General features: G+C 40.0%; 3 protein-coding genes across 4 annotated transcripts; 2 read left to right on the top strand and 1 right to left on the bottom strand.

Moving 5' to 3' along the window:
- Positions 1 to 22,066: 22,066 nt before the first annotated feature.
- Positions 22,067 to 30,692, top strand: LOC122046107. Its single transcript, XM_042606641.1, has 14 exons — positions 22,067 to 22,179; positions 22,326 to 22,427; positions 22,524 to 22,598; positions 23,324 to 23,409; positions 23,587 to 23,684; positions 23,816 to 23,867; positions 25,475 to 25,567; positions 26,088 to 26,198; positions 26,769 to 26,922; positions 27,653 to 28,038; positions 28,939 to 29,048; positions 29,725 to 29,783; positions 29,865 to 30,052; positions 30,277 to 30,692. The coding sequence occupies exons 1-14, from the start codon at positions 22,137 to 22,139 to the stop codon at positions 30,463 to 30,465; spliced, it is 1,746 nt and encodes a 581-aa protein (XP_042462575.1). The 5' UTR covers positions 22,067 to 22,136; the 3' UTR covers positions 30,466 to 30,692.
- A 1,249-nt stretch (positions 30,693 to 31,941) lies between these two features.
- On the top strand, positions 31,942 to 34,359 carry LOC122046133 (ubiquitin-conjugating enzyme E2 19-like). Its single transcript, XM_042606678.1, has 6 exons — positions 31,942 to 32,261; positions 32,836 to 32,863; positions 32,939 to 33,166; positions 33,853 to 33,916; positions 34,007 to 34,066; positions 34,163 to 34,359. Exons 1-6 carry the CDS (start codon positions 32,134 to 32,136, stop codon positions 34,201 to 34,203), a joined length of 549 nt encoding a protein of 182 aa, XP_042462612.1. The 5' UTR covers positions 31,942 to 32,133; the 3' UTR covers positions 34,204 to 34,359.
- On the bottom strand, positions 34,305 to 39,380 carry LOC122046112 (xylose isomerase-like). Of its 2 annotated transcripts, none has more exons than XM_042606645.1 (21): positions 39,225 to 39,380; positions 38,855 to 38,912; positions 38,639 to 38,752; positions 38,432 to 38,506; positions 38,147 to 38,276; positions 37,975 to 38,066; positions 37,738 to 37,788; positions 37,488 to 37,567; positions 37,353 to 37,407; positions 37,181 to 37,282; positions 36,934 to 36,985; positions 36,613 to 36,658; positions 36,474 to 36,529; positions 35,689 to 35,740; positions 35,525 to 35,604; positions 35,333 to 35,403; positions 35,171 to 35,211; positions 34,987 to 35,086; positions 34,855 to 34,926; positions 34,701 to 34,778; positions 34,305 to 34,615 (listed from the first exon to the last, which is right to left on the bottom strand). In XM_042606645.1, exons 2-21 carry the CDS (start codon positions 38,909 to 38,911, stop codon positions 34,580 to 34,582), a joined length of 1,440 nt encoding a protein of 479 aa, XP_042462579.1. In that variant the 5' UTR covers position 38,912; positions 39,225 to 39,380; the 3' UTR covers positions 34,305 to 34,579. The 2 variants fall into 2 exon arrangements, with proteins under 2 accessions (XP_042462579.1, XP_042462580.1); XM_042606646.1 differs by having other exon boundaries at positions 38,639 to 38,766; positions 39,225 to 39,326.
- Between the last annotated feature and the right edge of the window lie 32,709 nt (positions 39,381 to 72,089).

The following is a 72,089-nucleotide window of genomic DNA, read 5'->3' as shown; positions in this document are numbered from 1 at the left end:
ACATTGTTTAGGGCATATATTATCAAGGAAAAATAGTTTTCTATGAAAATACATCATCTTTTCAAAGATTGACACAAACTTGAAAACTTGCAAAAACTTTAGTGTTTTCTTCAAGTTTGTGTGTAACTATTCAATGGTGATTACTATCAAAAGATAGCCTTCACCAAGGTTTTCCAAAATCATTTTGAAAAATTTTTTAAAACCAATATCCCACCATATTCCTTGGGCTTAATGCACATGACTTGTACATTAGCTTTCCCAATGATGGGAAAACACATAACTATGTGTTTTGATGAACCTAAAACTCAAAAGAATGCACTAAATCAACATTTTGAGTTTTGTTCATCTTCCTAACATCTCACTTGTATCTGATGTGCACTAAAACACATACAAGTCATCTTATAGTCCTTGTGAGATGTAAGATTTTGGTTTTGCCCTATTCTAGGGATCATGCATATCTATCTAGGCATTTTAGATATATACTAGACATCCACCAAGGATGTCACTTGTTAATAATTGTTGTTAAATGCCTTTTGTCCTTAATTACAAGGAATTAAACTAAATGCATGATAATGTTATGGCATACATCAAAAGAAAATAATTTTCAAAAGAAAATATCCTATAACTACATGATGTATGAATGTCATGACATGGTATTTTTGTATTTTTCATGATAAGTCATGAATGCAAAAGTAGACATGATGTCATGGCATATGATGGGCAAACAATCATGGCAAGATTTAGCATAAATAAAGTATACCTAGATTAGCTATCTAAGTATCCTTAAAACCTTAGCTAAACTTACAACTTAAACCTAGATTGCCCTTAAGTGCGTCAAGAAAACGCCAAAACCTAACTTGGCATTTCTAATTCCCTTGATTAATTTATGCCAATCGAAATTAAGCATATCCTCAAATGTTGGCATATTTCATTTTTCCACAAGAGTAGCACTTCAACATAAGGCTTCAATATCCTTCAATTTTCTAAGAACATACCAAAATCCCAACTTGGTAGCTCTTATGAATTTCCCAATATGTGCCTTTTAAGATTAAAATCAAATTTTCACCACTAGGCACATTTTACTCTTTCAAGGAGTAAATAATAGTTCCATTTCATTTTCAAAGGTTAACAAAAACCTTGAAAATGCTCCTTGAGTGTCAATTTCCTCAAAGTTGGGCTAACTACCCTTCTAATTGGAGTTGACACTCTCTAACCCATTTATGGGGTAGAGAAGATGCTCCTAGGAACCCAACACCTATTGGTGCTCCTTGGATGCTCTAGGTACTCACTAGGGATAACTTCCCTAGATACCTTCCTAGTGACCTTGTTGGGCTTCTTAGAAGCCTTGGTCACACTTTCTAGGTCAACCCTAGGGATAGCCTCCCTTGTGACCTTGTTAGTGACTTTCTTAGACTTCTTAGAAGTCTTAGTCACTTTGGTTGCAAAAATACTCTTAGGGATGACTTCCCTAGTATTCTTGACTTGACCACTAAACCTAGGGTTTGTTCCATAACTATATGGAACCCTATGATAACTAGGCACATCCTTCTTAGCCTTTGGTTTGTATCCCAAACCTCTATGGCTATTTGATGGCTTTGACTTTCCTAGCCCTAGGTTTTGCTCATTTTGCCCTTTTAGGATATTTTCCATCCTTTTTAGGGTCTTTTCCATTTTATCAAGTCTTGATCTCAAGACTTGATTTTCTATCATTAAATCCTTAGAATTTGGTTTTTCATTAAGTCCATGAGCATTTTGGTTTCCAGGCTTGTATCTAAAATCCTTAGAGTTATTGCCTAGACTTTTACCTACATTCCTAACCCTAGGAGTGATAGTCTTAGCATGTAGGGCCACATGCTTTTCCTTAAAGCCCTCATGCTTTCTATTCTTATGGTAAATTGCATTAAAATGATAAAAATTTGAACTATCATGCTTTTTACCATTTTGCAAAGGAATAGGCTCAATGAAAGTTACCTTCCTTTTTACCTTGGAGGCTCCCCCTTGACTAGTGCCTCCTTGAGCCTTGACCTTCTTCTTCCCTTTGGGGCATTGACTACGATAATGCCCCTTTTGATTGCAAGAGAAGCATATAATATGCTCCTTGCTCTTCTTTGTGTTGGGGATGGTCTCCTTGGGCTTCACCTTGCCCTTTTGTGCCACTTGGCCCTTCTTCTTGGCTAATTTAGGGCACTTGCTCTTGTAGTGCCCATGTTCCCTACATTCAAAGCATATAATATGATTTTTATTATTAATTGAAATATTTATACCTTTGCTTGTAGGGGTGGCATCTTTTTCTTTGGATCCGGAGGTAGAGACTTCCTCTTGATCGGACCTTGATTCTCCTCCATTTGATTTTTCTTGACTTGTGGAGGTAGAATCTTCTTCCTCCTCTTCATCTCTTGACCCGGATGTAGAAGCTTCTCCTTCTTCTTGATCTGGCGTCACCAAGGATTGCTCCCCCTCAATCCTAGAGGTGGAGGCTTCATCATCTTGAATATGAAACAAGGAATATGCTCCCTCCTTGTTCCCTTCGTTGCATTCCCTTGAGGATGAAGCTTCTTGGATTTCCTCTTCTTCGGAGGTTGAGCATCTCTCAACCTCGGAATCCTCCTCTTGGTCTTGCTCCAAAGAGTCTCCCTCTCTGGATTCTTTTTGATCTCGTACAGTGGAGGGGATCTCTTCATGAAGCTTGGCCAATTTGCTCCAAAGCTCCTTGGCATCTTCGAATTCTCCAACTTGAGCCAAGATGTGGCTAGGCAATAAGTTGACCAAAAGCTTGGTCTCTTTGTCATTTGCCTCGCCCCTTTGAATTTGCTCCGAGCTCCATCTGCTTTTCTTTAGAAGCTTGCCCTTGGAGTTCGTTGGAGCTTTGAAGCCTTCCATTAGAGCAAACCATTGCTCTATCTCCATCATAAGAAAGTTTTCGATTCTTGATCTCCAAGAATCAAAACTTGTAGAAGTGTATGGTGGAGCCACCCTTGTGTCAAATCCAAGTCCATCTTGGATTTGCATCTTGATGTTGAGCTTGATAAAATCTTGAACTTGAAGAATTTGCTCCTACTTCTTAACCCTCTAGCTTTTCTTGATATGCTTGACCCTTCCGGCGATGATTCCGGTGAAGAGCGGCCTCGCTCTGATACCACTTGTTAGGACCAAAAGTAGCTAGAGGGGGGGGGGGGGGGAATAGCTCGTCGCGTTCGCTCGGTGCGCTTCGTTGCTTGGCGTTGCTTGTTTCTTCTTGGATGTGCAGCGGAAAATACAGAAACAAACACAAAACGCTAACACTAGGATTTTACTTGGTATCCACCTCACAAGAGGTGACTAATCCAAGGATCCACACCAACGCACACACCCTCCACTATGAATAACACTCCTTTATGGTAACTACCAAAGGCGGAGAAGCCCTACAACACTCTCAATACAAGAAGAAGAAAGGGAAATACAAGTTAAGCAAAAGCTTACAAGATGTGCAGTAAAAACCCTAACCCTAACTTCTTCCTCTTGCAATAGATCCGCCTCTTGACTTGGAAAGCCTCCAAGAACCTTCAAGAACTGGCGATCACGTGCTTGTAGAGAGCTGTGGAGGAGCTGGAATGAATCTGAGAAGAGCTCGTGAAGAGATACCGAAGACCACGCTCGCCTGCGGCTTTAAACACGATACAACGGTCGGATCCCGATCGATTCAAATGTTCCGAATCGATCGGGGAGGCTTTGGATCGATCCACGGATCGATCCAGAGCGCCTCTGTGCTCTGGAAACGCGCCTGGATCGATCCACGGATCGATCCAGCGCTTATCGCGCGAAGCAGCATCGTCCCGATCGATCGGCTGATCGATCGGGACCTCTGGATCGATCCACGGATCGATCCAGAAGCTTTCTGTTCGCTGGGAAGAATCTGGATCGATCCACTGATCGATCCACATCCTGGATCGATCCACGGATCGATCCAGCACTTGGTTTTTGCCCAAAACCAAGTCCCAAACCTCCCTAACCAACATCCGGTCAACCTTGACCTGTTGGTACATCATGCCTCGCATCTGGTCACTCCCTTGACCTGCCAGGACTCCCCACCAAGTGTCCGGTCAATCCCTTTGACCCACTTGGACTTTTACTAGTCGTGCCAAGTATCCGGTCACTCCATTGACCTACTTGGACTTCCACCAGATGTCTGGTCAACCTTGACCCATCTGGACTTCCTTCCTTGCCAAGTATCCAGTCAATCCCTTTGACCTACTTGGACTTTTACTCGTCGTGCCAAGTATCCGGTCACTCCATTGACCTACTTGGACTTCCACCAGATGTCTGGTCAACCTTGACCCATCTGGACTTCCTTCCTTGCCAAGTATCCAGTCAATCCTTTGACCTACTTGGACTTCCCAACACCAGATGTCCGATCATCCTTGATCCATCTGGATTTCCTTCCTTGCCTGGCTTCACTCACCAGGACTTTCACCTAGCTTCACTCACTAGGGTTTTCCATCTGCCTAGCTTCACTCACTAGGGCTTTCACCTGGCTTCACTCACCAGGATTTCCTTCTGCCTAGCTTCACTCACTAGGACTTTCACCTGGCTTCACTCACCAGGATTTCCTTCTGCCTAGCTTCACTCACTAGGACTTCCATCTGCCTAACTTGCCAGTTAGGACTTCCCAGTCAAGTATCCAGTCAACCTTGACCTACTTGACTCTTCTTCAATCAATATCTTATTGTCAAACATCTAAACCCTAACCAAGACTCAGCTTGATTAACCAGGTCACCCTTGACCTGAGGGATATTGCACCAACATTCATGACAATGTTCGCTGCAAAGGAAAAAGGAGAAAATCAGTTACCAATCAAGGCAAATGTACAAGTAAGATTCTTACCGAAGTCGCTCGGGAGGGGGGTCCTGATCGGACTCAGGCCGAATATGTACATCACCCTTCAGGCAGGAACTTAGTGATGTCAAACTTCAGACCGGCTAGCATGTTGGCGGCGTGAAGATAGTCCGGTCGGGTCTTGAACCTTTTGAGCTCTGGGGAGATTGGCGGTCCGACCTGCCACTGGGTTCGGAAGGAGGCCCGCTCGGGCATACGAAGGTAGAAGTAGAACTCTTTCCAATGCTTATTGGAAGAGGGCAGTTTATTAAAGAAAACTAAACCGGGCCGAGCCTGGAACATGCAAGTGCCCAGCTCGGACTGTTTGGGGTAGTAGAAATAGTAGAAGACCTCCGGTCGGAGGGAAATGTTGTGGATTTTGAACAGGACGACAACGCCGCACAGAAGGCGGAAAGTGTTGGGGACTAGGCTTCCGAGCGGAATGTCGAAAAAATTGCAAACTTCAGCGATGAAGGGATGAATTGGAAATCACAGACCGGCTGTGAACTGGTCGCGGAAAACACAAAAAGCTCCGCGCGGCGGTTTGTGTGGCCGAGCGGAGGGAGAGGGTAGGATAATTTCGAAGTCGGATGGGATGTCAAAATTATCCATCAAAATATCGATGTCGCGCCGATCGAAGCGCGACTCCATGGTGGTGTACCACGGGCCGAGGGCTTGGTCTTGAGGGTGAGAAGAGCTAGCCATTGTCCGAACGGACGAAACAACGAAAGGCAGAGGATAGAGGAAAGAAGATGGCAAACGAAACAGTGCCCCGAGGACCGAAACTCGGGAAAGAAACGCAAAGAAAACGCAAGAACCAAAGATAGAACAGAATAAAAGCCTTACAGAGAAGGATGAGGGTCGACGAGGAATGCGGAATCGCCGGAAAGAGAAGAAGCAGCAACAAGATCACCGGAGCAGGAACGACAAGGAAGCTTTTGGGCACGCGAGAGTAGAAATGCGGCGAAGGCGGAGAAAGCGAAGGCTTTATAGGGTTGAGCCCGAGCGGCCTCCACCGTCGGATTCAGGTCGCGAGAACTGGAGCACGCATCGCGCCGTCCATTTCAAACTGCCTCGGTCTCGTCACCCGCGGCGCCGCCGCCGCCGTACGATGACGGCAGCAATGCCACGTGGCATTCCACCAAGTGAGAGCATTTAATAAGCGCCTTAACGAGGCACAGAGCGCGTGCCTGGCCTTAATGTCGAAGATTGGAGCAAATTCCGAAGAGATCCGAGGAATATTGTCGTTGACTGAACGTCGTAGCTACTCACGTGGGGGTCGAGCGGACGATAGTTTCACGGAGACGCCGCTTGGCGCAACTAACGGTCAGTCAGTCGGACTAATCGCCTCATTCGACTAGACTTGAAGGGGAGACAAGTGATCCGGCGATACAGACAGGGGACCCCCTTTAAGGGAAGTCAATGACACGTAGAGGTCAAAAGTCTAAGGGCAAGATGAGGTTCGGCCGATCGGGTAAGGGTCGGGTCAACCGGCCGAACGGGGTTTAAGCGGAATCAAAGACAACCCGACGGGTACTCGGCTTTCCGACGCTCATAGGGAATAGGGTAACCTGGCCGAGCGGGCAGCCTGCTCGGACCGAGGCTTAGAGCGGCAATGATGTGAACAGTTAGCCGAGCACGTGACCGAGAATCTTCCCGGTCAAACCATCACCTACATCCGGTCGGACGCGACGTGCCCGCCGAGTGGTCGAACGCTCGGCGCAGGGACAGAAGAGACAAAAGGACAAGGGAAACATCGGGGAACATCTTCTGACAATAAGTGTGTTCGACGACTAACCTATACGCAGAAGCCTATGACGGAAGGTTCTACTGTCCCATCAGAGAGGTTCTCGGACTGTAGCAGTATGGTGTCAGACAAGCTCCTCTGACAAGCCCATACTGAGGTATGGTAAAAGGACACGTATTCGCCTCGGTATGTGTGTATAAGCCTCTTCACAGCTCTATATAAGGGTCCTCACACTTCGCTGGAGGTACGCATTCTCGGAGATTCGAAGCCACCTCTGTATTTTCCTCTTGCCTGACTTGAGCGTCGGAGGGTCGTCGGCGGGAACCCCTTCCCGGCCCGACTTCTTTGCAGGTTCACCGGAGCTCCATACGGTCGGTTGGAGACCCACGTCATCAGTTGGAAGAGTGCCACGTGCCCAGCGTCCGTTGATTCAGCGTTCGGACAGGATCAACATCTTTTCAGAAAAAGCTTCGAGAAACGTGCACACTTGAGGAAGCATGCACGCGCGCTACAGGAGCCCTATATAAAGGGAGTCCAAGCTTCAGCGGAGGTATGCGATAATCTACTGTTGTTGCTACTATTCGTTACTTTGCTTCCACACATTGCTGGTGATTAACTTGAGTATCGAAGGACCAACGCTAGAGACCCCTTCTCTGGCTCAACACTGACTTAATTGTGGTTGCAGGGTCACGTGGAGTCAACACACAGTCAGTCGGAGCGCCACATCCCCAGCTTCCATCGTCTCATTATCGGACAGGATCAAATTTGGCGTCGTCTGTGAGAACACAACCTGCTTCCAAGCTGAGATGATGGAAGACACTGGACGACTTCACACAGTGACGCTCACCCAAGAAGAACTCGATCTACTCATGCAAGCTTGAGCGCAGAAAATAGTCGAGCAGCAACAGCAGAAGGCGCTAGCCGATCGGCAAGCGCAGTAAGCAACGTCTGCAGCAGGAGGTCGAGCAGCCCAGGAGGATCGACCAGAGCAACTCTTTATCTGGGGGCAGAATAGATTGACACTCGCATGCATGGAGAGGCCCACCCACGCCCAAACCTTTTCATCGGGCACTGTTCCAAACACCCTCGGAGATAGCCCAAGCCAATCAAGAGCGGGGATCTTCTTCGGACGAAGCGCCCGTTCGGGATGCACGGAAAGGCAAGGCACCCCGAGGTGACACATCTCCTGAACGGATCAATCACCAGTTCTCCAAAACAAAATTGCAAGATCCCTTGCCAAGGCACTATGCTCCACTGGCGATCGGGGAATACAAAGGGTCGAACAACCCAAACGATCATCTGGGTAAGTTCGACAACGCTGCCACGCTTCATCAATACACGGATGGGGTGAAGTGCCGAGTCTTTCTCACCACACTCTCCAGATCGACGCAATGTTGGTTTAGAAGGTTGTCGGACGGGTCAATACAAAGCTTCAAAGACTTCCGAATGGCCTTCTCACACCATTTCGCGAGCAACAGACGCCACCAAAAGACGAGTGTCAGCCTATTTTCCTAAAGGCAGAGACCGAGAGAAGCTCTACGAGCCTATATTCAGTGCTTCAATCAGGTAGCCATGGATATCCCTTCGGTCTCATCTGAGACCATGATGAATGCATTCACTCGAGGGCTCGTCGAGGGAGACTTCTTCCGATCGCTCATAAGGAAGCCGCTCAGGGATTATATCACATGCTCAAAAAGGCCAGTGAGTACATCAACGTGGAGGAGACCCAAGCAACCAGAGGAAGGAGACGCTAGCCGAGCCCTCGGCGCCGACAGAACGTCGACCGATGAGCAACCACCAGCCGCCCAAGGGGCCAAAAGTTGAAGGAGGGCGGTCACATCAGGAGGCAAGGACGCATGTCGTACAGCATGTCGCTTTCGGCCGGCTGAAAGCATCAAAGGGCAAGGTATAGACACCTATGTTTTGCTCTTTCTACCAGTCCGTGTCGCGTAACACATGCGACTACCGAGGATTAACACCTATCATCAGTCGACCGACTCAACGAAGCTACCGCCATCGATCCCCCTCTCCCAACCGACGGCATAGACATCAATCCGCTGGGCAGCGGGATGTGGGAAGATCACCCGAGCGACAACACCAACGAAGAGAGCACGCTAAGCCCGCCCGAGGCCTGGACGACCAAAGCAGACCCTTCGCTCGGGAAGAAGAGAATCGAAGCAATGCCGCCCGGGGAGAAATAAACATCATCACCGGTGGTCCGACCAGCGGTGACTCCAATCGAGCTCAGAAGTCGTACGCGAGACGACTGGAGATCCATGCAGTAGGATATAGCCGGGAGCAGGCGAACATGCTCGAGATCAGCTTCGGACCCCAAGACTTGGAGGGAATCAAGATCCCTCATGACGATGTCTTGATCATCCGAGCAGTGATCACTAATTATACCATTCATCGTATCTTTGTCGACACAGAAAGCTCGGTGAACATAATTTTCAAGAAGGCATTCGATCAACTGTAGATTGACCGGGGCGAGTTGCTACCAATGACGACCCCACTGTATGGGTTCATCGACAACGAGGTTTTGCCAATCGACCAGACCAAGTTGGCTATATCACTCGGAGAGGAGCTGCTTAGGAGGACCCGAACCACGAACTTCTTCATGGTAGACGCCCCCTCAGCCTACAACGTCATCCTGGGTCGATTGACCCTCAATAAGTTATGGGCAGTAATCTCAACCTACTGTCAAAAGATCAAGTTCCCGGTAGACGACCGGGTAAGGGAGGCCAAGGGTGATCAACTAGTCGATCGACGTTACTACGTCGAGATGGTCAAAACCAAAGCTAGGTCCACCCGGAAGGCTCCATGGCTAGAGGTAAATACTGTTACTAAAAAACCTCCTGCCCTAGTCTATGAAGAGAAAGAGGAAGTCCAAATCTATCCTTGTCGAGCGGAGACAACTACTTTCATAGTTGCGGATCTGGGAGCCGAGTAAAAGGCGGAGTTGATCGCCTGTCTCCAACAAAACCATGATGTGTTTGCATGGTCAACACATGAGCTACCCAGTATCTCTCCAAACGTAGCTCAACATGAGCTACATGTCCGACCGGACGCTCGTCCGATAAAGCAGCGCAAAAGGGATTTCAGCGCCGAGCAGAACCTAATCATCCGGGCGGAGGTAGAAAAGCTGTTGCAAGTTGGACACGTGAGGGAAGTTCAATTCCCAAGCTGGCTTGCCAACGTTGTCCTACAGGGCAACAAGTGGCGAGTCTGTATCGAGTTCCGTGAGCTGAACAAGGCATGCTCGAAGGACTTCTACCCGTTACCTCGGATCGATCAGTTGGTGGACTCCACTGTGGGGTGCGAGCTAATCTACATGCTGGATGTCGGCCAGGGTTATCATCAGGTGCCGCTCACCCACGAAGATCAAGAAAAGGTCAGCTTCATTACGACCGATGGTACGTACTATTACAACGTCATGCCATTTGGACTCAAAAATATCGGAGCCATTTATCAAAGATTGATGAATAAAGTGTTCCGACGGCAGATTGATCGTAACATGAATGTATACGTAGATGATATCTTGATAAAATCCCTCTAAGTGGCTGACCTATGTGCAGATATAGTGGAGACCTGTCGGACACTCAGGACTTATGGGATAAAGTTGAACCCAAGTAACTATCTGTTCGGCGGAAAGAGTGGGCGCTTCCTTGGCTACATCGTAACCGAGCGGGGCATCGAGACGAACCAAGTCAAAGTAAAAGCGTTGCAAGATATGTCCCCGCCTCACAACCTGAAGGAAGCTCAGGGATTGACTGGTCGGATCACGGCGCTGTCCAGATTCATCTCTAAATCATCTGATCAGAGCTTGTCATTCTTCAAAATACAACGATGGGCGACAAAATTTCAATGGGATGAGGAGTGAGACAAGGCATTCGAAGAGCTCAAAGAATATCTCAACTCCCTGCCTGTTCTAGCCAAGCCATGTGTTGGCAAGCCGCTCCGGATCTACTTGTCGTCTACAGAGCATGCGGTCGGTTTGACATTAGTTAGGCAGAGCGGCAAGGAACAACCAGTTTAGTTTTTTAAGCCACATATTAAAAGATGTTGAGTCTTACTACACTGGTCTTGAAAAGTTGGCTTATGCTTTAGTGCTCGCCGCTCGGAGGCTTCGCTCGTACTTCCTCGCGCACTCTATAATCGTGATGATCAACAATCCCTTGGGGGAAGTACTTCTCAATCCCAAGGTGTCCGGACGGATGATCAAATAGACAACGGAGCTCAACGAGTTTGACATCCAGTATCAACCCTGAACTGCCATCAAAGCACAGTCCTTGGCGGATTTTGTCACCAAGGTACAGAGCCTAGAGCCAGAGGTTGTTTGGAGGATATGTGTGGATGGTTCGTCCACTCGACAGGGGAGCGGCATCGGCATACTACTCATCTCCCTGCAAGAGGATCGAATGCAGTTGGTCGTTCGGCTAAACTACAGGGCCACCAACAACGAGGCCGAGTACGAGGCACTAATAGTCGTCTTACAAGCCGCTCGGCTCGTCGGAGCAACCAAAGTCTTGATCCATTCATATTCTCATTTGGCCGCTCAGCAGCTGTCCGGGACGTTCGAGATAAGCAACGTCCGACTCAAGCTCTATGAAGAGGCCTTTGAAAAACTGAGGTCCAACTTTCAAGAGGTCATCATACAGAAGGTCCCCCGATCGGAAAATCAGGCTGCAGATGAATTGGCCAAGTTAGCTAGTTCACTATCGCCGATCATCATAGTTCAACCGATCGAGCAAATATCGTTGGTGGCCCACATCGGCCATATGGAGGGAATCACTTTTCTGAACAATTGGAGGACATCGCTAATAGAATTCTTGCGGTCAGGGACGACACCATCCGATCAGGAGGAGGCTTGGTCATTGAGAAAAAGGTCCAAGCGGTTCACTCTGATCGGAGACCAGCTGTACAAGAAAACCTTCTCCAGACCTTTGCTCAAGTGCATCGGATCAGAATGCATCGACTACATACTACAAGAAGTGCACCAGGGATCCTGCGAAGGACATCCGGGCGGTCGATCATTGGCAAGGAAGATACTACTGGCCGGGTATTTTTGGCCAATCCTCTAGTAGGACGTCGCTCAGACGATGGCCACGTGTCTGTCCTGTCAAAAGTATCACAACATCTCGCACCAATCCACCGAGGAGATGAAGGCATCCACAGTCTCTTATCCATTCGACCAATGGGGCATGGACATCGTCGGACCTTTCCCTATGGCAACTGGTCAACGAAAATTCCTGCTCGTCGCGGTGGACTACTTCTCCAAATGGGTCAAAGCCGATCCCCTAGCTAAGATAACTGAGCAGATGGTCATGAAGTTCGTATGACAAAACATTATCTGCCAATTCGGCATCCCTCGCTGGCTTATCTAGGATAATGGAAGATAATTCGCCGGTCAGAGGCTCAGGGAGTGGTGCGAAGGATATGGTATCCAGCAGGCCTTCACTTCTGTGGTCTATTCGTAAAGCAACGGACAAGCAGAAGTCACCAATCGAGATATCCTCCGAGTCTTGCGCGCTCGGCTCGACTATATGGGAGGTAGCTGGGTCGATGAGCTCCCGGGAGTGCTGTGGTCCCTCCATATGACGCCGAAGGAAGGGTCCGGTCTGACCGCATTCCACCTGGTGTATGACGGCGAAGCGGTTGTCCCCATCGAGATCGGATTAGAGTTCGATCGAGTGTGACATTATGGTGAAGGCAACGCAGTCGTTCGGCTGATGGTGTATCGGCAATGGATGAAGCAAACCTACAATCGGAGGGTGATCCCAAGGTCCTTCCAGGTCGGCGACCTCGTTTGGAAGAAAGTCAAGTCAGTCGAGGACGTCACCAAGCTCGAAGCTCCCTGGGCAGGGCCCTTCAAGATCGTGGAAAAGCTCCGCTCAGGTGCTTATTATCTAGAGGATGAGATGGGAAAGCGGCTCGAGCGACCATGGAGCACAAACCATCTCCAACCCTATCGAGTCGTATGAGAGGTGCGCAGGTGTAGGAAGTGTATTTATACATTCTTGTACATCCTCTCTGAATGCAAGGCCAAAATAAAAGATTTCTAAGCTATATGCCGAACGACATATCCAACGGTTGAGCGACGACTTTAAACCCGAGTCTTCACCAAATCATCGAACGACGATGTTAAACGCGTGTCTCCACCAACGGTCGAGCGACGACCTTAAACTCTAGTCTTCACCAATGGTCGAGCGACGACCTTAAACTCTAGTCTTCACTAACGGTCGAACGACAACCTTAAACTCTCGTCTCCATCAACAGTTGAGCGACGACCTTAAATCCGAGCTTGCTCTTACGGTCGAGCAGTTAGTCGTAGATACGAGATTATGGGCATTTACAGTCTAAGGCTGTTGGTTGCTACTCGGAAAACCTAGAGGTTCCACTGTACAAAAATTTTGTACAAAGGTCTGAACCTTTTCCTAGCTACCATGTGTTCTTTTAAATTAAATTTTGGATCGCCTGCGGAACTTAACACGTTTGATCCAAAACTTAATCTATTTGTTCTTTAAGGTTTAGACTTGGATCTCCTGCGGAACTTAACACGTTTGATCCAAATCACCTAAGTTATTAATTCCATTAAATATTAATTTCCATAATTGGTTCCCAGTACTGACGTGGCGAGGCACATGACCTTCTTGGATATGGGAACAACCACCACCGACTAGACAAAACCTTTTATGGAAAGCTAATATTTAATTTCCTAAAATAACTTTAGGTCAACCAAAAAGAACAATCAAATCACAAGGAAAAGAAAATAAAAGAACACAACTTCGAAAAACATATTCGAAATACTAGAATCGTAAGCCTCTTGTATTTGGTATTATTTCCATAAATAACTAGCATGATGCGGAAAGGAAAAATTACTAGTTATACCTTCTAAAAAGACCTCTTGATCTTCTACCGTATTCCTCTTCTAACCTCGGACGTTGTGTGGGCAACGATCTTCCGAGATGAGAACCACCAAGCACCTTCTTCTTCCTTGCAAGTTTCGGCCACCACAATTCTCCAAGAGAAGTAGAGGTCCGGCCACCACCACCAAGCTCCAAGGGATGCAAGAAACAAAACCACCTTTCTCTCCTTCTTCTCCTAGCTAGAACCGGCCACCATCAAGAGCTCCAAGAGAGGTTGCCGCCGGCCATAAGAAGAAGAGAAGAGGAAGAAGCTAGGGCCGACCACCAAGGAGGAAAAGAGAGGAGAAGAATAATAGAGTTGATCATCCGTGAAGGCACCTCTACCCCCTCTTTTATAATCCTTGGTCTTGACAAATAAGGAAATTTTAATAAAAAATTCCTTAATTCTTTTGTCATTAAAAAGAAAAATTATTTTAATTAAAAAATAATTTTCTTCTTTTAATAATAATGGCCGGCCACTTCTAATTCCCCAAAACAAGGAAAATTTAATTCACACAAGAATTAAAACTTCCTAATTTGTTTCTAGAAATTTATAAAAATTTCTCCAATAATTTTATTCCTTCATGATTGGTTAATAAAAGGAAATTTTATAAATTAAAATTCTTCTTCTAAACATGTGGATAATTTCCAAAAGGAAAGTTATCTCTAAAAATTAAAATCTCTTTTCAATCTACAAATAAGGAAAGATATCAAATCTTTTCTTAATCTTTTGTAGAAACTAATAAAAGAGAATATTTAATTTTTAAACTTCTCTTTTAAATTATTATCATGGTCAAAAAGGAAAGTTTTTCTTAAAAATAAAATCTCCTTTCAATCTACAAATAAGGAAAGATTTCAAATCTTTTCTTAATCTTTTGTAGAAAGCTTTTAAAGGAAAGATTTAATTTTTAAACTCTCTTTTAAAACTATGATATCCACATAAGAAATAATTTTAATAAAAAAATCCTTTTTAATATGATGTGGCCGGCCACCTAAACTTGGGCTCCAAGCTATTGGCCGACCACCTTAAGGCCAACCTTTAGGCTTGGCCGGCCCTAAGCTTGAGCTTCAAGCTTAGCTTGGCCGACCCCTATTGGTTGGGTAAGAAGGTGGGTATGTGGTGGGTATAAATCTCTATATACAAGAGGCTACGATAGGGACCGAGAGGAGGAATTGGTTTTAGTCTTCCGATGAAATTAAGCTTCCCGTGTTCGCCCCGAACACACAACTTAATTCCATCAATAATAATTCATTCCACTAAAGAACTATTATTGAACTACCGCACCAATCCCAAATTACATTTTGGGCTCCTTCTTATTATGAGTGTGTTAGTCTCCGTGTGTTTAAGATGTCAAATGTCCACTAATTAAGTGAGTTACTGACAACTCATTTAATTAATATCTTAGTCCAAGAGTAGTACCACTCAACCTTATCGTCATGTCGGACTAAGTCCACCTGCAGGGTTTAACATGACAATCCTTATGAGCTCCTCTTGAGGACATTCTCAACCTAGATCACTAGGACACAGTTTCCTTCTATAATCAACAATACACACTATAAGTGATATCATTTCCCAACTTATCGGGCTTATTGATTCATCGAACTAAATCTCACCCATTGATAAATTAAAGAAATAAATATCAAATATATGTGCTTGTTATTATATTAGGATTAAGAGCACACACTTCCATAATAACTGAGGTCTTTGTTTCTTTATAAAGTCAGTATAAAAGAAACGACCTCTAATGGTCCTACTCAATACACTCTAAGTGTACTAGTGTAATTATATAGTTAAGATAAACTAATACCTAATTATACTACGACCTTCCAATGGTTTGTTCCTTTCCATTATGGTCGTGAGTTACTGTTTATAATTTATAAGGTACTGATAACATGATCCTCTGTGTGTGACACCACACACCATGTTATCTACAATATAAATTAATTGAACAACTACATTTATCATAAATGTAGACATTTGACCAATGTGATTCTTATTTCTAGATAAATGTTTATACCAAAAGCTAGGCTTTTAGTATACACTCTAACAAAGGCAAGAAACACTGAGAAAGGAAATGCTCCGCCGAACGGACGCACATATATTAAAACCAAAATTCTCAAAATTACAGTTGTAAAATAAAGATAAGAGCTTCGCCGAACTGGCGAGCTTACATTAAGACTTCAAAGGTTTTCGGCGCTCAACCTCACTCAAGGTAGTCCATATCGTCGTCGAGTAGTAACTCGGTCATCTTTTCTCAACTGATAACACCGTCCTTCAAGGTCGCGGGAAGATGGTCGCCTGCCATAAGCTAGTTGATCGTCTCGTCTATCGCGAGATTGTAGAGCCGAAGATAATGTGCGGCGACTTTATCATTGAAGACGTCTGAGCGGATGTAATTCTATTTCATCATTGCAAATCGACTCGGCTCAGCGTCCTGATAAATTTTCATCACCGCTCGAGAGCCCTCCAGCTCAGCCTTCACCTTCCCTAGCTCATCCTGGTCCAGCTTCAGTGTTGCGTCCTTATGAGAGAGCTGGCCCTGGAGCTCAATTTCCCCCGTCGACCGGCTCGCTCGCTCGATAACCATAAAATCTTCAGCCTCCTTGAACTTGCTGACGAGGTCTTGAGCCTCCTTGTTCCTTAGCTCCAGGTCCTCGATGGCCCGGTTCTTTCTAGCGATGACCAACTCGATCTTTTTGTCGAAGGTGCTGACTTGCTTCTTGAGTCGACCCAGGATCTCCTTGTGGCCAGAGGTTTTATCCCGCTCGACTTCAAGAAGCTTGGTCGTCTTCTCCAGGTCGGCCTTCAACTTGGCCATCTCCTGCGGGTCAACGACGGGTTGGCTGTTTGAGACTCTAAGCTTCCTAAACTCATCCTCCATATGAGTCAGCCTGTGGCACATGACCATACTCTCCATCCAATACTACAAATAGGTAAAAGGATTAGAGTTGATCAGAGAAAAGATAATTACAAGGAGCTTACCCCAATTGTCATTTGGGTATGGTTGTTGGCGAGCGCGTCCGGTGGCATCACCGTCGCTCAGGCTCGGGCTTCTTCAGAGTCCTGGGCGAGCGAGCCCAGTATGATGACTTGATGCTCAGGAGTGCACGATTGGGTGCTTGGCTCACTGTACTCTTCCATGGGCAAATGGAGAATCACCGTGATTGATTGTCGACCACTCGGGCCCGAGTGGGATAAGGCTTCTGGAGCGATCGGTCGGAACGTAGATGTCGGGAGGATGGCCGATCGCCGAACCCTCGATGGTTGCAATGGAGGCATTGAGGCTAGGGGCTTTGCGACAATAGGCTCCTGTGACAGCTCGGCCACCTAAGGAGTCTAATCGAAGGATACCTCCTGCGTGGTCTCAGGAACTGCGGAGGGATTCGAGGTGCCAACCTTGACCCTTTCGGTGGATCCCACTGCCGAAGCAGCAGAGCGCGAAGACTCTATTTGGCGTCTCTTATGCCTTAACAACGGCTCACCAGAGGAGCCTGAACTCTCCGCTCGGACTACAGTCACTTGCTCGGATAGTTGCTTTGAGCTGCCTCGGCTAGCTGCCCCTCCACTCGCCAAGGCAGGAGTCGCTGCGCTCTCATTTTGAGAGCCGACCAGATGTAGGCCACGGTTTGCCAATTCTTCAATAGCAATCGTCTCGATTTCAGTGTTCTGAAGCTTCGCAAGGCCGAACATCCGAGCACGCAGCATGACTTCGGCTGTAAAAGATGCAGAAAAATCAGTTAGAATCAAAAGAAAAGTGTACCTAGAACCTCTTACCTAAGCTGGTCGGGAGCCCAGTGCAGATCGGACTCATGCCAAAGATGTACAGTACACCCTCAAGCAGCAACTTGTGGATGTCATACTTCTAGCCGACCAGCATGGATGCGGCATGAAGGTAGTTCGAGCGGCTCTTGTATTTCTTCAGATCGGGTTGAGGTGGTAAGCCGACTTGCCAGCGAGTCCGAAAGCTTGGCCGCTTGGGAAGACGCATAAAAAAGAAGTATTCCTTCCAAAGTTTATTAGAAGTTGGCATTTTGTCAAAAAACACCAGCCCGATCTGAGACTGAAACAAAAAGGTACCCAATTTGGACTGTTTGAGGTAATAGAAGTAGTGGAAAGCTCGAGGAGTCAAAGGGATGTCGTGCAGCCGAAACAACATAATGACGCTGCACAAAAGGCGAAAGGAATTCAACACAAGTTGTGGAAGGAGAACACGTAAATAATTACAGAGTTCAACAATAAAGGGATGGATAGGAAAGCGGAGATCGACCACAAATTGGTCCCTGAACAGACAGATAGTGTCGGTCGACGGTTCATTTGGCCGATCGGATGAGGAAGCTAAAATGATCTCATGATCGTGGGGAATCTCAAAAACGTTCTTGAGGCCCTCAGCATCGCCTGCATCAAACCTGGTCTCCATGGTTGTGTACCAGAGTCCGGGAGGGGGGTTCGACGACTGAAAAGAGCTGGTCATTGCAAAAGGAGTAAAAACGACTGAAGAAACGCGACTGAAATAGCGAAAAGACCACTGAAGATCACCAAGAACAGGAAGAAGGCAGAGATCGAAGGCAAGTGAGGAAGGAAGGAAGCTTACGAAGATGTAGATCGTCGGAAGAGAAATGGTTAAAGAAGACACGCAGAAGGCCGTCGGAGGAGGGGAACGAGAGATCGTTGTAGAGCACGAAAGTCGGGGACGCGGCAGTAGAAGTGGAGAAGGCGACGAGGCAACGAGCTCATATACCTCGGGCTCGGCCGACTAGAGCCGTCCGATCTAGGTCATGAAAACCTAGGCGACAATCCAACCGTTGAATTTAAACCGTCAAACGTCGCCATCAATGCATGACACGTTAGGCGTGCGGCGGCTGCGGGCATACCACATGGCGCGCTATAACTGGTCGACAATTAAGATCAGCATGGGAACTCGCTCTGCCTTAATGAAAAAGGATTTGCATGCTTCCCGAGAAATCAGGGTGACATCAGTCCCATCTGCGTTCGCCCAGGATAGACTGAGGAAGAAGTCTTCTAAGTGTAAGCCTTTGCTTTCTCGACTGGATCAAAGGAGCATGCTTGACCAAGCGACTACTTTCAGAAGGCCAATCGGCGAGGATCAGGTACATCCTGACCGGAGTCCATACAATGATGAGGGTCGATCGGGAGGAAATCGGCGCACAGTGGTCTAGTCAGTCGGACTACAACATCCTTCGACTAGACTTGAAGGGGAGGCTTGTGATGCAGTGATAAGGGGGGAGGCCTCATCCCGCTGCCATGGTGGGGGTCAGTGCCATGGTGGAGGTCAGAGTCAACGTGGTCAAATGCCCCTATACCATTGGTCGATCGAGGAGTACGCTCACCCGATCGGGATAATGAAGACCTGATCCGACATCATAACAGCTCGGCGGGGTTCCAAGCTTCCGACGCTTAGAAAGACTGCTAGGTATCTGCAAGGGCACGCCGAGGGACTTTCCCGCTCGTCCAGATAATACACTCATCCAAGCAGAAAGTAAGAACCCGAGCCGAGCGGTTATCCTGCTCAACCCAGTAAAAGACACTACTAGCTGGATATTATCTTTTTGGGAGCATGCACCGCTGACAGGCGGTATGGTCGGCGGCTGGTTCAGACAGAAGATCGTACGGTAGAAGCTTCCATTGTCACTTTAGATATATGCTCGGCTCGTTAAGGTATTGTGTCAGGGACACTTTACTGATATATCTTTTCAGGGAATGTTTCGAGAAATGTGTATGCTTGGGGAAGCGTGTACACACGCTACAGGAGCCATATATAACAGGGGGGGTCCAAGCTTCAACGGAGGTATGTGATAATCTACTGTTGCTGCTACTATTCGTTACTTTGCTTCCACATATCGCCGGTGATTGAATTGAGCATTGGAGGGCTAACGCTGGTAACCTCTTCCTTGGCTCGACACTGACGTAGTTGTGGTTACAGGGTTGCATGGAGTCAACACATGGTCAGCCGGAGTGCCACATCCCCAGCTTCCACCGCCTCGATTATCGGACATGATCATGTCATGTCACAGAAAAAGAAATGTCACATCATTGTATCTTCATCCTATCAAGTAATCACATCGTACATACCATGTATTTGTATAATTATATTGTCATATGTGCCCTAACAAACCATGTGTTGTCCCACGTATTGTACCACTTATGGTGTTGACCTGCGAAACAATAAACCCATTAGACCTTAGGGGCCATGCCCTCTAAGAGGGATCGAGTCGGGTGGCGGAATCGTGCACAGTAGAGTAGTGCGTTGGGGGAACTAAGCCCCTGGAGTCGGACGAACCGACTCGGGAAATCTAAGTTGACTGAGTGGAGCATTGGATAGGGGGAGCTAGGCCCCTGGAGTCGGGCAGACTAATTGGAGGAATCAGAGCTAATTGAGTGGAGTGTAAAGTTAGGGGAACTGAGCCCCTAAAGTCAGACAACCCAACTGGAGGAATTAGAACTTACTGAGTGGAGTGTGAAGTCAAGGGAGTTGAGCCACTGAAGTCGGGTAGATCGACCGGAGGAATAAAAGTTGATTGAGCGGAGTATGGAGTCGAGGGAGTTGAGCCCTTGGTCGGCAAGGCCGAATAGAGTTTTGACCACTTAATGTCGCCTCGATTATCGGACAGGATCATGTCTTGTCATAGAAAAAGAAATGTCACATCGTTGTATCTTCATCCTATCAAGTAGTCACATCGTACATATCATGTATTTATATAATTATATTATCCTATGTGCTCTGACAAACCATGTGTTATTCCACGTATTGTACCACTTATGGTGTTGACCTGCGAAACAATAAACCCATTAGACCTTAGGGGCCATGCCCTCTAAGAGGGATCGAGTCGGGTGGCGGAATCGTGCACAGTAGAGTAGTGCGTTGGGGGAACTAAGCCCCTGGAGTCGGACAAACCGACTCGGGAAATCTAAGTTGACTGAGTGGAGCATTGGATAGGGGGAGCTAGGCCCCTGGAGTCGGGCAGACTAATTGGAGGAATCAGAGCTAATTGAGCGGAGTGTAAAGTTAGGGGAACTGAGCCCCTAAAGTCAGACAGCCCAACTGGAGGAATTAGAACTTACTGAGCGGAGTGTGAAGTCAAGGGAGTTGAGCCATTGAAGTCGGGTAGACCGACTGGAGGAATCAAAGTTGATTGAGCGGAGTATGGAGTCGAGGGAGTTGAGCCCTTGGTCGGCAGGGCCGAATAGAGTTTTGACCACTTAATGTCGTTTTGTCATCTTCGATGTAGATGGATAGGCCGAGCAGAGACATTCTGGTCGTCTGGTCGACAGGGCCGAGTGGAGTCGATCGTCCCATCAGCCACCTCTTTCATCTCAAATAACTCGATCAGATTGATACATCTAGACTTTGACCTCCTATCAACAAGACTATTTGATCTTCATCTTAGCAAGACTATTGATCTTCTTGGCACATAGGGAGACCTCTGATATTCCTCGTATCATCGATTAATCCAACTTAAGGTGGAGCTTGGGTCAAGTCAGCCTCGCTTATGATGAACTCAAGCCCAATCGGACCAGCTCTTCTAAGTTCAACTCCAATCAATTATGCCAAGGACTCGATCAACACATTCGAATCAAGTCAGCCAACTCCTAGTCGAATTCATATCAAGCTAACTGAATTATGGCCGAGCTCGACTCAAGGCACATCCAAATTAAGTCCAATCGACCATATCTTAGATAGACTTGGATCAAATCACTCCCGAGTTCAGATGCAATCCGGTTGTTATAGTAACGGTAGTTACCAAAAGGTGATATTGCTATTATTGTTTTTACTTCATTATTTTCTCCTTCCAACTTTCCAAAAATCTAATTTGAGCCCGCATTCAGCCTACTCTGAGTTCACCCTCGGACACTTGAGTCAACCCATGCTATCTCAACCTCATCAATCAGCAAAAAGACATATTATTATTATTATTATTTTAAAAATAATCATATTTCTCATCTTACAATAATTTTAATTAAAACTACTACACGCCTAATATTATTCTATATGTAAGCAACTTTAAAGTATTATAACATAAAATCAATTTCAATCAAAACTATTTTATCTTATAAGTAAAACCATTTCAATTATATTAATTTTAATTAAAACTATTTGACTATTTTTTATTAAGTCGGATCAATTTTTATCTGGAATGATTTTGACCAAATTTAAAAGCATTTACGACAACAAATATTTAGAGTATTTTTTAACATGTTATAATAGTTTTCGACCAAATTATGTTATAATAATATTAAAACTACAATAGTTTTGACCAAAATTAATGTAAGAATACTTGACTATTTTTAATTAAGCTGGATTAATTTTAATCAATATTTAATTTTGACCAAATTATACTACCACAACATTAAATAATAGTATTTTTAGATAATAAAATAAAAAATGCTATTTTATTTATTTATTAAATAAAAAAACATTATTTACCTTTTTAATTTTCACCGAAACGGCTCATTGCATTTCGGGCTATACGCTACAAGAGCGGCCCGGCCCGCTGCCCGCTGCCCGCTGCCCGCCTATTTGCCGCCTCTATGTATTGGTAGTGGCCGGTTGATACTAAATAAGTGCGTTTGGGGAGGTTACGAATAAGCTTTCCAACTCCACCGAACTGCAGCCATGGCGGGAGTAGGGAGCTCTTCGCTTCCCCCAGTTTTCATCGGTAACCCTAACATCCTCTAGATTATTCTATTTTTTGCTCGAAACCCTTATTGTTGTTGTTGCATTCTTAACTTTTGCTGATCAGATCTCTCATTCGCTCCTTGTTTAATCCGTCTGCTTCCTTCGTTTTCCGAACTATTGTCTCAGGAAATTGTAAAGTTGCGATCGAAGGAAGCGGCATCTCTTGTGAGTCGAGCGAGACAGGCCTTGTCATCTCCGTGTCTAATAATGCAAAAATCAACATTACAGGTACATGTTTTTCATCTTTTTGGCTGTTGATCACTTTGCGTGCTTTCTTCTTTATGATAGTACTGTTTAACGATTTGTGTCTTCGTCCTTTTTTAGTTGATGAATCAAAGGTATACTCGAGAAGGAAATCCTTCAGTTATCAAAAACCAGATATCAAATATCAAATTGATGGTACGTTAGGGCATCCATATTGTTTTTTCGTAACATTGTTTCAGCAGCATTTTAGCATTTTCAATTGTCACACACTTAATAGTAACTTTTTTTTAAGGTTTGGTTTGGTTGTTTTTCAAGAGAAGGAATGAACCGATAACACAAAAATGTGAAAGTACCATATGCCAAAGGAAGCTTCTTTGATGGTGCACGCTTGATAGTATCATTTATTCAGAAAAAAATGTTAATGGAAATCACCCTTAAACTTTCTCTTTCTTTCCACCGGTAATAGTCATGGGCTCATGGCTCCGTTTATTGATTCAATATAGAATTTTCATACCGAAACAGAACCGAAATATTTAAAAATTTTCAATAAAAAAAAAACCTCCAAACTAAATAAAACCAACCCTTCCGGTTCAGTTTAAGCCAAAGTGATTTTTAAAATACTTTTTAATACTAAGAAACTATCAAAAATGCATTTTCTTCTTTATAAAAATCTATATGTAGATGTGCACACATATCTTTTTTGGTTTAGTTCAATTTTATTAGTTTATCATTCCTAAACTAAAATCAAAGTTAAACCAACATGTTTTTAATTTTTCAAACCAATACATTCATTTTTTTGAGGTTTGGTTTGGTCTGATCTATTTGTTTATTCTTCTTTTGGTTTTCAATTTGGATATCCAATGTTTCTACGCCTCCCCTCTTCAAAAATTCTAAAATTGAATTTCACTGTTTGATTGTAGCTGAGATGGGATTCCCTACAAAAGAGCATTCTTTCTTGCTGTTGAATCCTAAAGATGTGGATAGCCAAAATAAAACTTTTCTCCAGGTATGCATGGCATACTTATGATTTGCTTTTAAAGATGCAAGAAAGTTTGCTTCATCCCAGTCCATCTTAGTTTATTCCCATGCCTATATTTTATTATCTTTTATAGTTTGAATATTATTTTATGATCGATTTTTTCTCACCATTCAAATTCACTATGTCAAGTCATTTTACTTGCAGGAAGTTCTAAAGCTTTACACAGAAGAACTTCCTTCCATGAATTATGCTGCAAACACTGGGAAAAAATCTCACTTTCTTGAGAAATGTATATTGAGTGGGTGAGGCAATTGTTTTATTAGCTATATCTGGTCTCGTGAAGAGTGAACATCCATCTTTGATCCTGATTTGAGCTATAATTGATGCACTTTAGTTATTGTGACAATCATCATGATGTTTTCATTCTATGCAGAAAATATCAAACCTTGATTCTAAGAGCAGAGAATGCCATTGGGCCTGGAGAGGTAAGTTATTCCAGAATTACACGTCATGGTTTTAACTAGGTCTTGTGTATGAGTCATCTGTAGCTGCACTGAAAACTCCTTTATGAAATTTGCAATCTGCCTAAAGAATTCAACAAATGCTGTCTAGACAAATCATTAGTAAAGCAGTAATCAGTGGAAGTTAGTTATTTCTCTATTCTGATGGATCATGTCAGAAAATTTGTAAATTAGTGATTTATCAATTCTCATTGATCACGTCAAGAGTGATCATCACTAAAACTTGTTCTCCAATTTAGTGATCAATCTTGTTATGCACTCATAATAATCCAGTATCATAGGTTACTTTGTCATGATATTAATTGACATTTAACAAGATCAGTTTGTTTAAAATGGTATCATTAAGCGATCAGTATCTTTTTTTGCTGCTTGAATGTACCACTTGCCTCTCAGACTAGTAACAAAAAGATAACGTTAACTGGAAAATTTAGTCAAAACTTTAGACTTGTAACAAATATAGCCTAACATTTTAAAATAATTAAGTAGCACAAATTTTGAATATGACAACAAACCTGACTGTACCAATCATATAGGATTCCAACAAGTTGTACTGATAATTTTGGATAGACTTATATGAATATCACAAAGATACTCATGCTCAATATTGTTGAGTAAAACCACAGTACTTGGGTTGCACTACTTGCTGTTGAATCACGGTCCAATTTTCCAGGTTTCTCGTCCCAAATTGATTTAATTTGGCCTTCCAGATCATATCTAATCTGTTATATTGAAACTTGGTACCAAAGCACCAAGTCTCCTGATTGCTATGTAGTCTATGGATGTAACAACTGGAAAATAACAAAACGTTGTCACACTAGAGAAAAATTATTTGTAATTGTTTAAAATACCAGCCTATGGCTAATCTTTGAGATCACTCTAATTGGTGTGGTTTCTTTCCATATCCTAGTGGCACACTGAATATTTGATTCATTTTCTAAACGTTCTTACACAGTGTCAATAATGGTGTGTCTGACTATGAGTGAGTATTAGGATAAATAAAGAGTTCAAATATAATGCACTATGCATTGTCAACCGGTGTAAAATGTCTCGTTGGATGCCTAACCTCCCTCATGCAAAGGGTTGCTTGACTAGGGCAAAAATGACCCCCGTGATTTAGCTGCCTGGGGTGAGCTATATTACCTTTGTTCCAATAATGGTGTGTCTAACTATGAGTGAGTATTAGGATAAATGAAGAGTTCAAATATAATGCACTTCAGAAAATTTGGTATGATAAGTCATCCAATCTCCTCTTGCCCCTTTAATTTCATTGTAAACTTTTTTTTTTTTTGCCAAACTTGATTTTCCAATGATGGATATTCCATGCAGATATTTATTATTAGAAGCATGAAATGTCACAGGGAATAAACAAGATCCTTCCTTTGAATTCTTATGTTTGCAAGTGTTGCATTTCTAATCCCGCCAATACACTTATTTTTTTTTAATGGACGGACTAGAAAGTTTAAAAAATGGAATTTCCTGTTCTTTGACTTAGTATTTGTGCTTTAGTCTATAGGTTTCTTCATTTGAGTTTCTGCAATATTCATGTCAGTCATCTTCCCTGTGTCATTCAGGTTGTAGCTGCAGCTTCGTATCAAATAATTCCCAGTGACACTCAATATGCTGAAATACCTCTTGCTGCTGTCAGTTCAAAGAACCAAAACATGGTAAGCGAAAAAAATTTCATCTCTATCTTCACCTTTCCGCCTGCCTATTCATCATTTATCTTTGAACGATGTGTCGCAATGTTTAAGACACTAAGCCCACAAGGAGCTAGTGCAATTGCCAAATACTTTCACAGTCCTGGGAGTATCTAGATATTCCAAGGGTGTAAACTCGTTTCAATACGATTTACTCAAGTTAATGGCGTACACAGGTAACATCCATAGCATGGCATGTCATACCACTAAAGCAGAGTAATGTGAAAGATGTTAAATAAAAAAGGCGTTTGGAGTTGTTCGAAGTACATGGACTGAAGTCACTAGATCTACAGAATTTCTTGTTCACCTTTTGTTGTCCTGATTGTACATTGTGTCATCTATAGTTATACTACCTATAACACGATATATGGCACATTCAAGTGCCAATTCTTGCATCTTCTTTTGTTAATTCTTCGCAGGAGGACTTTTATTGAAGATTTTTTTTTTTTAAGATTCACGCATGCCATCATGATGTTATTATTTTCAGGGTATTGGTAGAGCCTTGTTTAAGGAATTGAAAGAAAGACTTCAAAACGTGGGTATTCTACAATTATTTTGCTGGGCAGATAAGACATCAGAAGGTTTTTGGCTGAAGCAGGTACTTTTTGGAGCAGAACTGATCATCTCTTTGCTTTTTCAAGTTGTGATATATATATATATATATATCTTGTACCTATAGAATGGTACAAATGGTCTATATTAAAGAAATTGCCAAAATTCTCACAACTTTAAAGATCTGTTTCCTTTAAACAAAATATCATCTGTCAAATCATACCACTTCTGAACAAGATGTGCAATTTCATACTGTATGGGACTGTGCCTGTTCGATGAAAATCACCCGCATCTATATTTTCATTTGTAATTTTTTGGCGTTCCAGATCTACAATTATTCACACCAATGTTCTCAAAAGGTCCTTTTGATCTTAAGAGAAGAAGAAAAAATTTACTTTTGAAATTTTTGTTTACCATTACATGATTAGATGAAAAGCTCATTTGATCAGTGCACTTGTTTTTTTATGTCTAAACTGTCTTTTCTCTGTCCCCTTTATATTTCCCATTTCAGATCAACAAAAATTTGACAGCCATGTGCAGTTTTGGCTCATAGAATCGACTCTTATGAACCATGGTTTTCTAGCACGTCAATTTACCATTCGATATTGCAACACAGGGTTTCATACCAGTGGGAGAGGTGGACGGGAAAGGCAAAGCTGGTAGACTACCAGTCAAAGCTAATATTAGGAAGGCATTATCTTTTCCTGGTGGTTCGATGTTGATGGTTGCTCAACTTAAGAAGGTTACAACATCTAAGATCAGTTTACCACGTAATACTTCTTTTCAAACTCAGATTTCAGGAACTTTAACTGATTTATTTGATAATAAATCTGAGTGAAAAATGATTTTTTTTTTTATGGTTTCTTGCATATTGCAGGATTTAGGCAAACCAAAATAGAAGTTGACTTTGGTTGTAATATGCTCTATATTTTTAAAAATAACTGTAGAACGTGTTGGGCAGAGACAAAAGTAAAATAAGCCATGAGTCCCATCCATGTGGATAGGCAAGATCCTTGTAGCTGATCACCAAACTGTTGGGATCCATGAATTGTTGTTGTTTTGTTAATGTTCAATGAAATATAATAATGTTTTCGGCTTCACTAACTTATTGTACTTGCTAGCAAAGATAACTTCCTATTTTGTCCAGTATCATTCACAAAATTCTAATATCAGCTCAATAGGCAGCCTACAAAACAAATTGGTATTATTCACATGAAGCTGTGGGCCAATTTAATCTCAAATTATGCTTGCTGGACACTGCTACTGTCTATCCTTTTTTCCCTTTAGGCAAATAATCCTATATTTAACATTGTTTCTGTTCACGGCTTGCAATTTTTTCTAATTAATTCTTGCACATTATGATGTCATCCGTTGCAATGCTGTGATTACTGCTTTAGTGAAGTTTTTGCAACTTTATGTTTTGTTAGCATAGATATTACTTTCTACTCTTGTTCCTTCCTAAGGCTCTTGGCTTTTATGTGCCTTATTTGATTTTTTCAGATAGTATAGGATGCAAGAGTGGTGAAATTGAATTAACAGATGCTGATGATAAAGATGATACTTCTGAGCAGAGACTAAAACGACCACTATGGGAGGCTTCACTTTCTTCACTTAAGTTGAAGAGAATCAGGGGGGCACATCTTATCAGTTGTCCTGTGAAGTCGAATCAGGATTTTCCTTGTGGCAATTGCTTTGCTGGTTCTTCCGGATGCAATGATATGGCAGTGGTTCTGCCAGATCATTCTAGTAGCGCTAGTTATTTGGTAACTGATGATGCAGGGAAGCTTTCAAGTGATACTTGTGAAAAGATGGTGGTAAAGCAAAGTTGCCCCAGGGTAATTTTCATGGACATTGCTAATGATGCCAAAAAGAACCTGCTTACAAAGGTAATAAATAACCAATAGCCAAACTGTCTTATGGATATTTGTGACGTGGGTATCTTCTTAGTGGATACAAACATTGAATAGCAAGATTTGCTCGACCTTTTTTCTGAGGAAATGGTAATGGATGTCTAAAAGAGGAAATATGTATGTGAAATATTTATATTGAGTAGATATTTAAAGAAGGAAAATTCCTAGAAAAGAAGACCAGGAAAGGTATGGACATTTCCAAAAGATATATGATGTCAGGAGTTTCACGAGTTTGCAGTAGCTCCATTGAATCTGATCTAATTGATGTCAGCAGATGTAGAGAATTGATCAAATTTCGAATTGCACCCGTTCCATCTTGTCACAATGTTTCTTCTTGTCACAAGTAGTGCTAGTTTTACACTGTACAATCACATTCACCACAGAAGTGGGACCTCGTGACTACTTGGAATGGTGGAAGCCATCCAACTCAGTGAAATGATAGCTGAACTCATCTTATTTGTGTGTTGATTAGTTAAACATTCACATGTTGCTATTTATATCAGATACTGCTGAAAACACTTGCCTCAATTATGTGAAAATTGAAATGTAAATGCTAATATCGAACTGTGTTGTTATAGTCACTGTTGAGAATTGGCTGCATGATCAATTGGTATCCTTTGAGAAGGTTAACAACTCTCCAATTTCACCGGCCCTATCTCTTTTCATTAAGCATCAGAAACATAGTAGACTTTTATGGCATGAACAAACTTTAGTAGTTTCCTTTTTATTTGTGACAATATCTATCGAGTCCCCACCTAGTGGGAAAAGGCTTGGTTGTTGTTGTAATATCTATCGAGTACTTGTGTATCAAACCTGCAACATGCTGTTTTTTCTATGTTGTGAAACCTGTTTTTATGTAGCTTATTCTGAATTCAGATTGTCGAGGAACTTGGGGGCTCTGTCACCTGTGATGGAAGTGACAGCACACATATTATAACTGGAAAAGCAAGGAGGACATTGAACTTTTCTATAGCTTTGTGTTCTGGGTAAGTCTCTTATTCACAATGCTCCATAATGAACATAGACACCATGTGATGTGAGTAATGAGGCCACATGAAACTTTCAAGTTATGGACTACTTGCAACTCCATAATCAAAAAGTTTGGAAGCCTCTATGGAGTCAACATAAATCATGGGGATGTACTAGCATAGAGTGTTTTTTTTAGGGTTTCTCTTAGCATTGCTTCTTCAGTCTCAACACTCTTAATTAATAAGCAAAATGATATATTTTTTCCTTTGTTATGCAACATAAGTCACAATAAATTAGTGCAACTCAAGGGGATTTTGAACACAACTCCTCAATGAGTGATCTAGAAACTAAAGATCTGATACATGAAATGGTTGTACCAAGATGCAAAAGAAAAAAATATAAAAGTAATGTTATATAATGTTCACAGATGTTAGGAGAATATTTACATAAAGCATGATCAGAGAGACTGACCTGGTGGATACTCTGGTACATTTGTGAAATAAATACTTGAAAATTTAGCACATCTATTATGGGTGACGATAACTATGGTCATTTGACAAGCTGACACATTTACATTAGAGATATATTGTTTTCTTGATTATTTGGTGCTTTGCTTTGTTTATTTTTCTGGTGTGGCTACTTCCTTTTTCATGTCTATTCTTACGATTGGTCTACTTGTGAATTTCTCATCAGAGCATGGATAGTTTCCCCAAACTGGTTGAAGTCAAGCTTCAAAGAAGGCAGGTTTGCTGGTGAGTTGTTTCTCTAAAGTACACAGCAGAAATCATTCTGGCAACTATATTACCAAAATGATTCTCCTTTTCCTTGGACAGAGGAGTCACAATTCATTCTAGAAGACGAAGATTATTTGTTGAAGTACAAGACTAAGCTGAGAGATGCTGTCGAAAGAGCAAGGAGAAATCCTCACTCCCTGCTTAGAGGATACGATGTCTGCCTAGCTAAGCATATCCAGCCCTCTGCTGCCACCCTCTCAGCCATCATTCAGTCAGCTGGTGGCCATGTATGTTCTTAATCATCTTCTCTTTCCAATTCATCTTTTCTTATACCAGATCATAGTTGGCATATTGCGGTTTATAGTCACCAGGTAATTCTAATTGTGCAAAATGTTTTGAAAACTTTTGGGTTAGATTACTGAACATGCACCAACTATCAGTTTGTTTACAGCTCCAGATACAAAATTTTCCATTGTTAGAACACACACTTAACAATGAATACAACGTGCAGGTGATAAAAAGCTTAAGCAGCATTTTGGAGCCTTCAAAGACGATCTTCTTGGCGTGCGAGGAGGACATGTCTGAGGCCATGGCAGCTGCGAAGAAAAGCATTTGGACATTCAACAGTGAGTGGTTCATGAACTGTGTCATGAAGCAGGAGCTCGATCTGGAGGCACCTCAGTTCGCCGAGTCCCTTTAAGGCTTTGAAGGAAAAGCACCAGCAAGGGAGATGAGGTATCGACATGTGTTCATTAAGGCTTTTATTTATAGAACGATAAATATATATTATTAGAAGCGTACATAAATATATAATGGCAATTAAGATCCTCTCATGTCATGTCTGAGAGAAGGAATTGATGATATAATGTACATGTGTTCACTCAATTATCACTCTATGTATCGTGCTTCGGTCGCCTATTTATCTCCCATATGGGATAAGGGAGATGAGGTATCGACCAAGTTCTAACATCGTAGTCAAAGCAAAAACGTCGCCTCTTGTAGGCGCCTCTACTTCACATGTGGTCCAACATGATCTCTATCTATCTTACATGTGGTTGCCATCATCTTTGTCAATCTCGCATGTGGCTCAAAATCATCTCTATCACTTCTCCATCCTCTACAGGTCCACCTCCTGTGATATTCTGGGGACATATGGATATGCTCAAAACCTTCCTTCCCTAGCTCAAGCCGCGGGCTAGGGTCTTGGCTCTATTTGCCCATGAAATCATTCATAGTCTCATCCTCAAAGGTGTACGTGTGTCATCATCTCCGGTAGTCATTTTTGACAAGTGATCATCTATTAATAGATTTGATGTATCATTATCATAAACGGTTTACTGCGGACTAGATCAACCTTAGCCATGAATAGATTTAAGATGTCTTTATCGCAAACCGTTTACTGTGGACTAATATTAATAAATTATTTCAAGATGGATCTATTCACCTATACATTCTCATCATCAATATAAACTTCTCCCTCATACATACTCACACTCCATATCATGGACTCCCTCTCATATGGCCTCCCTTCTCAACTCTCACACTATTAGGAAATAAAATCTAATAAAACTATCCATGCCAACGAGATGCATCCCATCTAGCTCTCCACTCCTTATGTCCATCCATATATTCACTCCAACCTCCAACCTCCATCTCTACTATATCAGAAGCGGTCTCCTTGATCCAATATTATTGCTATACTTATTGGTAGCTATTATAACGTATAAAAATTACTCAATAAATGTTACCATACATAGAAGCTACTTAATAATTCTTACTAGGTGCATAGGATGAATTTATGATTTAGAGTTTATATCATATAGTGATATAGAAGCTATTAAATATTTGTTATGTCATGTAAAAATTACTCAACAGTTGTTATAACGTATTTATGGTCAATCCAGGAGGTAGGGTTTAGAAATTATGATTTAAGATTATAGCAACTACATAATAATTTCTGAAATTATTTTAAATTGATTTTAATAAAATTTAAATAATTTTGATCAGTAAATAATATTTTGATATAATAGAGATCTAAAAGCTTAAGCCCTAAATACGTAATAGCAACTGGATAATTTCTATACACTATTAATTTTAAATTATAAATTCATTCTAAATATATTGTAATAATTATTTAATAATTTTTATATATTATAATAGCTATTTATCCAAATGCCTATATTCTACCGCCGTTGGAGAAGGCGAACTCCAACGGTCAAAAAGCCGGAGCGTCGGTCGATAAATTAACCTTATTCTCATCGTCGCTGTCTGACTGTCTCTCTCGGCTCTCGCTCTGGTCGTTGTTGGAAGAGAGAGATAGGGAAAGAAAAAGAAGGTCGGAAAGGGAAAGGGTAGAAGGAGCGGCGAGATGACGAGGGAGAACCAGGACGTCCGAGATAACATTCCAACCGCCGCTGCCTCCGCCGGCGCTCCTTCCGCGGCCAAGCAGCCTGCCCCTGTCACAAAGAGTCCCGACGGTCAATCCGTCCTCAAGAGGTATTCTTCTATCTTGATCCGTTTTCCTCGTACCTTATCTTTGATCCTGAAGGATGACGCTCGTGTTGAGAGTTAAACCCTAGATCTTCCCCTTGGAACTTTCGTCGAGCTCTTGGAGTTTTTAGCTGCTAACCTGGTCTCTCTGGAATAGGAGCAATCGTGAGATCCAAAGTTGGTTGGTAGGTCTTTCGTTTCGTGATTCCTGGGGTTTATCAGTGTTTTCGCCGCTGATCTCGTTTCTCTGGAACAATTATTGGAGCCGAAGCTGTGGATTAGGAACGATCTAGGGCTTTCATCTGCTTATATGAGATTCACAGTTGTTTTTTAGGTTTTAACCATGAGGGGCCAAGCTGTTTTTAGGTTTTACCTTCGATTTTTTTTCATGAATTCGGTGAAATTTTCTCCCCCCTTGTGTTCTTGAGATCCGAAGCTGTTTTTAGGTCTTACCTTCAATTTTTCTGCTTCCATGGATTCTATTTCTCTGTGGCAAACCAAATTCTATCAATGTGCCCCCATTTATCTATTTATTTGTTACAATGCATACTCACTTTTGCGTCAATCTTGGTTCAAATAGGTTGCAGTCTGAACTGATGGCATTAATGGTGAGCAAGGAGACTGACTCCATAGTTAAAATTATTGTAGCTTGAGAATAAATTAACTAAATGAAATCTTTTTAGATGTGTGGAGATCCTTGTATATCGGCCTTCCCTGAGGGAGACAACATCTTTTGCTGGAAAGGAACCATCAATGGCAGCAAGGACACAGTTTATGAGGGCACGGTCTACAAGCTCTCTCTTGCCTTCCCCACTGACTACCCATTCAAGCCTCCCAAGGTGAAGTTTGACACTGTGTGCTTCCATCCAAATGTGGATCTCTCTGGCAACATCTGCTTGGATATTCTTCAGGTATGAAAAACAAGAAATCTCCACCTTCCTCACTCTCCAAAGCAAGGTCATGTTATTAGTAATGTACAGATCAATACATCATCATCACTATTATTTACAGAAATCTTGTTAGGGTTTGAACAATTCATCATCAGCATTTTCATATAGGGGTATTTTATTAGTGTGAAAATTACTTTTTTACTAACCAAACATAGGAATGTCTCATTCCATAAACCCAAATAAGAAAAGAAAATTGTAGATCAATTTTTCGGCACGGTCTACAAGCTCTCTCTTGCCTTCCCCACTGACTACCCATTCAAGCCTCCCAAGGTGAAGTTTGACACTGTGTGCTCCCATCCAAATGTGGATCTCTCTGGCAACATCTGCTTGGATATTCTTCAGGTATGAAAAACAAGAAATCTCCACCTTCCTCACTCTCCAAAGCAAGGTCATGTTATTAGTAATGTACAGATCAATACATCATCATCACTATTATTTACAGAAATCTTGTTAGGGTTTGAACAATTCATCATCAGCATTTTCATATAGGGGTATTTTATTAGTGTGAAAATTACTTTTTTACTAACCAAACATAGGAATGTCTCATTCCATAAACCCAAATAAGAAAAGAAAATTGTAGATCAATTTTTCGTCACCATTAAGCTATTTGCAATGGAATTCTTGACTTTTGACGCTTGTCTTATCAGGATAAATGGTCATCTGCATATGATGTTAGAACCATATTACTTTCGATCCAAAGTCTTTTGGGTGGTAAGTTTAAAGGAAATTTTGCCGTAGTTCGACTGTTCAAAGGGCATTTTCAGGCTTAAAATTTATTGGATTGTTTGATGATTATTGCAGAGCCAAACAATGACTCCCCTCTCAACAACCAAGCAGCAGCTCTTTGGTCCAACCAAGAAGGTGAGTGTGTGTGTATATATATATTTATATATTAATTATTTTTATGAAAAACATAATTGAGCATTTTCTGACACTTTTTATCCTTGAATGGAACAGAGTTCAGGAAAATGGTACACAAACTGTACAAACCAGTATAGTTTGTCAGGGGGGACATGTGATTGAAGATTCATTTGATTTCTAAGCTTAAGTTATTGTTTTATGGATATTGTATTGGATTTCAATTTACAATTTATACAGATTGATTGTCCAATTTTTTGTATTTCAGAATAAAAGTTCCGTACTTAGTATATAAACACAGTCAGACACCAACACAGCTAAAGAACTACTCATCCATGAACAATCCAAACCTCCAAGGATTCACAAGACATCAATAACTCAGAGTCCAGACTGCGATACACTAAGTTTTGCCACAGATGACGAAATTATTGAGAAATCAGTCAGCTTTGGCTCTGTTTCACCTGGAAATTTTATTCGTAGACTCTGTGTTCATATACTGCATCGAGCACTGTATGTCTACAATGCAGATTGAAATATCATCTCCGCCAGTTCCTGTGATAGAAGACGATCGTACTGAGCACCACCATTAACCGCAAGTCCTTATGGGGCAAGAGACCAGCAATGTCTACAAACATACCTGTTTCGCTGAGGGAACATATGGTTCGCCCCATTCCAAGGTCTTCTTTTCAAGTGTTTCAAAATCAACTTTCCCAGCCTGATCATTTGCAATGTTTGATAATTCCATACCGACCAATATTGCACGAAAAGAACAAATGTAGTGAGTGTTGTACCTCAATTTGAGCACCAATCTCAGTGTCAAAGCTTTGGTAGCGTTTTCGGACAAGCTCCGCAAGGGAACCATCCTAGAAGGAGAATATCTTGTGATACTCCAAGAAGATCAAGAATAGAAATTCAAATATTACCTCAATTAGTTTCGCAACATTTCGGAGCCCACGAGCTAGTGTGTCCATTCCTGATATGTGGGCGATGAACAAATCCTCGACGTCAGTGCTCTCCCTCCGCCTAAATCCAAGGGTAAAAAACAACAAGCCTTAATATTTGGCCATAAGCGACCAAAGAGGCACAAAGAGAAATGAGAGAACCAACAGTTTTGCATCAAAGTTGAATCCACCGGGTGCAAGCCCTCCCTGTCAAGAAGTGTAGATGCAAACAAACAAACAAACAAATGGCAATGACAAATCGAAAGTTAGTGGCGAGGAAGAAAATAATTCCAAAGAATTATAACTAACAAAAATTGGCTGAAATTACATTTCGAACAACACTCAGCATAACAAGGGTTGCCTCGGCAATATCTGTGAGGAACTGATCAGTGTCCCAACCTGAAAGAGAGATGGTTCGATTATTAAACATATGATGTTCGACTATCTTTAACAATGGAGAAATAATAATGAGCACTATTTTTTTTAGCTTGAAGTGTCTTTACAGAAGAGTTGCACGCACCGATCTGGGGATCGCCAGTATTTGCATCTATATTTCCAAGTAGTCCGTTTATCCTTGCAGTTTCAAGGTCATGAGGACAGCTGAAAAGGTTGCGATATTAGAAGGGAAAAAGTACCAATATGTTTCCAACCCCAAAATTAGGCTCACTTCGAAAAAGGGTTTACCTATGACCAGATAAAGTAGCATGGTTACATTCGATGTTCAACTTGAATTCTCCTGCACCAAAGTTTTCAAAAATCTTAATCAATAGATAAGATAACTGCAAATCAATTGAATGATAAGGAATGCTGTTATGAATCCAAACTGCACAGAATCACTTAGATGGCGATTCCAAGGAAAGATAACGAATGCTCAAATGCAAATAGCATGGTTTTGGAAGTCCCTTCTATGTCGATCATTCCACCTGCCAACCGACATGCGAAACAAGTTCTAAGAACTAGCCTTTTGCGACAGCTTCTGAGAGGAACCGCGACAGAGTTTCCCTTACTCCTGAGCGACCACAAGAGCCAAACTTACGACCATTGTCCAGCTTTTGCAAGTGACCACGAGGATTAGGTTTCCGCAAGCTCAAGGGCTAGGGTTCAACTATTTTGCACTGATACTTTGGTGATAGGACTTCTACGGAATTTGTTCCTTTCCTCGAATTACTCCTCCTTTGTGCCTCTCACATTGTATATTGGCATGACTATATTATTTCGGTTGACCATAGACTCCTTGGTCTGTAACTGTATTTCAGACCTTGGAAAATAAAATCATGTATAGCCTTTTCTCCTTCAAAATAATATAGAAGATATTTGTTATATTATTTCTTCTAAATCTAGTATTTTGAGAGATGGTAAATCTGAAAATTATGAGCAATAATCCTTCTCAAGAAAATAAACATATCTTGTAATCGACTTTCAGAAAAAACTACAATGCTCGTGTATTAAAGAGGAGAGGAAGTAACTACCACTAAGGCCATGTTTTTGAAGGAAAGCAAAGGTTGTTGCAGCATCCCAGTCATATCTGATACAGACAAGTTCAGATTAAAACATGCACAATCAATGAACATAATCAGATACGATAGCAATGTGTGTTGCGATACATACTGGTGTTTTGTAGGTTCTTGCGGCTTGGGTTCCAAAAGCAGATTTCCTGAGAGATGACAAAATTATTGCAACAATTCTCAACTTAAGTGTCAGATATGCCCGGGCAAATGGATCAATCAAAGCAATCAAAATATCTACCGTCCAGAAGCATGCAAACAATAAAGTTGATATTTAGTTCTTAATTTCTGATAATAGCCAAAGAAAAAGAAATGTTTCCATTAGGAATCAAAACACTAAGGAAGTGAAAGTTTCTGATTTGTTCCATAATTTTCAGTAATTTGAATGGCATTGAATTATATAGACTGAAAGAGCAAACATTACCCTTGAAGCCAAGTTTCTTTTTGTAATCAACAGCAGCCTGAAGAAAGCTTGCCTACAAAAATTAAAACTTAGTTTTTAGATGAAGAAACAGCAAGATGAACATAGAATCATGTAATGCAATTTGCATGCTTTAGAATCATGTAAGATAAACATAGTTTATCAGCTAGGATAAATATGAAAATAATTAGAAGAAAAACAAATTTGTCAGACTTATCATACTCGGTAATATGAAAGTACTAATTCATACCATGTGATCAAGTTCTCTTTGCATATCAGTGTTAAGAAGGGATTGATAGCCTTCTCGGCCACCCCAAAAAAGATAGTTTTCTCCTCCCAAGTATTGAGTTACCTGCAAGAGTATTAAATAGATATAGAAAAAATGCATTTGGTGAGAAAAGATGAATATCTAATACAATTACCTCCATAGCCTTCTTGACTTGAGCTGCTGCATAAGCATAAACTGCAACCTCTGAGCTGCGAATCAAAACATTAAACTTGTTAACAAACACAAATTCTTTGCGGAGATTATAGTTCCTATTAAGAAATAAGTTTACCTAGTAGCAGCTCCGTGCATGTAACGTGGATGTAAGAAAAGTTGTGCAGTACCCCACAATGGTTTGATACTTGTCCCTTCCTATGAAGAAAATTTGTTCAATAAGGATAAAGTGGCAACATTGCTAGGGTTTTACTTCCATGTATGTAAGAAAACAAAGGAGATCAAAGCAAAAAAAAAAAAAAAATCTATCTGAAAGGTGTTGCTTGTGTTTTATGGTAAGGTACAAAAGCAATTTCAGAGTATAACACCTGAAGCTCCTTAGCAAGTGCTACTACTGCATCCAAGTTTGCATTTGTTTCCTGATACAGAGAAAACCAAACATTTTCAAATAAACAAGAGCAAAAGAAAGTACCAGATATGAATAGTTATACTGGATGATAATTATTTCTTCACCATGTCTTAGAGGTAAGCATAGCTTGATTCTTGCAAATTGTGTAACTACTAAGGCATTCAACGCCAACCATTAAAAAAGAAATAGTGAATACCTTAAGTGTTTTACCATCAGGGGCTATATCTCTATCGTGGAAGCACCACCTATCAACTCCAAGCTTGTTCATAAACTCAAAGTGTGCTCGCACTGCATTGTATATAGACACCGATTAGACTCTCAGAAGTCATTTAGCACCAACGAACCTACTGGATTGGATGCTTTTTTACTTCTTCTTTTGGCTATAGTCAGTGAATTTGTGCCATCCTCCCATGGCCATGATTTTGTTGGGGCACCAAAAGGATCAGCACCAGTACCACGAAACGTGTGCCAAAAGGCAACACTAAATCGCATCCAGTCCTACATTACAATTAGGAGCCTCAGCATAGTAATAAGCTGCTAAAATTTCCACAACATAAAAACAAAAAAGGCATCTCACAGTCACATGCCTACATGCTTCAACTATGACCGAACAAGAGCAAGAAAAAACTGATCCTCAAAGAAGCAACACAAACCTTCATTTTCTTGCCAAGTATCTCTTCGTCAGCATTATACCACTTATAAGAAAGTGGGTTTTTGCTGGTTGGACCCTAGTATGAAGGAAAACACACCCAGAAAAAAAATGTAAGTTAAACAATCTAATCAACAAGGTAAAGAGTGCAGGAATCCCAGTCTATCCTCTGGTGTATTTGATTAAACAGCTAAATGGAATATTTTATTACTTCGTATTTGATCTTTGAGATTCCTGGGAAGAACTCTCCATCCCAGCCATCTGAAGAACCACCATCGCATGCAGCCTCAAGATTTGCTCGACATGTTTGCGTACTTTCTGCAATCTGCAATTTAAAACCTATTCACACTTCAACAAGTCCACATTTGTGTGTTTCATAAAAAAAAAAAAAAAAAAAAACAGAATAAAGAAGTATACAAGTACTCACAACAGTTGGTAGTACCAAAGCCACAAAGACCAAAACAGAAGTCCCTTTAATCTTCATACTGCATCAGGTACACAAAAAAAAAACAATTTTTTTTTATCAACTGTGAGATTTGCTAAGAATGCATATCTCCATGGTTAACATAAGATAAAAAATCTCCTCTTTCTATAGAAATCCTAACCACAACAACATATTCAGTATTCCAGACCAAGACTAAATACTGAATAGATTCCTCCCTGAATAGAGACCATTTCCAACATCAAACTGATCTAAAGGGCAAAAAACTAAAAAAGACATGGCGAAAAACTACCAGTAGCAACAAAATCAAAACAAAAACTACTAGGAAAAAAGGTGAGGACGATTGATTACTTACTGGAACTAGATCAAGCTCTGCTCTTCTACAATTCAAGAGATCTTACGAGCAACAAAAGTGCTTTCAAGCTCACCGTTGCTTTGTAATTCTACAAGCGGTTTATGGGGATCTCATCCGCTTGTGCTATGAAATTCTATGAGTGCAGAAATTTATTCGGAATTAATGACCGTTCGATGGAAAATCTAACCGTATTGGAGTGAATGGTAATGTGAAGTAGTACTGCGTGGTATTTACGGGATCGACCATTTGGCTTTTTTGGATTAGGATAGGGGAGTATGACGAAGGTAGAGTGAACGGTGTTCAAGTATTGAATGAGAGATTTCAATGATGTTTGAGAGGAAACAGTGAATCCTGGAACTTAATGCAACACGGATCTATCATGTCGTGCATATTTAATAAATAAATAACTTAAATAATTTATGACGGTAGAAAATTTAATAAATATTAAAACTCACTGTACCATCGGTTTCAGAATTTTTAAAATTACAAAATCATATATTTAATTTTATTTTTATCCCTCTAAATTGATTATTGCAATATAGTAATCATTTTTGCCCTGTTCATTAAGACAATAATATTAAGAATATATAACTATCAATTAAAAAATTTAATACGTATTAAAAAAATTACTTTCAATATATCTTACGAAAATAATCTTTAAGAATATAAATATAATTTAAAAAATTAGACGAATGTATTTAATCTAGTTTTATGTCAGGTTGAGCTCTAGATCCAGCATCTGATTTCAATTAGAATAGTAAAAATGATAAAATGGATATTAGGTATATGATTTAATTATTTTGAAATTATTTGTATATTTCGTTGTAGTAGAAGATGGTTACACTCATTCCAGATGTCTTCATAATTTATCCTTAATTATGTGAAGAAAGATAAATCATGAGATCAGCTTCTAGTTGACCACCACATGACTAAGCGTGAGAAAATTTTTTCCCTGAGTGTATTGTGCCAATGATTTAAATATTCTGAAACTTCAACTTCACGGTTAGATAATTTATGAAACTTTAATAAGTTTTGATAAAAACTATTGGGCAGATCATCATTTACGTTTTTATCATATGGAAGCATTAAAGTCCAATAAATGCCCCCCGTGCCCCTTTTAAAGTGATTTATCTAAAATATCCTTGTATTAAAATAATAATTCGGCTATGTAAAAGCTAGAAATTAGATTTTACAATTGTAGATAGTTTCTATAATGTATAAAAGTTAGCAACTAGTTTCTAAAATACATTATTTGATCATTCAGTCGTGAAGAAGTTAACTGTATCTTGGATTATTTTTGATGTTGATCAAATTGAGTTAAGTTAAATTTTGTGTATTTGATGTCTTGTGTCTAAGTGTGCAGGAACTTAGGAACACAAGAAATCAAGCAGAAGATGTAGCGAGTGAGAAAGATAGTACGAGAAGGGAGCTGACGAGCTCGATGTATCCAAGGGACGAGGAATTACAAAAGAGTATACTAGTAGAGCGAAAGGACGCGTGCGGTGCATCCAACGGATGAGAAGTCTGGAGAAAGTCTACTCGAGGAGGTCTGAGTTGAGTTCGAGTGAACTCAACTTTGAACGACCTGATCATCACCCAAGTGAGCTAAAGGAAGAATGGTCAACTGTTGTGGTTGACCATTCGAGGTGCCTCCATTGACCGGAGGCGCTTTGATTGATGAGATATGTTTGATACGGTGTATACTAAAAAATATATTTTGCAAACATGCATAGCGGGACATTTAATGATAAATAACTAATTTATTATATTACACAAACCACACGCATGCAAAATACAATCACACAAGTAAGATCATAAAACAAAACAAAATCAAATAATAATTATTCTAGGTATACCTTATAGATGACCTGTAACGAGAAGGGTATCAACCTTTTGCGACATTATCAAACATTACCTCTATTCATATCCACAATGAGCTCTTCAAGACAACTCCAAGAAAACATGCTTCGTCTTCGGAAGGTACTAGCCATGAGAGAAGAAGGATCAAGAAGAGAAAGAACAAGTAAAAGGAAAATCTTCTTCCTTTGGGTGGCTCACGACAACAAGAGGAGACTCTCTTGTTGTGGTCGGCAGCAAGAGAGAGAGAGAGGAAGAGAGAGGTATTGGGTTTAGGTTTCTAAAACTTAATCGCGCCAATAATGAATTGTCAATTAATTATCTCTTAACCATATCAATATATAGTTCTCTTTAATAAGTTGGATTAGAAAATCCAAATCCAACCCATTATGTCTTAACAAAAAATTAGCCCATTAATCCCTTGGTTTGGATCACAACTAAATCAAATTGGTTCATAACTAAACCAAATAGGGTCCAACTCTTTCATAAGAGATGCGACACATCTACGCTTTCATTCTGACAAATATTTCTATATTTGTCTTATATATGGTCCAACCAAATATTTATCTCTTGATTTGAGAATCGTATTCTCTAACTTATTTTATGTCTTTTAGAGATTTATAGTGAGTATGACCCAATAGATTTTCGATTTTTATCGTCTATAATTAACTACTTAATTATAGAACGATCATGGGTGACATCTAGTAGTATATTATAATCCCTAATTAACCAGAAAATCACAGTTAATCTCATAACTAATTCTGAACCTTTTAACAGCTACAGTGAGTCATGTCTCATTCTTTTCACTCATCTTATACCCACTTGATTTAGGACATAGTCTATGTGTTTGCCCTAAATAGGTTAACTACATCACACTTAGCCTAAGTAATATTTCCTCATTCTACGGAATCAAATTACTTATACATGTGTACAAAAGTCTCATACTCTTAACTGTGATGCTTTGACTAAAGACTTTGAGTAATAATCCTAATGAGTGACCATAGGATATACATCTCCTCATAAGGAATGATGAATCCTCTATATGTTATCCAAACACCTTTGGACAGTTTGACTTATACCCAATTATCTCGGGTCCATATCTCAGAGAGATGTTTGCTTAAGATGTCAAAGTATAAGTCTCTATGATCAAGATGACTTGTATATCTCAAGTTGAAGGAAATTTACACTCGAACTACAGTAAGAACTTCACAGACATATCCATATATGTAGAGAACCATATAAAGTCTTACAGCAAGTCACTCTAATGAACTAGTTATCATAACTAACATCCACGTTTAACTCTCGACATCTCAATGTCTCCAGCTAGTAATAAACAACTGCTTGGCCAAAATAAGGAGTATAACCCATGCTAGTCTTACAAAATTGATGATGTTCAAATGCATTAATTCGACGACTAGGAAAATTCTAATACGTTCATATGTAATTGTACATGTAGAGATAATCATAAGTTGTGATCCAATCACAAATTCTCTCATGCTATGAATTATATTATGGACATTCGCTAAATTAGTTTAAGACTATTCAAACATATAATATGCACTCATATAATGAATCTATATTTATCAAATAAATAGAAAAATCATAAGACGATTACCTTAGGACATCCCAAAAATCTAACACTCCCACTTGGCATAATGTCAATTTCCACGATGCCCTAATCCGTAAGTATAGAGGTGACTCTTAAACTTACTTTGTGGTAGAGCCTTTGTCAAAGGATTCGCTAGGTTCCTTTCAGTGGAAATTTTCTTGAGTTGTATTTATTTCCTACTAATGATCTCTCTGATTAGATGATAGCGGTGAGACACGTGCTTAGATTATTGATGAGACCTAGGTTCCTTTACTTGCGCAATGACTCTAATATTGTCACAGTAAATCGATAATGCTTCAACAGTGGATGGAACCATACCAAGTTTGGTAACGAACTTCTTGATTCAAACTGCTTCCTTTACCACTTTCGAAGCTGCAATGTATTCCACCTCACAAGTATAATCTACAACCGTGTCTTGCTTGGAACTCTTCCAAGTAACTGTGCCTCCATTTAATATGAATATGAATCCAGACTGGGACTTAGAGTCATCCTTGTCCATCTAGAAACTGATATTCGTTTACTCGCATGTGATCATACCACCATCTCAATATACCAAGAATATATCCTTAGTTCTTCTCAAGTACTTAAGGATTATCTTAACAGTCATCCAATGATCAATTTCTGGATCTAACTGGTATTTGCTCGTAACACTCAGAGCTTACGATACATCAGACCTTGTACATAACATAACATACATGATAGATCCTATTGCGGACACATAAGGTATCTTATCTATGAAAATTCTCTTATCTTCTGTGCGTGGGCACATAGACTTTAAAAGGTGAATTCTAGGCCTCATAGGTATAAAACCGTTTCTGGATTCAGACATGTTAAATAGTTTTAGCACTCTGTCTATATATGTCGCCTTTGAAAGACCAAGCAACATTTTTAGTCTATCTCTATAGATCTTCATCCCTAAGATGTAAGTTCCTTATCTCTTATCTTTTATCTTTTATGGAGAATATCATGGATAACCAAACATTAATTGACTATAGAACTGGCACATCATTTCTTTTAAACAATATGTCATCAACATATAATATTAAGAATACAACCACACTCCCACTAACCTTTTGATACACACAAGGTTCGTCTGGATTTTATGAGAAATTAAACTCTTTGATCGCCTCATCAAAACGGATATTCTAACTCCTAGATTCTTGCTTTAGTCCATAAATATACCGTTAAAGTTTGTACACTTTATTTTTGTTAACAGATGTGAAACCTTTGAGCTGTATTATATGTTTTGCCTTTGACAATAGTCTTTCGCCACCAACCTTGCCTTGTAGGTAATTACATTATCATCCATGTCAGTTTTCTTCTTGAAAATCCACTTGTACCCTATAAGAGTAATACCTTCAGATGGGTCCACCAAATTTCAAACTTAGTTTTCGTATATGAAATGCATTTTCAATTTCATGGCTGTAAGCCACTTATCATTCTCTGAATTATTTAGAGTTTCTTCATAATCAGTAGGTTCTTCATCCTCAATGAGTAACACGTTATTCGATTCTCTTACAAGAGATCCATATCTCTCAAGAATATTACATGTCCTACCTGATCTACGAGAAGATTGTGTCATAATCAGTTGTGATTCTTGACTAGGCATCTCATTAGTGCCTATTGGAGTCTCTTGAACTTCATCAAGTTCAATTATACTCCCACTTATTTCCTACAAAAGAAACTCTTTTTTTAGGAATGCAGCATGCCTTGAAATAAACACATTTTATTCCAAGGAATGATAGAATTGGTAACCCTTAGTTTCCTTAAGATATCCAATAAATAAATACTTATCAGACTTAGCATCCAACTTGTCTGATAAAGTCTTCTTCACATAAGCAGGACATCTTTATATATTCAAATAAGATATGAGGGGTTTCTTACTAGTTCATACCTCATATGGAGTAGTTAAGATTGCCTTTATTGGGACTCTATTTAGCAAGTAAATAGATGTCATGAGTGCATAAATCCCAAAAGATTTTGGGAAGATTTGCACAATCCATCATTGATCTAACCATGTCCAATAGAATTCGGTTATGCCTTTTTGATATGTCATTATGTTGTGGCATATAAAGCGGAATCCATCGAGACAATATACTATTGTCTCTTAGATAACCTTGAAACTCTTAGCTTAAATACTCACCACCTCGATCTGATCGAAGTATCTTAATACTTTTACCAAGTTGTTTCTCTACTTTATTTCTGAATTCTCTAAACTTTTCAAAAGCTTCAGACTTGTGTTTCATTATATATACATACCCATAATGAGAGTGATCATCAATGAAAGTAATGAAGAAACTATAACCTCCTAGTGTGTGAGTTGACATTGGTCCACATACATCGGTATGTATGAGCCCAAGTAACTCATCAACTCGTTCATCTTCTCCAAAAAAAGGTGACTTTGTCATTTTGCCTTTTAAACATGAATTGCATGTATCAAATGTATCTAATTCAAATGATTTGAGAACTATAATTTTTTACAATTCAGACATGTGTTTCTTGCTTATATGGTCAAGGTGATAATGCATGAGTATGAGGTTAATTGATTATCTATTCAAGCGTGTTTATTGCTTATTTCGATATTGAATATGTCACCATATATATCTAACAAGTATATGTCATTGTATAAAGTTTCAGTGTCATAAATAACGTCATTTAAAGTTATGTAACAATAATTGTTACTAAAAGTTAAATGGAAACCTTTTCTATTTAAGCAAAAAATAGAAACAATGTTCTTTATTAATGTAGGAACAAAATGATAATTATTCAGTTCTAAGACAAGTCCACTAGGAAGCTTTAACAAGTATGTTTCTGTAAAGCCCGAAAAATTCCCGAATTCATTTTATAATTATTCTATGATTTTTCTGGAATTATTAGATATTTTTCCGGAATTTTCCGAGTAGTGGAAGTGGCAAAAACAAATAGGTCGCAAAATAGCTTAGGCGGGAATCGAACCCGAGACCTATGGTGTAAAGGATAATGTTAGTAACCAGTTGAACCCAGCAGGGCCGTGCTGAGAGAAAGGAGAAACGTTTATATTTATATTAGATTTGGACCGGAATTACCACTTGATATAAATAGGAGGTTTAAGTGGGTTTGGTTTATTTTGACTTAGTTGATTCGGCACATCTCCTCCCCTCCAAACCTCACGCCGACGCCACCCTCTTCTCTTCCTCCTTCTCTCGGCGCCACACCAAGAGAACTTTAGGGTTCTCTTCCAAGGACTCTCGGATCATCTTCCAGCGACGACTCCAACACGAAAAAGATTCTTCTCCGCGAGAGGAACGCGAGGACGTAAGCGGTTCGTCGAGAGGATCAATTTTTCGAGAAACCTAGCGAATAGAATCGTAAGAAAACCTTGCGATTGAGGTAAGAAACCCCTCACCTGCAGTATAATTGCTCTCGCTTGTTAATTTTAGCGTTAGTTCAGTAGTTTTACAGTTTTAGGGTGTGCTTTTAGTGCATACCAAGCGTTCGGTAGAATGCCCAGTTCAGAAGGATGCACCAGTAGGCGTCCTAACAGTATGTAAAATGTATTAGAAACATTTTATTCAGTTTATTATCAGTTATTACAGCTATATGGATCAGATATCCATTGGGTGGGCTCCCACAGTAGCCTCTAGGTTCAGATAACCTAGAACAGCAAAGTAAAATAAAACAGTATTCAGTATTTTACTTTTATTCAGTTGGCACTGTACTGGATCAGATATCCATTGGGTTGGACTCCCACAGTCGTCCCTAGGTTCAGATAACCTAGTAAGGTTCAGATAACCCAGTCAGTCGCTAGGTTCAGATAACCTAGTAGACCCTACTAAATTCGGGACTTGCAAACCCGGGTCTAGTTAGGGATGCGCGCACAGCAAGTACAGTTGCCGGGCCCAAACAGCATGTTTAGTATTTTCATCTATTATATGTATAGTTTTCAAATTTGAAACCAGTGATGAGAACACTAGTTTAGCTTTCAGTTCAGTTCAGGTTCAGTTTACATGATTCGAGTTCATGTACAGATTTAGATATATGCATGATTAGTTCAGTTTTATGCTCAGTTTATAAGTATGCCATGTTCAGTTTAAAGCATGTTCAGTTTTTATGTTATGCCATGCTTTGTATGATACCATGCCATGCCATGCTTGCATATTCAGTATATTTTTCAAACAGCATGATTTAAAATCATATTTGCATCGTATGCATGATTTTGTGAGGTAGATGGTTTCTTACTAAGCTTTAAGCTTACAGATACTATTTTCCTTATACTGCAGATACAGGTAAAAGGAAAATGGACTAGCAGTGGAGGCTGGAGGTCAATGCAGATGAGGATGTGTGTGGAAGGAACTGGAATAAAAGACCCTCTGGGGATTTAGTATTTACTTTAGCACTTTACAGTTTATTAGTTCAGTTTTCATGTCTTAAGCACTTTTGAACCTTAGCAAGTCTAAGCAATTAGAACTTTGGGAATTCATATCTTCATGCACTTCAAGTTGTTAAAATGCCATGAACCAGTAAACCTTGCTTTAGCTTAAGTTAGAATTGTTACTACATGTTGCTAGAATGTTTATTATACATTAGATAGTTGTAGTGGGAGGTTTTGGCACGAACCAGTGCTGAAATCAGAGTTTCTGATTCGAAATCAGAAACCCTGATCGGTCAGCCGACCGATCAGGAATGAGTTGGTGTCACGGGATCGGTCAACCGACCGACCCAGGCACGAACAGAGAGTTGGCAAGGGTTATGGATCGGTCAGCCGACCGATCCAGAGGCGAACAGAAAGCTAGCGGTCGGCTGACCGATCAGTGAGCCACTGGATCGGTCAGTCCGACCGATCAGCGAGCCACTGGATCGGTCATTCCGACCGATCAGTGAGGTCTTGGATCGGTCGGCAGACCGATCCAGGTGCGTACAGAAGCGAAAGAAAAGGGGAAAGCTTGTGGATCGGTCTGCCGACCGATCCAGAGCCTTCTACCGTGCCAGTGTCAAGCTGGATCGATCACGGGATCGATCCAACCGCCCAATCGATCCATGGATCGATTGAGATGCCTGATTGTAGATAACGGGTCATTGGGGATGTATAGGATATCTCCCTTAGCATGTGTACGACTCCTAGGTACACCCAGAGCATTAAGTTTTGATCAGTTTAGCAAAAATTTAAATTAGCTCAGTTTTCCGCACAGTCAGTACAGCAGTTACGTAACGATCGACCTCGCAGCCTAGCCAGTAGGAGGTGGGTCGTTACAGAGTGGTATCAGAGCAGTGTTCCATACTTCCTACACACACATCAGCATTGTACCTGCAGCTTCCAAGTAAGAATACCTCTATTCTCTTTATTGTTCTTGTTTTCTTATTACAGTTCATGTTTATATGCCTACTGTTTGTTAGTATGAGATAGTTTAAACATGATATCAGTAGTTAGATAACTGTGATAGTATTAGTTATACATATGTCCGCTATGTCATTAGAAATGGCACGAGGACGCCCAGCTAGAAGGACACCAGCTACTGAGCCCCAGCATGAGGCAGGCAGTTCAGTGCCTCCCCCAGACCTTACAGCCCTCGTGGCTCAGTTACAGCAGCAGGAGATAGCCACCCTCAGGGCTAATCAGCAGCAGGAGCAAGTCCTCTTAGAAGCTAAAGGTCAAGGAGGCTCAGACACTCAGAAACAACAGGGCCATAGCTCTCATGGCTCTAACCGGAAAGGGAACTCCAGCAACAAGCGCAAACCAGGAGGTTACCCAAAAGGAGGACCAGCCAGCAAGCAGCCCAGATATCCAAAGTGTGCTACTTGTGGGAAATTCCATCTTGGAGTTTGTGGTAAGGGCACACGAGGATGCTTTGAATGTGGACAAGAAGGGCACATGGCCAAGCAGTGCCCGAACAAGACCGGTCTTCCTCAGCCACAGCAGATTCAGATGCAGGCCGCTCTAGAAGGTCCACTTATCAGCCAGGGCAGATTAGAAGCCCCTCCAGCTATGGCGAATACGAGGATCTACTCACTCACCAGAGAGGACGTAGCCAATGCCTCGACAGTTGTCACAGGTCAGATTAGCATTTTACAGTATAGCTCTACTGTCCTATTTGATACTGGGGCAACCCATTCATATATAGCCAGGATGTTTTCCGAAAAATTAGAAATACCCCCAGAGGTACTCAGTGGTCAGTTTTGACGACACTAACCTCAGGAGACATTATGGCATCTACGCACTGGCTCAGAGCAGTGCCAGTCATTATAGCAGACAGGGAGCTTTTTGGTGATTTGATAGTGCTAGAAATGATTGACTACGATGTCATCTTTGGAATGGATTTTCTGATCAGATACGGCGCTTCTATAGAGTGCCGTAAACAGAAGGTCATATTCCAACCTGAAGCAGGAGTACAGTTTGAGTACACGGGGAAGCCAAAGAGGAAAGCCAGGAAGTTTCTCTCAGCATTGGAAGCACAGCAGCTATTGGATTCAGGATGCATGGGATTTTTAGCAAATGTAGTCAACACCAGCCAGGACAAGAACCAACAGCTATCAGAGGTTCGAGTCGTTTGTGACTACCCAGCAGTCTTCCTTGAAGAGCTACCAGGCTTAGCACCAGACAGGGAGATTGAATTTGAGATAGAGCTCATTCCCGGCACAAATCCAATTTCCAAGGCACTATACCGCATGGCTCCAGCAGAACTGAAGGAACTTCAGGAGCAATTACAGGAGCTTCTTGACAAGGGTTTCATACGCCCTAGTCACTCACCATGGGGAGCACCTGTATTGTTCGTGAAGAAGAAGGATGGAAGCATGCGCCTATGCATCGACTACCGTGCCTTGAACCAGGTCACAATTAAAAACAGGTACCCTCTTCCCAAGATAGATGACCTGTTTGACCAGCTAAAGGGAGCCACAGTGTTCTCTAAAATTGACCTCAGATCAGGATATCACCAGGTTAGAGTCAAGAAAGGTGATATACCTAAAACAGCCTTCAGGACCAGATACGGACATTATGAGTTCGTAGTCATGCCTTTCGGCGTGACAAATGCTCCAGCTACTTTCATGGACCTCATGAACAGAGTATTCAGAGAATACTTAGACAAGTTTGTCATCGTGTTCATCGATGACATTCTTATCTATTCAGGCACTCAGGAGGACCATGCAGAGCATCTGAAGACAGTTTTGCAGATCCTTCAGCAGAACCGGTACGCCAAATTCACGAAATGTGAATTCTGAAGTAGCCTTTCTCGGTCACATCATCTCCAAAGATGGTGTTATGGTAGATCCCAAAATAGAAGCGATAAATCGGAAGAGACCCAGAACGCCAGTGAAATCGAGTTTTCGGGATTAGCGAGGCTACTACAGAAATTCGTAGAGGACTTCTCCGGGATAGCCTCCCCACGCTCTCACCGGGAAGAACAAGAAATTTCGGATGGAGGATGCATGAGAGTGAACTAAAGCGGAGATTGACGGTGCTCCTATTTTAGCTATACCGGAAAAACGGCTTCGACATCTATAGTGACGCCTCTAAATTGGGATTAGGAGCAGTGCCGATGCAAAATGGCAAGGTGATCGCCTATGCCTCCAGACAACTCAAGGATTATGAGAGGAACTATCCTACTCACGACCTTGAGCTTGCAGCAGTGGTGTTCGCTCTCAAGATTTGGAGACATTATTTGTACGGAGCTCAGTGCAGAGTGTATACAGATCATCAAAGTCTGAAGTATTTCTTTACTCAGAAAGATCTGAATATGCGACAGCGCAGATGGTTAGAGCTGGTCAAGGATTAAGATATAGATATCCTTTATCATCCAGGGAAAGCTAATAAGGTAGCAGACGCACTCAGCAGGAAGTCCAACGCTACCTTATTATCTTTAGCAGCTATGTCACCACCCCTAAGGCAGGAGATTACAGCCTTTAGTCTCGAGCTTATAGTCGGACAGCTTTCCACTATGACCTTAGCATCTACCTTGCTTGATGATATCCAGACAGCTCAGGAGCAGGACCCTGAAATTCAGAAAATCAAGCAAGGGCTAGCAGAATCAGGAAGTGGAGAATTCAGAGTGTCCGATAGCGGGGTGTTGTATTTTGGTGACAGACTCTGTGTTCCAGATCAGGAGGAGCTACGGAGGCAGATTCTAGACGAGGCTCACAGGACTCCCTATGCGATGCATCCTGGTTCCACCAAAATGTATCAAGACATGAAGAAACGTTTTTGGTGGCCCGGGATGAAGCGAGATATCGCCAGATACGTCAGCATCTGTCTAACCTGTCAGAGGGTTAAGGCAGAACATCAGCGACCAGGAGGAGTTCTGCAGCCGATCCAGATTCCAGAATGGAAGTGGGAGGATATCTCTATGGACTTCATAGTGGGATTACCCAGAACCACGAATGGTTTTGATGCCATCTGGGTAATAGTTGACAGGTTGACTAAATCAGCCCACTTCTTAGCTATCAGAATATCTTATTCCATGGAGCAGCTAGCTCAGTTGTATCTCAAGGAGATTGTCAGGCTGCATGGAGTCCCACGAACCATTATATCAGACAAAGACAGCAGATTTACATCACACTTCTGGAAGTGTGTACAGTCATCTATGGGCACCCAGTTAAAATTCAGCACAGCCTTCCATCCTCAGACAGATGGTCAGACGGAGCGAGTAAATCAGGTACTCGAAGATATGCTCCGAGCTTGTGCCCTAGATTTTAAGGGAAGTTGGTGCAAATATCTGAGTCTAGCAGAATTTGCATACAACAACAGTTATCAGGCCACTATCGGCATGGCACCTTATGAGGCACTCTATGAGCGGAGGTGCAGATCACCAATCTGCTGGTATGAGAGTGGTGAACAGAAGGAACTAGAGCTTCAGACAGATCTAGTAGCAGATACCACAGCAGCCATACAGCAGATTCGCCAGAGGATAGAGACAGCACAGATACACGACGCAGACCCCTAGAGTTTTCGGTTGGGGATACAGTTTTCCTCAGAGTAGCTCCCATGAAGGGAGTCATGCGTTTTGGGAAGAAGGGAAAGCTAGCTCCCAAATATGTGGGACCATACCTTATCACGAAGAGAGTGGGCAAGGTAGCATATGAGCTAGAGTTACCTCAGGAGATGTCAGCTGTCCACAACGTATTTCATGTCTCCATGCTGAAGAAGCATATTCCAGACGCCACCCAGGTGATTGAGCCCCAGTTGGTACAGGTCCGTGATGATCTCAGCTATGACAGTCGGCCTATTCAGATAATAGACCGAGCAGTAAAGAAATTACGGAACAAGGAAGTACCACTAGTCAAAGTCAGCTGGCAAAATCACACAGCAGCAGAGGCGACTTGGGAGACAGAGGCCAGCATGAGAGAAGTGTTTTAAGTTCGGGGACGAACTTTTTATAAGGTATGGGGGATTGTAAAGCCCGAAAAATTCCCGAATTCATTTTATAATTATTCTATGATTTTTCTGGAATTATTAGATATTTTTCCGGAATTTTCCGAGTAGTGGAAGTAGCAAAAACAAATAGGTCGCAAAATAGCTTAGGCGGGAATCGAACCCGAGACCTATGGTGTAAGGGATAATGTTAGTAACCAGTTGAACCCAGCAGGGCCGTGCTGAGAGAAAGGAGAAACGTTTATATTTATATTAGAGTTGGACCGAAATTACCACTTGATATAAATAGGAGGTTTAAGTGGGTTTGGTTTATTTTGACTTAGTTGGTTCGGCACATCTCCTCCCCTCCAAACCTCACGCCGACGCCACCCTCTTCTCTTCCTCCTTCTCTCGGTGCCACACCAAGAGAACTTTAGGGTTCTCTTCCAAGGACTCTCGGATCATCTTCCGGCGACGACTCCAACACGAAAAAGATTCTTCTCCGCGAGAGGAACGCGAGGACGTAAGCGGTTCGTCGAGAGGATCAATTTTTCGAGAAACCTAGCGAATAGAATCGTAAGAAAACCTTGCGATTGAGGTAAGAAACCCCTCACCTGCAGTATAATTGCTCTCGCTTGTTAATTTTAGCGTTAGTTCAGTAGTTTTACAGTTTTCAGTTTTAGGGTGTGCTTTTAGTGCATACCAAGCGTTCGGTAGAATGCCCAGTTCAGAAGGATGCACCAGTAGGCGTCCTAACAGTATGTAAAATGTATTAGAAACATTTTATTCAGTTTATTATCAGTTATTACAGCTATATGGATCAGATATCCATTGGGTGGGCTCCCACAGCAGCCTCTAGGTTCAGATAACCTAGCTCTAGGTTCAGATAACCTAGAACAGCAAAGTAAAATAAAACAGTATTCAGTATTTTACTTTTATTCAGTTGGCACTGTACTGGATCAGATATCCATTGGGTTGGACTCCCACAGTCGTCCCTAGGTTCAGATAACCTAGTAAGGTTCAGATAACCCAGTCAGTCGCTAGGTTCAGATAACCTAGTAGACCCTACTAAATTCGGGACTTGCAAACCCGGGTCTAGTTAGGAATGCGCGCACAGCAAGTACAGTTGCCGGGCCCAAACAGCATGTTTAGTATTTTCATCTATTATATGTATAGTTTTCAAATTTGAAACCAGTGATGAGAACACTAGTTTAGCTTTCAGTTCAGTTCAGGTTTAGTTTACATGATTCGAGTTCATGTACAGATTTAGATATATGCATGATTAGTTCAGTTTTATGCTCAGTTTATAAGTATGCCATGTTCAGTTTAAAGCATGCTCAGTTTTTATGTTATGCCATGCTTTGTATGATACCATGCCATGCCATGCTTGCATATTCAGTATATTTTTCAAACAGCATGATTTAAAATCATATTTGCATCGTATGCATGATTTTGTGAGGTAGATGGTTTCTTACTAAGCTTTAAGCTTACAGATACTATTTCCCTTATACTGCAGATACAGGTAAAAGGAAAATGGACTAGCAGTGGAGGCTGGAGGTCAATGCAGATGAGGATGTGTGTGGAAGGAACTGGAATAAAAGACCCTCTGGGGATTTAGTATTTACTTTAGCACTTTACAGTTTATTAGTTCAGTTTTCATGTCTTAAGCACTTTTGAACCTTAGCAAGTCTAAGCAATTAGAACTTTGGGAATTCATATCTTCATGCACTTCAAGTTGTTAAAATGCCATGAACCAGTAAACCTTGCTTTAGCTTAAGTTAGAATTGTTACTACATGTTGCTAGAATGTTTATTATACATTAGATAGTTGTAGTGGGAGGTTTTGGCATGAACCAGTGCTGAAATCAGAGTTTCTGATTCGAAATCAGAAACCCTGATCGGTCAGCCGACCGATCAGGAATGAGTTGGTGTCACGGGATCGGTCAGCCGACCGACCCAGGCACGAACAGAGAGTTGGCAAGGGTTATGGATCGGTCAGCCGACCGATCCAGAGGCGAACAGAAACATAGGAAGTGCACTGATCGGTTTACCGACCGATCAGGGTGCTCCTGGAACGGTCGGTAGACCGATCAGGGTGCTCCTGGAACGGTCGGTAGACCGATCCAGCTGCGCCCAGCAAGCAGACGCACGGAGGCTCACTGATCGGTCAGTCCGACCGATCAGTGAGGTCCTGGATCGGTCGGCAGACCGATCCAGGTGCGTACAGAAGCGAAAGAAAAGGGGAAAGCTTGTGGATCGGTCTGCCGACCGATCCAGAGCCTTCTACCGTGCCAGTGTCAAGCTGGATCGATCACGGGATCGATCCGACAGCCCAATCGATCCATGGATCGATTGAGATGCCTGATTGTAGATAACGGGTCATTGGGGATGTATAGGATATCTCCCTTAGCATGTGTACGACTCCTAGGTACACCCAGAGCATTAAGTTTTGATCAGTTTAGCAAATTAAATTAGCTCAGTTTTCTGCACAGTCAGTACAGCAGTTACGTAACGATCGGCCTCGCAGCCTAGCCAGTAGGAGGTGGGTCGTTACAGTTTCGATGGCGACTACAACAACCTTTGCTCCATTCCCAACTCGTAGACTTGATTATTCCTTGACGAGTCTTCTGCTATTCCTTAACCTTTGTATGTCATTACATATATGTGAGCCACACCCAGTATCCAATATCCAAGTGTCTGAGGAAATAACATGACAATCAATAATGAAAATATCTAAAGAGGATGGGGCATCAGATGCCTTATTCTTTTTCATGGACTCCAGATATATCTTGCAGTTTCTTTGCCAGTGTCTCATCTTGCCACAATGATGGCATAGATCCTTTTGTGATGGTTCTACTATCTTGACCTTTTTGCTCTTCCCCTTAGTATGATGTTTTGACTTTCTCTTAGAATATTTTTTAGAGAAGTCTACTAACATCACAATTTTCTATTTAACTTTGACAGAAGGCTCCACATTCTTGAGCATATTAATTATCTGGGGGATGGCCGATTCTAAATTATTCATCTAATAGTTCATCACAAATTGTGAATGACTTTTCAGTAAACTATATAGAATTAAGTTAATACTTAACTCATGATTCATCACAAAACTGAGTGATGTTAAACGCTTTATATAGTCGTTCATCTTTAATACAAATTATAATGCAGACGAACCTCCTGCATCTTTGAGCAAAAGAGAAGTCTGGAGACCTCGAACATTTCAGATCTAGCTTGCTCATCAAACAACTTACGAAGATGATAGACAATATTATAAGCATCCAAATGCTCATGTTGTTTCTGTAGTTTAGGAATCATAGCGGCTAGCATAATGCAACTTGTAAGTATAAAATCATCCTTATATTTATGATGAGCCAATAATTGTTTTACAGTTGCATTGACATCAAGACTTGTGGGAAGAGACTCATCGAGGACATAAGTTAGCTTATCAGCTTTGAGAACAATTCTCAAACTTCGAAACCAGTCCAAGAAGTTTTGCCCAGTCAGTTTGTTCGAGTCCAAAATCAAACACGGATTAACAGAAGTCATAATTAAATGATTAATCTAAAAATACAAAAATGAGAATATATGAGAGACATGATTTTATTTATGTAAACAATTTACATGTAATAAAAGGCCGCTTATTTATCAAATTCAAATACTCTTATTTTAAATTTAGAGGATAGTAGGTTTTCTCTAAGTGGGCTAATATCCACCATAGATAAGAACAACCTTAACTTTACTAACAAGTCATTCTTAGCTATAACAATAGGTAACAAGTTTATTGATTGCATATCACTTATATGCAACTATCACATTATGCTAGCAACTAATTGATTTTTGCATAAACATCGGGTTGTTAACATATTAACTGTTGGTGCAACCTTAGGTCAAGGTTGACCTGGTTGACCTGACTCGAGTTGACCTGACTCGAGTTGTATTTTGATGTTTGACTTAGGAAGATTGTTGGTGCAACCTTAGGTCAAGGTTGACCTAGTTGAGTTGTATTTTGATGTTTGACACTCGTGGAAGAGTTGTATTCTTGATATGGGACAAGAATAGATGTTTGGGAGATTATTGGTGCAACCGTAGGTCAAGGTTGACCTGGTTGACCTGATTCGGGAAAAAGTCCAAGTATGGAGACTTGGCACTAGAAAAGTCCAAGCAGGGAGCTTGGCACGCGAAAAGTCCAAGTATGGAGACTTGGCACGGGAAAAGTCCAAGTATGGAGACTTGGCACTGGAAAAGTCCAAGTATGGAGACTTGGCACGGAAAAGTCCTAACTGGGATGTTAGGCAGTGTGGAAAGTCCTGGTGAGTGAAGCCAGGAAATCCTGGTGAGTGAATCCAGGTGAAAATCCTAGTGAGTGAAGCTAGGTGAAGGTGAAAGTCCTGGTGAGTGAAGCCAGGCATTCGGGAAAATCCTGGTGAGTGAAGCCAGGTGAAAATCCTAGTGAGTGAAGTTAGGTGAATGGGAAAGTCCTAACTGGGATGTTAGGCAGTTGGAAAGTCCTGGTGAGTGAAGCCAGGCAATTGTGGAAATCCTGGTGAGTGAAGCCAGGTGAAAACCCTAGTGAGTGAAGCTAGGTGAAAATCCTGGTAAGTGAAGCCGGGCAAGGGAAAATCCAGATGGATCAAGGGTGATCGGACATCTGGTGATGGGAAGTCCAAGTAGGTCATAGGAGTGACCGGATACTTGGTACGGAGAGAAAAGTCTAAGTGGGTCTAAGGGATTGACCGGACACTCAAGGGAGTGACCGGATGCTAGGCGCAATGTACCAACAGGTCAAGATTGACCGGATGTTGGTTTGGACTTGGTTTGGGCAAAAACCAAGCTCTGGATCGATCAGTGGATCGATCCAGCGATACGCTGGGTATCTGATCGGTCTGGTGACCGATCAGATAACGATCAGTGGCTTACTGAGGCTCTTCTGATCGGGCTGGGATCGGTCTGGGACCGATCAGCCTAGAGCCTGATCGGTCCACAGACCGATCAGAGCACGATCAGTGGCTCTGTGAAGATATGGCTGATCGGTCTGGGGACCGATCAGACTAGAGCCTGATCGGTCCCATGACCGATCAGAGAGGCTCTGGACCGATCAGGGTGGAGCCTGATCGGTCCAGGTCCTAGCCGTTGCGACACAACGGCTAGTTTCTGTGTCTTCTTCTTCACAGGTTATAAAAGGAGATCGTGCCTCTGCTTCTAGTTCTTCTTCTTCCTGATTACGGCGATTAGAGCTTTGCTGAGCTCTCATTGTGCTGAAGCTCTGCGTGAGTTTCCTGCTGGTTTTCTAGCTGAGTTTGGATCCTAGAAGCTGCTGTTTCATCTGGGTTCCAATCGACAACAAGAGGCAAGCAAGTGTTTTTACATTCCTGTTGTTCTTGTGTTCTTGTTCTTCTTGTACTCCTTATTGCTGTTGCAAAGATTGTGGTGAGGTTTCTCCACCCCGAAAGAGTTTATATTAGCCGGTTCTCCGGGGACTCATCCACCGACGGATTGATAGGGCTCGTCCACCTTACGGACACGCCGAGGAGTAGGAGTATCATCTCCGAACCTCATACATCGCTGTGTTAAGGTTTGATATTCTTCCTTTCGTTTCTAGTTTAGTTTTCCGCTGCGCTAACGAATTGTAGGAAGAAATGAGCGATTTGGGGCGGCTATTCACACCCCCCCTCTCTAGCCGAGTACGTAGGATCCTAACATTAACAAGTATACATCAAATGCATATCACCAAACTTCACCTCTATCCACGTTGATCATGACTTTGGCATAACAAATCAACGCTTCAAGTTTAAAAATAACTCGTTAATCATGAGATTGCATCTCCATGGTTTAAATATATTTAATTTCAAGTTGAGTTTAACTTTGGCCAATAACTCAAACAAGAAATTAAACTCTGATTCTTACCATATTAATGGAAGACGTATGTTTTAATATTGTGTAAGGGATTTGGTCTCATCTACATCATACAAATATTCTATCTACATGACATTATATGCATTGTATAAATAATAACATGACACATTGCACGCGTGACATAGATGATAACATGACACATCGCACGCATGACATAGTATGACAAATTACACATATGTCAAGATCTAATCACATCGCACACATGGCAAAATCTAATCTTGTCATAATTAATGTATCTACATAGCATACAATATGGCATGAACATGATATAAATTTAAATATGTTATAATTCTATTTTAGAAATAAAAATATATTATAAATCTAATTTTAATAAATAAAGATTTATCTAATCAAATTAAAAAAATAATTTTTAAATTTAATTAACATATTAAATGTAGAATCTTTCTATCAATAAAAAATCTATAATTATTTTAGAAATAAATTTCTAAATTAATTTTCTAACAATTTAGACAATAAATAATTAATATTTCTTAATTTATTGCAGAATAATTTAAATATTAATTTTTTGTGATTTTTCAAATATTTTAAAATTTGGTATTTCTTAACTATTTAGGAAACTTTCCAAAAACAGAATATTTTAATAAATCTAAATTTTTTAAAAAAGATAATTTCTATAATTTAATTCATAATATCGTAAATCTGGATTTTTAAGAATTTTAAAATCTTTTTAAATTTAGTATTACCTAATAAATTAGGGTTTTTTTTTTTCAAAAATAGAATATTTCTTAAAATTACAGAAATGATAATTTCTAAATTAATATAATATTTCTAAAACATTTCAAAAATAGAATTTTTTTAATAATTTAGGAAACTTCCAAAAATAAAAAAAACCTTAATAATTCTAAAAAAAAATCTCTAAAATTAATTACAACACTAATTACGAACCATAAAATAATTTTACGGTCATGTCGAAACATGATCGGGTTTTGATATCACTGATGGGATATGCCCGATGTGATGTGTACTAAAAAACATGTTTCACAAACATGTATAATGAAAAATTTAATGATAAATAAACTAATTTATTACATCACACACACCATACACATGCACGATACAATCGTGTAGATAAGATCATAAAATAAAATGAAATTGAATAACAATCATTCTAGGTATACCTTACAGATGACCTGTTACAAGAAGGGTATCAACCTTTTGTGACGTTATCGAACCTCGCCTCTATTCATATCCACATCAAGCTCTTCAAGACAACTCTAAGAGAACAAGTTTTGCCTTCGAAAGGTATTAGCCACGAGTAAAGGTGAAGGATCAAGAAGAAGAAGAAAAAGAAGAGGCAAAAAGAAGACCTCCATCCTTTGGGTGGCTCATGGCAACAAGAGGAGAACCTCTTGTTGTGGCCGGAGACAAGAGAGAGGGAGAGGGAGAGGGAGAGGGAGGTATTGGATTTAAGTTTTTAAAACCTAATCAAGTTAATAATAAATTGTGTATTAATTTTCTCTTAACCATATCAATATATAGTCCTCTTTAATAAGCTGGATTAGAAAGTCCAAATCTAACTCATTATGCCTTAATAAAAAATTAGCCCATTAACCCCTTGGTTTGATTCACAACTAAATCAAGTTGGTTCATGGCTAAACTAAATTGGTTCATGAATAAAGCAAATAGAGTCCAACTCTTTCATAAGAGATGTGTTCCATCTGCACATCCATTCTGATAAATATTTCCATATTTGTCTTATGTATGGTCCAACCAAATATTTATCTCTTGATTTGAGAATCCTATTCTCTAACTTGTTTTACGTCTCTTAGAGACTCGTAGCGAGTATGACCTAATTGGTTCCTGATTTATCTTGGTCATCCATAATTAACTACTTAATTATAGAATGATCATGAGTAACGTCTAGTAGTACATCATGATCCTTAATTAACCGAAAAATCAAAGTTGATCTCAGAACTAATTCTGAACTCTTCAGCAGCTACAGTGAATTATGCCTCATTATTTTCACTCGTCTTATACCCACTTGGTTCAGGACATGGTCTATGTGTTTACCCCAACTAAGCTGACTACATCACACCTAGCCCAAGTAATACTTCCTTGTTCTACGGATTCAAACTACTCGTACACGTGTACAAGAGTTCTATACTCTTAATTGTTGGTTGCTACTCGAAACATCGTTCTGTTTCCCCTGTACAAAAATTTGTACAAGCACAGAACTTAACCTAGCTACCCATGTGCTCTATTGAAGTTAGACTTGAATTGCAAACGATGCTTAACATTATTAATCCAAGTTGCTTTTCAGAAGTTAAATTTGGATTGGAAACGATACTTAACATTTTTACCCCAAGTTTAACCGATGTGATCTTCCTAAGTTAAACCATATTACAGAAGTTGATTAAATATCTATTTCAAAGATTGACTTCCAGGTTAAACATGGCGAGGCACTATGCCTTCTTGGTTATGGGATCATTCACCACTTCCTAGACAAAACCTTTCAAAGAAATTTGATATTTAACTTCTTACAGTAACCCTAGGTTTAACTACAGAGACCACAATAGAAACACAAGATTAAAATGCAAAATCGAAATACAAAATCGATAGCACGAAATCGAAACATAAAATCGCTAGCCTCTTGTGTTGGTGTTTCAGAATCCATGCAAAGAAAACTAACTAATTAATTCGAAGCAGAAACCATTAATTAGTTATACCTTTCTTTGTAGCTAATGACCTCTGTTAGAGTGTATACTAAAAGCCTAGCTTTTGGTATAAACATTAATCTAGAAATAAGAATCACATTGGTCAAATGTCTACATTTATGATAAATGTAGTTGCTCAATTAATTTATATTGTAGATAACATGGTGTGTGGTGTCACATACAGAAGATCATATTATCGGTTCCTTATAAATTATAAACAGTAGCTCACGACCAAGATGGAAAGGAACAAACCATTGGAAGGTCGTAGTGTAATTAGGTATTAGTTTATCTTAACTATATGATTACACTAGTACACTTAGAGTGTATTGAGTAGGACCATTTGAGGTCGTTCCTTTTATACTGACTTTATAAAAGAATAAAGACCTCAGTTATTATGGAAGTGTGTGCTCTTAATCCTAATATAATAACAAGCACATATATTTGATATTTATTTCTTTAATTTATCAATGGGTGAGATTTAGTTCGATAAATCAATAAACCCGATAAGTTGGGAAATGATATCACTTATAGTGTGTGTTGTTGATTATAGAAGGAAACTGTGTCCTAGTGATCTAGGTTGAGAATGTCCCCAAGAGGAGCTCATAAGGATTGTCATGTTAAACCCTGCAGGTGGACTTAGTCCGACATGACGATGAAGTTGAGTGGTACTACTCTTGGAGCTAGATATTAATTAAGTGAGTTGTCAGTAACTTACTTAATTAGTGGACATTTGTTATCTTAAACACAGGGAGACTAACACACTCATAATAAGAAGGAGCCCAAAATGTAATTTGGGATTGGTGCGGTAGTTCAATAATAGTTCTTTAGTGGAATGAATTATTGTTGATGAAATTAAGTTGTGTGTTCGGGGCGAACTTAATTTCATCAGGAGACCAAAACCAATTCCTCCTCTCGGTCCCTATCGTAGCCTCTAGTATATTGAGATTTATACCCACCGCATACCCACCTTCTTACCCATCCAATGGGGCCGGCCAAGCTAGCTTGGAACCCAAGCTAGGGCCGGCCAAGTCCAAGTGGATGAGCCATGTAGGTGGCCGGCCAAAGCATGGGTCCCAAGCTTAGGTGGCCGGCCACTAGAATATTAAAAAGGATTTTTATTAAAATTATTTCTTATGTGGATATCATGATTTTAAAAGAGAGTTTAAAAATTAAAAATTTCCTTTTATAGCTTTCTACAAAAGATTAAGAGAAGAGATTAATCTCTTTCCTTATTTGTAGTTTAAAAGGATGGTTTTAATTTTTGGTAAAAACTTTCTTTATTTGTAAATCATCTACATGTTTAAAAGAGAGTTTAAAATTTGAAATCTTTCCTTATTTGTTGATTAAAGGAGGATTTTAAATTTTAAGAAAACTTTCCTTTTTAATTATGTTCATGATTTAAAAGAGAGTTTAAAATTAAATATTCTCTTTTATAAGTTTCTACAAAAGATTAAGAAAAGATTTGATATCTTTCCTTATTTGTAGATTAAAAGAGATTTTAATTTATAGAGATAACTTTCTTTTTATCCACATGTTTAAAAGAAAGATTTTAATTTATTAAATTTCCTTTTTATAAACCAATCATGAAGGGATAAAATTATTGGAGAAATTTTTATAAATTTCCGGAAACAAATTAGGAAGTTTTAATTCTTGTTTAATTAAAACTCTCCTTGATTTGAGGAAGTAAGTGGCCGGCCATGTTTTAGTGAGAAGGAAAATTATTTTAATTAAAATAAATTTTTCCTTTTCATGGCAAAAGAATTAAGGAAGTTTTTATTAAAATTTCCTTATTTGCCAAGACCAAGGATTATAAAAGAGGAGGTAGAGGAGCCTTCATGGGTGAACAACCTCTATTATTTTCTCCCTCTTTTCTTCCTTGGTGTGGCCGGCCTCCTTCTTTTCTCTTCTCTCCATCTTTTGGCCGAACCTCTTCCTCCTTGAAGATCAAGTGGTGGCGGATTTTAGCTTGAGAAGAAGGAGAGAAAGCTTACATCCCTTGGAGCTTGATTGGTGGAAAAAGATCTTCATCTCTTAGAAGCATAGTGCTTGGCCGAAACTTGAAGAAAGGAGAAGAAGGTGCTTTGGTGGTTTCTCATCTCGGAAGATCGTTGCCCACACAACGTCCGAGGTTAGAAGAGGAATACGGTAGAAGATCAAGAGGTCTTTCTAAAAGGTATAACTAGTAATTTTACTTTCCGCATCATACTAGTTATTTTTGGAAATAATACCAAATACAAGAGGCATGCGATTCTAGTATTTCGAATATGTTTTTCGATGTTGTGTTCTTTTGTTTTTTTTTCCTTGTGATTTGATTGTTCTTTTCGGTTAACCTAAAGTTATTTTAGGAAATTAAATATTAGCTTTCCATAAAAGGTTTTGTCTAGTCGGTGGTGGTTGCTCCCATATCCAAGAAGGCCATGTGCCTCGCCACGTCAGTACTGGGAACCAATTATGGAAATTAATATTTAATGGAATTAATAACTTAAGGTGATTTGGGTCGAACGTGTTAAGTTCCGCAGGAGACCCAAGTCAAAACCTAAAAGAACGAATAGATTAAGTTTTGGATCAAACGTGTTAAGTTCCGCAGGCGATCCAAAATTTAATTTAAAAGAACACATGGTAGCTAGGAAAAGGTTCAGACCTTTGTACAAAATTTTTGTACAGTGGAACCTCTAGGCTTTCCGAGTAGCAACCAACAATTGGTATCAGAGCTAGGGTTTTGCCTCTGTGTATTTGGTATTAGTTTAATTATGCACATGTCATACATAATTTAGGCAGGTTAATAGTAGGATGTGCTAACTTTGTGGATGCAGGATCCAACTATTATGGCTTATAGTTATTATGTGTGTGATTGGACCCTTGGACATGTCAAGGGCATTTTATTGTGTGTGCATGATTGTATTATAAAATACAGTAGGAGCTGTATTTAGTTTTATTAGGATTTTATTTTTGATCTAGATACATGTACATTCCTTTTATGGAATATAGGATCAAAAATGTAAAATTCTATTTATGTCGCGGATCGAATCTTGCAAAGCGTGGAACCTTCTAAGGACCAGAGGCGCAGTGGAACTAGGAGCAAGATGGATGCGACAGCTAGACCCGGTGGCGGTGGCCAAATATGGCAGCAGCTTGGGATGACAACACACGGAGGACAACTAGAGATAAAAGCCATAATAGTTGAAAATTAGATTTTCTATTTATTGCTTTTATATTGTGTGTGCATGTTAGTATACATGACTAGTAGGCTAGCATAGTTAAAATTCCTCGTTTATAAATAACTAAGTGGGAGAGGGATTTTTAAATAAATCCCATGGTCTCCATTACTGGTTTGTAAGTGATGCAAACAAGCTTGCGCGTTGGCTCTGAGTGCCTTCCTCCATAACGGATGAGCTTGTTTGTGGATCACTAGAACAGACTTCCATTTTTGGATGACTATAGGAAGTTAATTAAGAGCGTGTGATCTTCCCCAACGGAAGGGGCATAATCTTATTAATGGACTTAGTGTCAAGTAATGGTATACACTTAGACACATCTAATAGTATCCTCCCCATCGGAGTCACTGCTATTATTTGTGTGACCAAATGAAACCAACTATTAATTTGTCATAAAACTAGGTTGACAAGATAATAAAATTAAAGGGTTAAAACCCCTCTTACAAATGATTGATTTTGTATACGTCCACACTAACGTGGCATACAAAATTAACGGTGTTTGAGATAATTTTATTTGTCATAAAGATACGTTGACAAGATAGTTAATGGGTAAAACCCTCCTTTACAAATGTTGAATTTGTATACGTCCACACTAACGTGGCATGCAAAATTCACGGTGTTTGAGGTATTGGTGAATTTAAATAATATTGTTTGAGGAATCAATATTTTATTTTAAATTCAAAAGTTTTGACCAAATATTTGATCAAAGACGATCAACTATTAATTTTATTCGTCATAAAGTAAAGTTGACGAGATAATAAAATTAATGAATAAAATCTCCTCTTGATTTTGTATACACAAAATTCATGGAGATTTTAAGGAGTTGATCTTGACCAAATATTTTGTGATTCTTAGGATGTTTGTCAATCCCCAGTGGTCATACTATAGAAAAGACTTAGTAGTCCCAATTGTAATGATTGGAAATAGGACTTGGACATTAAGGTAGACTGCCTTCTAAGAACTAAGAAAAATTTAGGTGTATTTAATTCATTAGTTGAAACATGTCTAGTGGTGTTATCTACCGGAACCTGGAGTGTAGATACAAGATGCCATTAATCATGTATGCAATTCATTGCAGGGTTCCAGAAACCCGACAACTAAATGAAAGGTAAATCACCGTCCACATGGGTACTACTGTAAAAGTGGTAGCTATTGCGATGGGAGATGTTTATCCTTTGATAAGAATAAAATATGGATTTTAAGTAATTGTCTTTACGTACCAAGTTTAGAAAGAACCTGATTTCAGTTTCTAAACTATTATAGATATTGTGTCTATTTTGATAACAAAGTTGTTATCAAGAAAAATAGGGAAGTTATCTATTCTGGTATGATGGTTGACAATTTATAATCCAATAACTCCCACGATGCAACAAATGGAAATTAGTAACACATCTTCTAATTTTAAGAGAAAGCAACCTTCGGAATTGAACCAATTATATCTTTGGCATCTAAAGCTAGGTTATACTTGAGTAGGATTCATTGGTAGCTGATGAACTTTTGGGTTCATTGGTAGTGGAAATCTTTCCAACCTGCGAGTCTTACTTGGAAGGAAAATAACCAAGAAGTTTTTAAGTCCAAGGGGTATGGAGTCAAAGATATGTTGAAATCGGTTCATTCTGATTTGTGTGATCCTATGACTATCCAGACAAGAGGTAATATTGAATATTTTGTCTAATTTATAGACAACTATTCAAGATACCAATAAATTTACTTAATGTACCGCAAGACTAAGTACTTTGATTAGTTCAAAGAGTACAAGGTTGATGCGGAGGAATAAAGTACAAAGTCACTATGGAAGATCGTAGTGGCAAGTACCTCTTGAGAGATTTTAGGAGTCACTTATCAGAAGTTGGATTTCAATCCTAACTAACTGCATCTGGTACACCCCAACAGAATGGTGTAGTAGAAAGAAGGAAAAGAACTCTTATGGAATAATTAGATAGATGATGAGTTATTAAGAAAATTACCAAATTTGTTTTAAGGATAAACTCTGAAAATGAAAGTGAACATAGTGCCTTCCAAGTCATAACTCTCTACTCATATAGAATTGCTGAATAGGCGTAAGCCTATTTTGAAGCATATTCGGATTCAGGTAATCCAGCATATATGTTAAAGAGAGATAAAGATAAGTTGGATAGGAGTTCACTTGTTTGTAAGTTATCCTAGATAAACAAAAGTAGGTTTATAGTCTTAAAAATCAGAAGGTCATTGATAACATCAATGACTGATTTTAAAAGGACTATATAATGAACCACGTGCTCATAAGTAAATTTGTTCTTAAGAAAATAATAAAAGACATGTCTAATATAGTACCAACTGTACAAGATGAGATACCACAAGAAAACTGCAACACGTATCACAAATGATACACAATTGCAGAAAATGCCTTGTCGTAGTGGGAGGGTTGTTAAGCAACCTTAAAAGATTCATGTTTTGGGGGAGTTTTTGAACTCGATCCCTGAAGGACATGAACCTGATCTCCGGACATATGACGAAGCACTCCAAGATAAATATGAAGCATCTTGGCAAAGAGTAATGAATAATAGAATTAGAATATATGTATTCTAATAAAATCTGGAAGCTTGTAGAACCACCAAGTGGTGTAAAAGCCTTTGGGTGTAAAAGGTCTATAATAGAAAAAGAGGGATAGACAGGAAGGTAGAAACTTTCAAAGCAAGGCTTGATGAAAAAGGAAACCTTTTTCACTGGTAGCCATGCTTAAGTCTATCCGGATTCTTTTATCTATTTGGCAAGTGGATGTCAAGACAGCATTCCTTAATGGAAGTCTTGAAGAAAGCATCCATATAAAGCAACCAGAAGGGTTCATTGCAAAGTGCTAAGAGCATCTTGTGTGCAAGCTCAATCAGTCTATGGACTGATACAAAGCTTCAAGGTCTTGGAACATCCAGTTTATCAAAGTAATCCACACCTATGGATTTATTGAGTAAACAGATAAAGTTTTGTGTATACAAAAGATGTGATGGAAACGTGGTGGTATTTCTTGTACTATACGTAGATAACATTTTTGGTAGTTGGAAACAATATCAAAATGTTGTCAGAAGTAGGGGTATGGTTGTCCAAATAATTCGATATAAAGGACTTGGGAGAATGTATATATTTTTAAGATCAAAGTAATAAGGGATCACAAGAAAAAATATATTTATTCCAAGCTTGATACATCGGAAAAATCCTTGCTCGTTTTAAGCATGCAAAACTCCTCAAAAGGTTTCTTACCTTTTAAGCATGGAGTGTCTTTATCTAAAGAGATGTCTCCGATGACATTAAAGGAGATTGAGGACATGTAGGCAGTTCTTTATGCTTCGGCAGTTAGACAACCTAATGTATGCTATGCACGAGATCTGAAATTTGTTTTGCCAAGGGCATAGTTAGCAGATATCAAAGTAACCCTTGACAAGGACATTGGACTGCAGTAAAGCATATATTAAAGTACCTTAGAGGCGCTAGAGATTATATGCTAGCTTACAAGGCAGTTAATTTGGTCCTAGTGGGTTGCATGGATTTTGGCTTCCAATCGGATAGGGATAATAATAAGTCAACCTCGGGGTTTTGTGATTACTTTAGGAGGTATAGTCATAACTATGGAAGAGTGATAAGCATAGGTGTTTTTCTGGACTCCACCATAGAAGCTTAGTATATGGCAAGCCTCTGAGGTAGCCATAAAAGCTGAATGACTCAATAACCTCAAGATAGACTTAGATATGATTTCTGGTTTGTCCAAAGATTGTTACAATTTAATGTAATAATGTTGGTGCAGTATCAAACTCGAAGAAACCATAAGTCTATAAGGCAAGTAAACACAATAGAGCGCAAGTACCACCCAATACGAGAAATCGTATAAACGAGGAGAAGTTGTTGCTGCCTAGATTGCATCAGGTGATGACCTATAGATCTTTTCACTAAGGTCCTTAAGGCAAGAGCTTTTGATGGACATGTTGAAGGGTTGGGAATCAGATGTATGGCAGCAGATATGGCAGCTTAGTCTTTTAGTATAAGTGGGAGATTGTTAGAGTGTATACTAAAAGCCTAGCTTTTGGTATAAACATTAATCTAGAAATAAGAATCACATTGGTCAAATGTCTACATTTATGATAAATGTAGTTGCTCAATTAATTTATATTGTAGATAACATGGTGTGTGGTGTCACATACAGAAGATCATGTTATCGGTTCCTTATAAATTATAAACAGTAGCTCACGACCAAGATGGAAAGGAACAAACCATTGGAAGGTCGTAGTGTAATTAGGTATTAGTTTATCTTAACTATATGATTACACTAGTACACTTAGAGTGTATTGAGTAGGACCATTTGAGGTCGTTCCTTTTATACTGACTTTATAAAAGAATAAAGACCTCAGTTATTATGGAAGTGTGTGCTCTTAATCCTAATATAATAACAAGCACATATATTTGATATTTATTTCTTTAATTTATCAATGGGTGAGATTTAGTTCGATAAATCAATAAACCCGATAAGTTGGGAAATGATATCACTTATAGTGTGTGTTGTTGATTATAGAAGGAAACTGTGTCCTAGTGATCTAGGTTGATAATGTCCCCAAGAGGAGCTCATAAGGATTGTCATGTTAAACCCTGCAGGTGGACTTAGTCCGACATGACGATGAAGTTGAGTGGTACTACTCTTGGAGCTAGATATTAATTAAGTGAGTTGTCAGTAACTTACTTAATTAGTGGACATTTGTTATCTTAAACACAGGGAGACTAACACACTCATAATAAGAAGGAGCCCAAAATGTAATTTGGGATTGGTGCGGTAGTTCAATAATAGTTCTTTAGTGGAATGAATTATTGTTGATGAAATTAAGTTGTGTGTTCGGGGCGAACACGGGATGCTTAATTTCATCGGGAGACCAAAACCAATTCCTCCTCTCGGTCCCTATCGTAGCCTCTAGTATATTGAGTATTTATACCCACCGCATACCCACCTTCTTACCCATCCAATGGGGCCGGCCAAGCTAGCTTGGAACCCAAGCTAGGGCCGGCCAAGTCCAAGTGGATGAGCTGTAGAGGCCAAAGCATGGGTCTCAAGCGTTGGTGGCCGGCCACTAGTATATTTATAAGGATTTTTATTAAAATTATTTCTTATGTGGATATCATGATTTTAAAAGAGAGTTTAAAAAATTAAAAATTTCCTTTTATAGCTTTCTACAAAAGATTAAGAGAAGAGATTAATCTCTTTCCTTATTTGTAGTTTAAAAGGATGGTTTTAATTTTTGGTAAAAACTTTCTTTATTTGTAAATCATCTACATGTTTAAAAGAGAGTTTAAAATTTGAAATCTTTCCTTATTTGTTGATTAAAGGAGGATTTTAAATTTTAAGAAAACTTTCCTTTTTAATTATGTTCATGATTTAAAAGAGAGTTTAAAATTAAATATTCTCTTTTATAAGTTTCTACAAAAGATTAAGAAAAGATTTGATATCTTTCCTTATTTGTAGATTAAAAGAGATTTTAATTTATAGAGATAACTTTCTTTTTATCCACATGTTTAAAAGAAAGATTTTAATTTATTAAATTTCCTTTTTATAAACCAATCATGAAGGGATAAAATTATTGGAGAAATTTTTATAAATTTCCGGAAACAAATTAGGAAGTTTTAATTCTTGTTTAATTAAAACTCTCCTTGATTTGAGGAAGTAAGTGGCCGGCCATGTTTTAGTGAGAAGGAAAATTATTTTAATTAAAATAAATTTTTCCTTTTCATGGCAAAAGAATTAAGGAAGTTTTTATTAAAATTTCCTTATTTGCCAAGACCAAGGATTATAAAAGAGGAGGTAGAGGAGCCTTCATGGGTGAACAACCTCTATTATTTTCTCCCTCTTTTCTTCCTTGGTGTGGCCGGCCTCCTTCTTTTCTCTTCTCTCCATCTTGTGGCCGGACCTCTCTTCCTCCTTGAAGATCAAGTGGTGGCCGGATTTTAGCTTGGAGAAGAAGGAGAGAAAGCTTACATCCCTTGGAGCTTGATTGGTGGAAAAAGATCTTCATCTCTTAGAAGCATAGTGCTTGGCCGAAACTTGAAGAAAGGAGAAGAAGGTGCTTTGGTGGTTTCTCATCTCGGAAGATCGTTGCCCACACAACGTCCGAGGTTAGAAGAGGAATACGGTAGAAGATCAAGAGGTCTTTCTAAAAGGTATAACTAGTAATTTTACTTTCCGCATCATACTAGTTATTTTTGGAAATAATATCAAATACAAGAGGCATGCGATTCTAGTATTTCGAATATGTTTTTCGATGTTGTGTTCTTTTGTTTTCTTTTTCCTTGTGATTTGATTGTTCTTTTCGGTTAACCTAAAGTTATTTTAGGAAATTAAATATTAGCTTTCCATAAAAGGTTTTGTCTAGTCGGTGGTGGTTGCTCCCATATCCAAGAAGGCCATGTGCCTCGCCACGTCAGTACTGGGAACCAATTATGGAAATTAATATTTAATGGAATTAATAACTTAAGGTGATTTGGGTCGAACGTGTTAAGTTCCGCAGGAAACCCAAGTCAAAACCTAAAAGAATGAATAGATTAAGTTTTGGATCAAACGTGTTAAGTTCCGCAGGCGATCCAAAATTTAATTTAAAAGAACACATGGTAGCTAGGAAAAGGTTCAGACCTTTGTACAAAATTTTTGTACAGTGGAACCTCTAGGCTTTCCGAGTAGCAACCAACAACCTCTTGATCTTCTATTGTTTTCCTCTCCTTCTCTTGGACGTCGTGTGTGCGATGATCTACCAAGATGAAATCCACCCAAGCTTTCTTCTCCTCCAAGACTCTCGAGCCACCAAGGGATGCCAAAATAGGAAACTTCCTTTCTCTTCTTCTTCTCTTCCAAGTAGTCAGCCACTAAGGAAAAGGAACTTCTTGATGTGCCGCCGACCTTGAGAGAAAGAAAACAAGGAGCAAGGGAAGAAGCAACGACCGACCACACAAGGATCAAGAGAGGAGACTAAGGTTATATGTCTCATGAGGCACCCTTTCCTTCCCTTTTATAATCCTTGGTCATGGCAAGAAAAGAAAGTTTTAAATATAATTAAAATTTCCTTATTTGTGACCTCCCAATAAAAAGGAAATTTTAACAACAATTAAAATCTCTCTCTTTTAAATTTCCTATTGTACATGGCAATAAAGGAAAGTTTTAAAATTAATATCTCTCTTTTAAAACATGTAGACAACTACAAAAAAGGAAAGATTAATTAAAACTTCTCTTTTTAAATCATGGTTACAAAAAAGGAAAGTTTTATCAAAAATTAAAATCTCTCTTTTAAACATTATAGATAACTACATATAAGGAAAGATTTTAACAAAATTAAAATCTCTCTTTAATCTTTTGTAGATAGGTATAAAAGGAAAGATTTTAAAATTTTAAAACTCTCTTTTAAAACCATGAGGATGGCTATAAAAGAAAATTTTTAAAATTAAAATTTCTCTTTTAAATCCCTTCATGAATGGATGCAAAAGGAAAGATTTTAATAAAATAAAATCTCCCTTTAATCTTAGTGGTGTGGCCGACCCCATGCTTGGACACCAAGCATGGTTTGGCCGACCGCCTCTTGGACTCCAAGTTGATGCTTGGTCGGCCCCCTTGCTCCAAGCAAGGATGTGTCCGACCCATTACTTGGGTAAGAAGTGGATTTGGTGGATATAAGGTTTTATAGAGGCTAAAACAGGGACCGAGAGGAAGAATTGGTTTTGGTCTCCGATGAGCTTGAGCTTCTTGTGTTCACCCCGAATACCCAACTCAAGTTCATCTGTCACGCCCCAGAGGAGTCCCCGCTAGATAAAAATCTGACAACATCTCCCCTGTACGGGTGACAATCTGAAGCAATAAATACATACAATACATCTATATAACCATCAGTCCACACGGCTGGAACATACACAAAATAAAAACAACATAACCACGTAGTTAATATACGTAGCCTATCCAGCTGGACATAAATGAATAAAACAACCACGCAGTTAATATTTAGCCCACACGACTGTATCAAAACGCAGCGGAAAAACGAAGAGAAAATCCACAATCCACAACCAAAATTTACTAGCCAATTAGGCTTACACAACCACAAGAGCACGAAAGCAAAACACTACGAATCAAACTCCACACACAGACCAATTCATACAATACCAAAATTGCTGTATACTAAAAATACAAGTAAAGCGGAAATAAAACCGATATAATGCAGGACCCAAGACTGGCAGCTGACATCTCTCCAAGCATCCATGAATCATCTACTGTTACCTGGCGAAAGAAAAA

This window comes from Zingiber officinale, chromosome 2B, assembly GCF_018446385.1.
Source record: "Zingiber officinale cultivar Zhangliang chromosome 2B, Zo_v1.1, whole genome shotgun sequence".
Lineage (NCBI taxonomy): Eukaryota > Viridiplantae > Streptophyta > Magnoliopsida > Zingiberales > Zingiberaceae > Zingiber > Zingiber officinale.
Note: the sequence above shows the minus strand (reverse complement) of the source record. Positions and strands in the feature narration are given on the sequence as shown.

Excerpts from the sequence above, each read along its gene's own strand:
- LOC122046107 (XM_042606641.1), top strand. The coding sequence starts at position 22,137 with ATGGCGGGAGTAGGGAGCTCTTCGCTTCCCCCAGTTTTCATCG. Across the intron at positions 26,199-26,768 it reads AAGGTTTTTGGCTGAAGCAG|GGTTTCATACCAGTGGGAGA; the intron begins GTACTTTTTGGA and ends ATTGCAACACAG. Across the intron at positions 29,049-29,724 it reads TCTATAGCTTTGTGTTCTGG|AGCATGGATAGTTTCCCCAA; the intron begins GTAAGTCTCTTA and ends ATTTCTCATCAG.
- LOC122046133 (XM_042606678.1), top strand. The coding sequence starts at position 32,134 with ATGACGAGGGAGAACCAGGACGTCCGAGATAACATTCCAACCGCCGCT. Across the intron at positions 33,917-34,006 it reads GATCCAAAGTCTTTTGGGTG|AGCCAAACAATGACTCCCCT; the intron begins GTAAGTTTAAAG and ends TGATTATTGCAG. Across the intron at positions 34,067-34,162 it reads TCTTTGGTCCAACCAAGAAG|AGTTCAGGAAAATGGTACAC; the intron begins GTGAGTGTGTGT and ends TGAATGGAACAG.
- LOC122046112 (XM_042606645.1), bottom strand. The coding sequence starts at position 38,911 with ATGAAGATTAAAGGGACTTCTGTTTTGGTCTTTGTGGCTTTGGTACTA. Across the intron at positions 37,789-37,974 it reads CTGATGGTAAAACACTTAAG|GAAACAAATGCAAACTTGGA; the intron begins GTATTCACTATT and ends TCTCTGTATCAG. Across the intron at positions 35,087-35,170 it reads TTCAACTTTGATGCAAAACT|GCGGAGGGAGAGCACTGACG; the intron begins GTTGGTTCTCTC and ends CCTTGGATTTAG.